We start from the raw sequence: 72,089 nt of genomic DNA, 5'->3' as shown, positions 1-72,089 counted from the left end.
ACAATCTACTCCACATCTGGAGTGGGCCTCCCCTGCAACGATATCCTCAATGAGCCATCCATCATCCGGGAAATATCTGATTATCCAACAATACTTGTGAATCGAGACATACTCCATTATCCACAAGTATACCACTCTTGTGAATTAAAATAAACTCTATCATCCATAGTAACACATCTCTAAAGCTATGAACTGAGACAAACTCAATGATCCATACATACCACTCACAATGTCTACAAATCGATACAAACTCAACTATTTGCAAACTAAAATAATTGCTCTATAGATTGAGACAAACTCAATTATCTACAAACCAAAACAATTGGAATCCCCTCTTTCTGTATGAAGGGATTAAAACAATAAAATTGTTGTTGCTTCTCATACAATGAATCATCCCTAAGCGAGAAGTCAGCTTGAGATGAAAGATGTCCTCCTACCTCCATTTCTTCCAACCTCCAACTAATTTGTGCAGACCTTAACTGCCATAGGTAACACTCAAACCTTCAAAAGTTTTATTAAATATAGTATGAATGGTCCCAAAAATAAAAAGATTTGATAACACAATGTAATCAAAATAAATCTTTTTAACTCCAAAAAATAAATCGTACTAACTTTATTTCCTTTATATCTTGAGAAAAATAAATCCTTGTTACTCTAAAATGTTTGAATAGTAAAATTTCACTATAGATATTAAATGTCATCTCAAAAAAGACTTCTAATTCAAGACTCTTCTCAAACTAGAGAGATAACAAATGAATTATTTCTTCCTACCATTGAGCAAAAAAATAATAACTAGGGGAAGCATACAAGTAGCCGTTATAGCTAACTTTGTGCACCCATAAATTCTAAAAGCTACCATGGATTTTGACAATTTTTTTTTATTGTCTTCGCATGTGACTTAACTGTTTATAGCTATCATTTTGGCATTAGGGTAGTAATGATGCATGTTGTGGGATCCGTTATGTGTGCAAAGGTCAAAAAGTATACATTTCAAAGCGTTGCCCAATATTTGCTTAAAGATGCCCTAATAACTGTGCACTTAAAATCACCAATACTTATGCACCAATGCTCGAGTAGTCATGTGCTATGGGTACCAATAAAGGTGCACAAATGGGTCAATTATGATCCAAAAAAAGCTAAAAAATAAACGGTTATTACTACATATGAAATTTATTAATGAACTTTTAATTATTTATATTTTAATTTTTTTAAATTAATAATTGAAAGATTGAATGTGAAAAAAAAGTGAACATAACTGATACTCTTCCCCTAATTCATTCTCCTTTCTTCAAATTTCAGTCACATGGCTTCTTCCCTTCTCACACGACAGTTTCTCTATAAAAATCTATCCACATGTTTCTATTAAACCTTGTGCTGAAAAAAGAATGATCAGAAGAACATGGATTTCATAGCCTTTCTATTGCAGATCCCACTACCTCCATGCACGAGTGACAGTCTTCAAATCTGAAAAAAATGTATTGTGGCAATCTCCAAACAACATAATAAGGGAGGTTACTAAAAATCTTGCCCAACGAAATGATTTAAAATGCCTGAATCCACGCCTGGAAACACCTCTGCAACAGATTGTTGACGCTTCAATGCCCTCAATTCCTCACAGGTATTGCCATTTTGTTTTAATTTCAAATAAAATTTCATGGATCTGTCAAGTTGAATCACGTCTCTTTCTTCCCATACATGCCTTCCATCTTAAGGCCTTTGACAGGAGTGGGAAATTGTTTAATCCATCACGAATAGGAATTTCAATTTTCAATGATGATTCTTCTGACTTATTTCTGCAATCTTCTTTAAACTCTATAGGAACATGATAGAAGAGTGCCCTAATACCGATACTAGAATGGTAGAGCCAACAAAAAATAAAATGAAATCAATTCATTGTTGTAGATAAATATGCAATTAAAACATAAAATTGTATTGATTCAATGAGATGATTTACTTTGATTTGAATCTTAGGAAGGCTTCTAAAGGATTTCTAAAGAATAATAGGGGAATACACATAAGCCTAGGTTCATAATAATGTGTTTTCAATTATATTAGAAGAAGCAAATGAATCAATGCTATATTTTAATATACGATTTTGCATACGAAAATCCAAGATTTGAAGATCTTGTGGAATGATAGAAGTCTGTAGCATCGTAAATTGTTTACCCTAACAAATCTATGTTCTATTTGGCACTTGCTTTACTATGCTTTCCCCTAGTTTATTTTAAAACCTTTTTGTGCTCTACAATACCCTAAAACTTTATTGATGATCCTATGCTTAAATCTTCATCAAACACAAAATTTGCGACTTCCTATGTTAAGGGCCTTGATACTTGCTTCTCCCTTTTGGAGACCCCTTTTTGGGTGGACCTAGGTACCCAACACCCTAGTCCCACCAAAAGGGGTTGAAATTTGGGGTGTTGTTAGTGTCAGCCTTTGTCTTTGGTGCTCTAGTCTCGATCATTGCATTTGATCATTACTTGTCAGACTACACCTAAGTTAATCCTACTATAATGAATTCCTATATCAAGAGAATCTTTTATCCTTCATAATAACTAATAGAATATAGAGAAATCATACAAGGAACAAACTATCAAACTATAGAGCTATAGACTACAAGCACTTTACATCTACAATCTCATTACGACAAAGCTACACACAAGTATTGGTTCATGTTTCTCATTTATTGTTATCATTATGTTATTGCACTAACACTTGCAGGACTTCCATAAGAGCATTACATCAACACCATTATGTGGTACTCCTTGAGATGGTTTAATACCCGAGGTTATCTTTTTATTTCAACATTTCTGATTTACTTAGCCTCTGCCTCTATAAAGATAAGCTCTATTTTCATCATCGTTGTTGTGGACGTGGGAACACCAACACAAGGTTTGACTTAGGAATGCCTATTTGCAACACAACCATTTCCCTCCTATTTTTTGTGTGATGGTTATAGATGTGATAGGGTGGAAGTTACAAATGAGCATAGTAGACATCAATAGACATTTCCAAACTTTGGATCACACAAAACCCTAATACCATGGTGCCGAATGCCCCTGTCTTGCAAGTTTGATCTAGATTTTTAGGAGACAGGTGTCCAGAGCTTCCTAATTCCATTTTCAATCATCTTTCGAGAATTCATCACCTTCATAAGCAGGTTCCCAACACTTTTGTCCAGTATAGTTAGCTCTATATTTCAATGTCAAGTTCTCTATGTCCTTATTCAAGATCTACCTTACTATTTCTACATTTCATGTTGCACTTACTTTATTTTGTCAGATTTTAGTCTTTTTTCTAGTGTTAACCTAGCGCGCTCTCTCTCTCTCTCTCTCTCTCTCTCTCTCTCTCTCTCTCACACACACACACACACACACACACACACACACACACACACACACACACACACACACACACACACACACTTCCAATCACATGCAATCAACAAAAGTATGCATCCAAGCTATCGTGGCTCTTCCTTCTGGATAGAAATCCAAGCCCACTCACATCTCTAATATTGTATGGGAGAAGGAATGATTCTAGGTTAATGCACATGTTAGTCCAGGCTAACTTTTCCCATATTTCATTTTGGTAAACATGACGTGTCTTATGCTTGTATAACTTTTGGTTTAGTTGCACATAGCTCATTTACATGCATTTAGTTAGTTGGTTCACCTATTTCATTTTGGTGAACTCAATGCATATTACGCTTGCACATGTTATGATTTACTTACATTCTTGCATCTAATTAGTTTGATCAATTAGTTGCATATTTCAGATTAGTTTGTTAATTATTGTATATATCACTTACATTATTCTTATAGCATATTTTATTTCATTGAGAAAGAGACAAACATAATCACATATCAATTCATGAGAAAACTAGATATACATGGAAACCTAGAAGGGAAAAACCACAATGAGAATACTTGTTTGGATCTAGTGCCCAAATCTAGCCTCACAAAGATAATAAAGAAATTACAATATTTTGTAGCCACTAACCCACATGAATTACAACCCAAGATGGAGGCACCAATCCCCAATTAGATTTGCAGGCACAAACCTACAAGAGACACGAATCCAAAGAATTGAGTACCAATTCTAATTATGAGGCACCAAACTCAAATACATAAAAGAGATACAAAAAATATATTATGCAGACCTTCACGACTCAACCTTTAGCATCTATCAACATTCTTTTAGTGTGCATAGAATTTGCAACTTGTTTCATCCACTTTAATTCGTCTTTGCTACCTACTAAATATATAGCTTGCACAAGTTTTGCCACTTCCGACAACTCACTATCCTTGGAATGAACCTAGATCAATTATTTATATGCATTATAACATTAATTACATTCTTAAGTCAACCACAAGAAAATTCCTTAATCAAATATGTAATCAACTTAGTCCTAAACTCCACACATTACACCAAGAGTAGTGAAACAATATGCACTACCCAAAATGAACTCAACTAGTCCTAAACAACCTTCACATTCTTCTTCCAGCTAGAGCATGTTTCAATACTTTGGTGCATTCATCAAGAACATCAACACAGTCGGCCAACTAGCACAACAAACATTTTGTCACTTCTAACTAGCTCAACCTCTAAAACTCTGGAACCTAATGCAACATATGTTTAACTTTACTTTAATTCCAAATTGTAAGCCATAATTATCAACTACGATAGAATTTGGTACCAAACACTAAGACAATAACTAGGTACACATACTGTTTTTGAGCTATAGACCTCAAAAACCTATCATAAACAGTTCCATACAACTAAAAATATGTTAGTTAGTTAGGAACAACTAATATAGGAGCATAATGATAAAATTAAGAGAGATATCAACTACTTGACTTTGTCCTTCGTAAATCCAGATGTTCTACCATCACAATGTGACGAGAGTAACACAAATCTCCTTGATACCTTGACATTAAGGGGAACATAATGATACTATTGGCAACATCTTTGACATACTAATATTGTATTGAGAACACCTTTGACATTAACAATAACACAATGTTCAACAAAAACTTTCCTTAAAGGAGTAATTCCTTCTCCTTTTTATTTATCTAGGGAAGAAAAAACCTTATTGAGGCTCTTCATATCCCATTTAATTACTCTTTTTCCTTCAATCATGAAGGTCAAAAATATGATCACACAAATCTTTTTATGTGTCTATCATTGCATGCTTGGTCATACCACTAGTGAGTGTAAGGTCTTGAAGATAGAATTTCAAAATTCCTTAGTGATGGTATCATTCACATTAGAAATGACATTGAGTTTCTTCTTCATCCTATCCCTAACATAATTGATTAACCCCTTATCTATTATGTTGCTCTTGACTATGTGAAATTAGTAGTTCTTTTTGAATAGCAACATAATAGTCTATGACGTAGTTATTCTTGCCTATGCACTGGGGGGAAGGATAACTGGTGTTTGAGAGGTGTGTATCCTTCTTTGGGGATATCCTCTCCTTAATTTGGGATTTATCTATCCTTAATCAATGATCACCTCTCTTCTTTTAGGGATAATTGCATCCCTAATAAGGCTCCCCTCTCTTTTTTTGGAAGTGTGTATCCTTGGTGAGGGTCCCCTCCCCCTTGTTGGAAGATGTATCCTTGATGAGAAACCCCCTCCCCCTTATTGGAAGATGTATCCTTGATGATGATCTCTTCCTTCTATGGAGGTGTGTATCCTTGATGAGGATCCCCTCCACCTTGTTGGAAGATGTATCCTTATGAGAATCTCCTTTTGTGTGGAGGAGTGTGTCCCTAATGATAATCCCCTCCCCCTTGTTGGAAGATGTATCCTTAATGATGATCTCTTCTTCATGTGAAGGTGTGTGAACTATCCACTATTGTAGCTTCATTTGATATATATCATCTTTGTCACTCAAGTAGAATGTCACAAATTTTGAGCAATATGATGTCACAAGTGATCATGTCTTGCATAGATTTAACTAAAAGCCTAAGTGAATTGATGGTTTACTGAATGTTCTTACCTTGTTGCAACCACTTCAGAGAGTATGGAGTTGGGTGTGGTTTCGTGGAATGATCTAGGTTCTTGACCACATCTTGCACATTGGTGTTGTTTTGGTTCTCTTTGTTAATGATGACATGCATTGGTAATCCATTGACCCAATACATTGTATGGAAAATATGCATGTGTTCTTTCAAGTGTCAATTGTAATGGTGTTAGTATCAAGACACGCTCTTCATCAATGTCGTCAACTTGCACAAGGTCTTATGTAGCTTGCACAACTAAAGATTTTTGTACACAACATTCAATGTCTCTTTGGAAATATGCGTGATGGAGATAACACAATTTATCACTTGATTGTTTCTTCTTTCCCTTGTCCTCTCTTAGCATGCACAATATGAATGCTTTAGCATTTGGTGCAAAAAACTTGGATTACTATTATTGGTTTCATGTAGGGAAATTCTACTTCTAACAAAGCACTCTAGAGTTGAATCTTATAATGGCTCGTTCTTGCATGAGGAATTTTTTTGTTTGAGTTAGGAATTGACTTCAATATTGGATGCAATGAAAATGCTTACCTCAATGTCTTTGAAGTCAAGAACTCCATCTTTTCGTGCATGTAAGGTGATAACCCATTTATCTATTTGAACATTTTCTCTCTTTGGAGTGTTCTCACGTAGACATATGGAGTGATCATAAAACTTATTGGTGTAGTATTTAATTGATTATTCCTTACATTGATGTAATTGTTGGAACTTTGTGTACTCATCCTTATAATGTTTGAGGGAAGGGTATTCCCCTTACGAAGTGTTAACAAAGGAATTCCATGATTAGATTGGACTATGATCTCTTTTTTGTTGTGCGCCAAGTGCTTGCCCCTAGTGGGTCATTGAAATTGACATCTTTTATGTTAGAAAATATTTTTCTTAGTGTTATTGTGTAATGTAAGAAAATTGATTATGCAAAGGAATTACAAATGATTTAAGAAAAAAATGGAAAGTACAGGTTTTAAAGATCATTTTGTGACTTTTTAGAAGCCTTGGTCACAAACACTAGTACGTAGTGTAGATGTTCTCACGTTGCACTATCATTTGTGAAGTACAAAATGTTCTAAAATTAGTTTTTCAACATGCAAAAAAATATCACAAGTTCATTTGTGCAAAGCATATTCTAAACAACATAAATGGAAAAGAGATTCATTACAAAATCTAAACTATAAAAATCAAATAGAATATTGAGAAGGGAAAATATATCACTTAGAATCACAATTTTCTTCTATTCCAAGACTTGCACACAAGGAGAAAGGATAAAATGTTTTGGTTTGGCTATTAAGGAGCTTACCTCAATCAAACCCTCTTTGGGTATTTCTTATCTCCACGAATAGCTAGGATTTTGACAATATATAAAAGAGCTCAAAAGATGATTGCTTGAAAATGAAGATGAAATTACAGGTATATAAAACTATTTCAATGTACTATGTTAACACCAAATATATCAAAATGGTAGCATAGAGATTACACAAAGTAGGAAGGAGACAAAAAAATGAAATGAGATCACTTGGAAGTTATGAAAACCTTCCAAAGGAGATGCCACATATAAAAGTCTATTGATTGTGTAATGCATTCTTGGTGACGTGTGAAGATATGTTTAAACATGCACTAAGGCACATGATAACGCAATGACTTGTGCAAGGTCATGCATAGTGGCATATGATGACACAATGACTTAAAATTATAATGTACATGTGGTTTTGAGGCTTATACACTAGTGCTAGGTACCATCCATGTAAACACATAAGGTTGTCAAAGCATGTGTAAGCTATCCTAGGGCTTGTGTCGTTACACATTGATTTCACGTAGCTATACATTAAAATTTTTGCATGATCACTTCCAATGTACACCATTTTTATCCCTCTTGTTTTGAATACTCAATTTTCAAGAGCTTCAAAAGAAATGTCTATCATTTTAGTAGAATCCACCATTTGATGTTAATTTTTTACTAAATTATCAAGTTTCCATTTATTTAGGGGAGAGGGTCATGTAGTTGAGAACCCTAACTTTGCACCTCTCAAAATCCTATGTGAAAATTTCATATCACTCCCAATTTTTTACAACTTACTTGCCAAGTCTCATACATATAACTAAGGTTTCAAGGCCACATCAATGAGATTTTTGTTGAGGTGTTAAAAAATGCTCCAAAAAAGATAGACCTATAGTTGTGCATTAAGTCATGTTTTATTGGTGTATTAATGTGGCATCACATGATTTGTTGCTTTTTAGATCTAAGCAATACATTTCATTCAATTATGAGTATTCACGATTGACACTAACAACTTTAGGGTCACAACTATTAGAGATATTATTAAAAATATTAGATATTAAATCAACAAATGCTATCACAACTATTGGAACATGCTCATCTACTTAGTCCTCTCTCTAGCTTGTTTTCAATAAATCTTAAGATATGAAACCTTTTTCAAGATCTATTTTTGTTGAAATCGCATAATTATGTGAGAACTTTCTCTAGTCCCTATCAATTTTAATTATACTACATTTTTTTTTGTCATAATTGCCTCTAAAACCTTATTTTCCATATTCTTCATGAGCATATATATCAAAAATGGCTTGACCCTCTTATGTTTATTGTAATGAATATCATACTCAATTGATAGGATGAAGATCATGGACATAATTATAACTCCCAATTTTAATAGTGTATATGGTGAAAATGGGAACAACAATATTGAAAGACTAAATGAATTCAACCACAAAACCCTAGCCTAACAACAACAAAGATCCACCATAACATATGAAGATTACCTAAGACAATGCAAATCAAATGAAATCACAAAGATTATACCATCACATGTCCAATAGGGTTTGGATCTCCATTCTTCCTATCTCCATTGATCTTGCTTGATACATTTGCTCTCAGATTTTATGTGTGCACAAGAGCTCAACAAAGAACGGAAATTTGGTTGCAAGTAGGCTTGATCGCATATGCAAGTTCGAAAGCATAGTCAGGTAGTCAATTGATCAGGGTTGATAATGAAGGAAGCATCTCCTTATATAGAAGACACTATATGAAATGGAGGGATAAGATTGAGAGGTGTAAAAGATAAATGGTTGGCTAAGATTAGAGAGTAGTAGAGGAAATAAGAAAATAATGAGAGGGGTAGGTAGTGTAGGAATTAAGAGATGAATGACATGTGTCATGGGTAGAAAAGGCTAATAAATTAATTAAATAAATAAATATTCATTTAATTAATAGAGGAAGTGGGATCAATTAAATAAATAAAAGTATTTATTTAATTTAGGGAAAAAGGATAATTTAAATAAATAAATGTATTTATTTAAATGAGAAATAAGGCTAGAAGAGGATAAATGAATTAATTAAATAAATAAAGATTTATTTAATTAATAGAAGAATTAGGCTAAATTAATTAAATAAATAAAGATATTTATTTAATTAGACTGGACAATTTTAGGTGTCTACAAATAGTACTCCTTATTAGAAAACATAACTCATAATTGAATAAGTAAAGATTATGTACATGTCAAAAAAGATCTTTTAGATCTTCAGTTATTTGTTTAGTTCAGTTTACTGTCAATCATCACTAAGTGTGTTGTCAATTGTTTAAGTGTGTTGTCAAGTCAGATAGCTATATTATAAAGAGTGTTGAGTTTGCAACATATATATATTTGTAATATGTTAATGAATAAAGTGCAGCAAGTATTTCAGCTTTACCAAATTTTCCAATTTGGTATTAGAGCAACCATAGGAGGTCTTGTTTGTTTGTTTGTTTGTTTGTTGTATACTCTTTTCTGGCTGCTGTAATGTATTTGTTTTGGTGAATGTCAGTGCCATTTTGCAGCATAGACCCCAACCAAGAATCCCCGTGGGATTATCAAAGACTGTTGTTGAGGGGGGTGAGGTGGTCACCATGGCCTAAATAGAATCTATTGCAAATTTGTTCCTGTGAACGAGGAAAGTAAACGCATTAGAATTTATATCCGTTTTACTAGTTTGAGTGGAGCTCGATTTCATGTTGGAGTTGTTGTTGTATGTCCGAAAATGTGGTCTTCCACTTGTAAGAAGGAAAACACTTCAAACACACTAATGAAGCATTGCGTTAGATTGTTAGAAATCAAAATACAAGAAATGAAATGAGTTAAAACTTTCTAAAATCGTCTCATTGTCCTCTATCCTTAAGTATCTTTGGATTCAAGTTGGCCCTCACTTGGGAGAGTAGATTGATCCTCTAGATGTCAACCTAAGGAACGAGTTATGAAGATGCAACTAGAATCTAAATGGATGCAACTAAGATTCTACAAAAATGCTAATATGAAGAGATGAAGATGAAGGATGAAAGCTAGATGATTATGATGCAAAGATGAGTTCCAAATTGAAAGCTAAGGATGTTGTGTGATTTAATTAAGCTAATATGAGGATGCAAGACTTGTAAAAGAAATGAATTAAGCTAAAAGATGAACTAAAATGAGTCTAAATGTTATGAGATGGATGCTTGATGCTAATGCCTGGATGCTTGAAGAAGACTTTGATGCTTGGTGATGACAAAGAGAGCTCCTTAACCTGCAATGTGACTATAATTTTGATGCACAAAAGACTTGATCAATTGGGAGAGAAATGGGCTCTATTTATGGGGAAATTGGAGAAATGGATGGTTGAGATTGAAGAATCTCAACAAGGGCTAGGATTGAAAGTTATCAATCCATGGGAGGAATTCAATCCAATCCCAAGTTGACAAATGTCACCTTGAGATGGCTTGAGGGGATGCTAAGCAAGCATTAGATGCTAATTAAATATTTAGGGGTAAACTCAAGGAGTGACATCATTAGATGCCATTAACCAAGGAGGCATGCTATTACCCAAGAGGTAAACTCTTGTGCAACATGGAAAATGATCAAAGGGACAACCATGATGGCTAAGGGGTGTGGGCTTGCAAGAGGCATTAAATGCATTGGGAAGGCTTTTGTAAGGTCACTTGACCAAAGAGGGAAACCTCTAGTGGTTTTGTCATAGCCTTACAAACTTGGAATACTCAACAAGTTAACTTGTTGAAAAAGGTAGAGTCTTCCACACACTTGGAAGACTTTCCCCATTTTTAGGGAAATGACTTCCCTAAATTTAGGGATGTGACAAGATTAAGGGATAAAACATGATTAGGAAGGGATTATAAGACTTCTAGAAGGGGATTTAGAAGAATAATGGAAAATGTAGGATTTTGCAAGTGGGTGAGGGAAAATAGGAATTTTTGGTAAATTAAATGATCTATTTTAGCCAAAAGGGATGCAACTTGCATTTGTAGGATTTTACAAGTGGCGATACTATTCACAAATATATTTGGATTTATTTATTTGTAAAGGGGATTTTTAATTAAATATGAATTTAATCAAAAAGGGGGAAAGGGATTTTAATTAAATAAATAGAATTTATTCAATTAAATGGCTAAGGGTACTTAATTGAACCTCTAGGCTAGAAGAATAGGGTTGAATTAAATGTTTAATTTGATTAATGGGATAATTAGAGGAATAGGGATATTAATTAAACCTTAATTTAATTAATTGGAGGAATTAGAAATGAATAAAATTTACTTAATTGATTGTGCAACTTTTAGGTGTTTACATTTTGCCCCTCTTTGAGTCAACGTGTGACCACATGTTGATTCAAAGAAAAATGCTCAATTTGTTGTCAAAATTTTGATATGATGTTGCTTGTCCAAAATCATTGATCTAAGTCTCTGTATATGAGAAATTGTTGTTGATGTGAAACTGATGCGATACTTGATTCGATATGATGATGATGATATGCCCCCTCGGGCGATAAATTGAAAAAAATTGTATTTGTTGAGGGGGGAGGTGAAATTGTTCAACATTTTTTATCTTTAGATTTTTTTGTGATTTTGTGATGATGTGTGAATTTTTGAGAATTTATTGCCCGAAAGATTTAATAAGTTTGAAAAATGGAGGTGAGATTACGTGAGGATAGCGCATACATGCCTCACTCGTCCAAAGAGGCAACATAATCGCCTGTGTAAGCTTGCGCTATATGGGTCCTTGGTTGATATGGGTCTAATTTGATATGGATCTAGTTTGATATGGGTCAAATTCAATATGGATCAAAGATTGGGTCTTGATTCGATATGGAGAAAATATTGGGTCCTGATTCGATATGGGTCAAATTCGATATGGATCTGGTTCGATATGGGTCAAATATTGGGTCCTGATTCGATATGGGCCTTGATATGGGTCCTAATTTGATATGGGACTGTTTTGATGTTGATATGGTTCACTTGCTTCAATATGATGTTTGATCTGATGCGAAATTTGATGTTGAGACTGGATGTTGATAGAAGGATCTTTGTTGCTAGATACCCCTTGTGTGATTGATTGTTGATTGTGTGATTGCTTGATTGATGTCGCTTTGATGGACTTATTGATATGATATCAAGGAACTTTGGACATTTATTGCTTTTATTTTTGACTTGCTTTGACTTGTATCATTGTTTCTTTTTGGATCATCATGTGGTCACACATATGCATGATGAAATGATATTAACATGGTTGCATTTTATTTTGATGAGATATATGGTGTGCATGATTGTCATGATTTTTGCAAATAATTTGATGTGTGTGTTTATGATGATTGCTTGTGATCTACATGCTTTTGAAGATGATTTTGATGCACGCCTAATGGATACTATATGTTTTGATGCATGCTTTTTTTGTGCTTTTGATGATGTTATTGGATATACAGAAATGGTTTTGATATGATATGCTTATGTATGGGAATGCAAGATGCGTTCCTAATGAGATGCAAAACCTGATATGATTTAATGATGCGACTATATGTCATGATGTGATAATGATGTGAGTTGTATCTTGAGAATGAGATGTATTGGAATGATATGATAATGATATGAACATGATAATGATAATGCCAACTAATGCAACGAATTTAGCTATATGCAAGATTTTAACACGGTCTAAATGATAATGATAATGCAAACTTAATATGATAATAAGAATGCACCTAATGATCATATGCAACCCGATCCAAGGCTAAAATGATAATGATATGCAATCTAATGCAAGATTAAAATGATATGCACCTTAATGCAGAGTTAACATGAAATGCGATCTAATATGCAACCCTAATGATAATACATTCTCGCTCTCCAAATGTTTCCATCTGTTTGGATCATAGTGCCAGTGCTTCCTCTGTTTCATCATTGGGCCTTGATATGTTGAAAGTTAATACAAGCATCATGGTATAATTGAACCATAATGACCTAAGTATAACTTACATGGGTTTTGATATTGCAAGATGACACGAGCATCGAGATATAATTGAACCAAGACTACCTGAGTGTTGCTTGCATAAACAAACAAGATCAAACAAGAGTTAACCTTGGTCCAATGCAAATCTGAAATGTCCTCAGCGATATGCCACATGATTGCTTCGTAGGACAAATTTGCATGGTAAAAGGCTTCACTCACATATATCAGACAAATAAAACATCACATTCCTTCCTTGCTTCTCTAGTCGTGAGACATCCTAGAGGTGCTCAAGAGATAATATGATAAGCAAAAGATCAAAAACCATAAGTAAACATGCATGCTATTTGGAATGTATTTTTGTCACATAAAACATCTTGCAATTATGATCGTTGTTTAGTTGTAATCAGTTCAAAGAGCCTTGATGTTTTCCTTTCATGTTTGCGCTCACACATTGATATGTTCCTTGTTGATTAGTCATGATCCTATTTTCTCTTGATGTGTGTTTGATCTAATGTTGAAACCCAAAGCCGAGATGCCCCCAACGAGGTCAGAAACTTACCCCCACTCTAGATACTACTTGATATAGATATGGACAACTGATCACCAAGCCAGGGTAGGATATGATGTGGATAACTAATCAGATAAGCAAGGACAATGACTATGCTAAGTATGTCCGGGATAAATGTTGCAGGATAAAGTGTTCTTGGATGGCCTTTGGTCAAGATTAGATGGTGCCAAGATATCAAGATCAGATGGTGCTGAGATATGTACAAGTACTTATAGATAAAGGAGCTACTTATCACAAGTAGCGCCTGTTGCCAAGTTTTCACCACTTGTTTTTATTGCAATTTTTTATTTGTGATTTTAAATTTAAATTTAAATTTTTTAATTTTTTTTGCTTGATTTGTGCATTGGACAACTCAAGTGTAGAACTTCTTCAGATGGATGTTGTTGGTTGGTTCGTCGAGCACATCCCCTTCTGAAGTTGACAACTGATATGCTCCTGATCCATAGGTTGATATGATGACAAAGGGTCCCAACCAGTTAGGTTCAAATTTCCCCTTCTTTTCTCAATCTTGCTGATTTCTAGGATTTTCTTTGAGGACAAGATCACCAACTTTAAAGGCCCTGCGAATGACCTTATGGTTGTAGCTTCTACACATTCTTTTCTAATATGCCTTGAGATGGTCATAGGCACGCTGTCATTTTTCATCAAGAAGCTCTAGTTCCTGCAACCTATTTACTCGATATTCCTCATCTAGTATGAGGCCCTTCAAAGATACTCGAAGAGAGGGGATTTCTACCTCAAGAGGTAGAATGGCTTCTGAACCACACACCAATGAATATGGTGTAGCTCCTGTAGCTGTGTGGATACTTGTTATGTAGGCCTAAAGTACCAGATTGAGTTGCACATGCCAATCTTTGCCAACATCATTCATTGTTTTCTTGAGGATTTTCAATATGGTTTTATTCGACGCCTCTACTTGGACATTCCCTTGAGGATAGTACGGTGTGGAAAAGCGATGTTGGATATTGAATCACTCACATAGTTCTCGTACATCCCGATTCTTGAAAGGATGTCCATTATCTGTGATGATGGAACTAGGGATGCCATATCTGCAAATGAGATAGTTGAAGATGAATGATGAGATCTGCTTTCCAGTCACAGTGGTCATTGGGACCGCTTCAATCCACTTGGTGAAGTATTCAGTGGCGGTGATAATGAACTTGTGTTCGTTTGAAGAGGAAGGATAAATATTTCCTACTAGGTCAAGTCCCCACTGATTGAAAGGCCAAGATGTGGTGAATGGTTGCAACTCCTGTGTTGGTACATGTATGAGGTTACCGTAAATTTGGCATTTAGGACATTTCCTAGCGAATTGATAGGACTCTCTCTCCATTGTCGGCCAGTAATATCCCATTCTCAGAAGTTTCTTGGCGAGAGTAGGACCAATTGAATGTGTACCACAAATTCCTTCGTGAAGCTCATGTAAGGCAGAGTCGGATTCATTACGATCGAGGCATCAAAGAAGAGTACCATCTAGACCTTGCTGGTAAAGTGTGTCAGCAGTTAAGGTATAACGAGCGGCTTGTCAGATGAAGCTTCATTTTTGGTTGTGAGATAGGTCGGGTGGGAGAGTATTATATTTGAGATAGTCATATATCTTCTTGTAAAGGGGTGAGTCGGAACCGGTTAAGCCTCAAATGACCCGGGATTCAGAGTTGTCATAGGCTAGGGGTAACAATTGCTCCACCAAGAATTCATAGTGACCCTTCTTTGCTGGTATTTGTAAGAGAGAAGTGATAGTGGCCATTGCATCAACCGCTTTGTTGTCCAACCTTAGCATTTGTTCAAAGTTGATATTCACAAAATATTTCTTGAAGTCATCCACCATGCGCTTGTAGGGCATTGAAGTTTGTCATCATTTGTTTGATAGTCATCATTGACCTGATTGATGATCAATTGTGAATCTCCATAGACTTTTAGTTCAGTTATCTTTCATTCAACAACCACCTTGATGCCAGTCACAAGTGCCTCATATTGTACCACATTATTGATGCAGGGGAACATTAATCTGTATGATGTTGGGATGGTATGTCCTTCGGAAGTGACAAAGAGAATGTCATCCCCTAACCCATGTTGAGTAAAAGATCCATCAAAGTAAAGAATCCACTGCTTGGTGTTGATGTTAAGAATATCCCTATCGGGAAAGTGTACTTGGATCAGTTGATGGTCTTGTAGTGGTGCCTCAACCAGTTGGTCTACAATCGGTTTCCCCTTGATAGCTCTTCTTTCAATGTACTGAATGTCCAATTCACTTAGGATCATAACCCATTTTTCCAACCTTCCTATCATAGCAGCTTTGTTGAGTAGGTACTTTAATGGATCAATTTTCGCCACTAGCTCTATGGTATGTGCTAACATGTAGTGTCACAACTTTTGGGATGCAAACACCACAACTAAGCATGCTTTCTCAATGAATGTATTATTAAGTTCATAGCCATTCAATGTCCTGTTGATGTAGTAAATGGTTCATTCTTTTCCTGTTGAATCCTCTTGAGCTAAGAGTGTTCCTAATGATACTTTTGTTGCAGATATGTAGAGAATAAGGGGTTTTCCTGCTATTGGTGGCACCAAAATAGGTGGATTCATTAAGTACTGCTTGAGTTGATGAAATGATTCTGCACACTTGTCTTCCCACCTGAAGGTCACATGTTTATGCAATAGATGTGTGAACGGAACACATTTATCTATCAGCTGAGCTATGAATCTTCGAATGGATTGAAACCACCCTTGCATAGATCTGATTTGGCTAATGTTTCTAGGAGGTGGCATCTCCATGATGGCTTGGAACTTTGCTGGATCAACCTCTATGCCTTTTTCCGATACGATGTAGCCCAATAGCTTGCCTGAAGTAACACCAAAGACACACTTTTTAGGGTTCAATCAGACATTAAACTGTTCTAACCTTGTGAATATCTTTTCCAAAATTTCTAGATGGCCTTCTCTTGTGGAAGATTTAGCTAGTAGGTCATCTACATAATCCTCCATGAATGTGTGCATCATGTCATGGAAAGTAGTGGTCATTGCTCTTTGATAAGTGGCTCCTGCATTCCTAAGGCCAAAAGGCATGACGTTCCAGCAATAGGTACCCCATGGGCATGTGAATGTAGTCTTGTTTTGATCTTTGAGGGCTATCTTGATTTGATTATAACCCGAGAAGTCGTCCATTAATGATAACATTGTGTGTCCTGCTGTGAGATCTACAATGACGTCTATGCTTGGAAGCGGGAAGTCATCTTTAGGAGAAGCTTGGTTAAGATCTCTGAAGTCGGTGCAAATCTTGATGCTTTTGTCTGGCTTGGAGACCGGTACAATGTTTGAGATCCACTCTGCATAGTCTATAGGTCGAATAAATCTGACGTCCAGTAGTTTCTTTAGTTCATCTTTGACTAGCAGTACCACGTGTGGATTCATCTTTCTGAGCTTTTGTTTGACGGGTTTGTCCCATGGAGCTATGGATAAGTGATGCATGATGAGATCTGGATCAATGTCGCGCATGTCTGAGTATGACCAAGCGAAGTTGACTTGCTTCCCTTGAAAAAAATTGGTGAAGTTTGGTCTCTCTTGCTCGGTTAATGATTCTGCAAAGTGGACGACTTTTGTTGTTTCTTGAGTGTCAAGGTTGATAGATTGAGTTTGATCAATCAAAATGGTTGATCTCTCTTGATAATGTTTGGGCAAGGTGTTAAGTCTTTCATCCTCAAGTGCCTCAAAGAGGTTTTCACCTTTGGATACACCTTTTGTTTTTACTCTTTTGTGATCTAATACTGCCATAGAATGGTTTTCACCATTAGATCCTTTTTGCTTTTTTTCTTTATTTTTATGACTGGAAGACTTGGCACCCCACTTTGTGAAGGTGTCGCTTGAATATCCGCTAGTGGAGCATGTTTTTGGGTTTACCAAACAAAGCTATTGGACAATGGCATCATCATTGCGGAAGTTGGGTAGGCTTACGTGATCAGGTTCATTCCAGTCTATGAGGTCAGGGTATACGAGTGGCATTGGGTCATTTGGCGGGTTGAGGTCTACAATTGTGATGGTCATGATGGAGACATCGTCATAGTTGTTTGGGAGATCGGTGAGGTCTATGATATTCTTGAGGTCTTCGATGGTACTTTCCTTGATAGTGCCTTGTTCGTATTGTCGTTGCTTGTTCTCACTAGCCTCGTAGATATGTTGTGGTCTGAATTCAAACGGTCAAGATCTTGAGCCTTGTCCCTTGTGAGAAATGGGTGTGTATGCAGGGATTGTATCCACCTCAATATCTTCAGTAACATCTGAACAACTATCCCACTCATATTCATTGGAATCGGTTTCAGAATCACTGTCTCAGGTTACCTCGTTGAATTTGACAAGTATATTGTATGGTGAGAAAAGATCACTAATAATTGACACAATTTAGTAGCTTATTCTGATTCAGGATCGGTGCTTGCTTGTACTCTTTGAATTTGTTCATATATTGTTTCCTTTCTGTGAGTAGCAATTTCTTTAGGTTGTGTCTCAACCTTGGTTTGATCAGGTTCTTGTATATGATGTACTTTCTTATAAGAACATTCATCCCTTTGAATAGTGAGTTCTTCTTGTCGTTTCTCGTCTTCTTCATGTTTTTGCTCCTTCCTTGTCTTTTCTGCTGCTTGGTGTAGTGCTTCTTGCCATGAGTCTTCGTTATATTTTTTTTCTGCTTTCCATTGAAGTTTTTGATGGTGAGCTTTCTGTGCCAGCAGAATATGTTGGCCATACCCAAGTCCTATTTTGTCTTTTGCAAATTGTGAAGGGGGTTGTATGGGTTCTATGATGCCTTCTTGGTGCTTGCCAATAGGTCATTTTCCTTTGTATCCCATTTGTTGCATGATCCGGAACCCATTACCATATTGTTTTGGTTGGGATGGTGACCTCTATTGTTGTTGCTCATGCTTCTTCTTCATCCTTGTAGAGCCAACTAAGGATGTCTTTATCTTCTGATTCTTCTTCTAATGTTCCTGCTTGGATGAAGGCACCCTCAAACTTCTTGATGGGTTGTTTTGATGGTTGTCTTGATGTAGATGGTAAACCATGTGATCTAGGGGACAGAGTTTCAAAAGAATACTCTTCCATTCCATTGTCCTTGATATGTAGCTTCCTCTCAAAGTCTAAAGATAAAGACTTGAGTTTTTCCTTATTGTTTGATGATGAGCATGGTGAAGCTTCTCTGTTGTGTGGTACTAGGACATCTTGCACTACTTGCAATGTGTTGAAATATTGAGAAGCATTGGTGTCTGCTAAAACGGTGATTTCTTGTCCATCAAAAGGAAATTTGAGGCATCGGTGATAGGTGGAAGGTACGACTTGCATTTCATGGATCCAAGGGCGACCCAAGAGGATGTTGTAGGACAAGTCTATATCCAAGACTTGGCAAACTTTTTTTTTTTAGCACTGGTCCCACTTGAATAGGTAGGACTACCACACCTTTTGATGATCTTTCTTCATCGTCATAGACCTTGATGGTGATTCTTCTTTTTGGATCAATAGCTTGCTCGAAGAAACCCAATGCACGGAGGAGCTTTAGAGTATAAATATTTTAACCTGCTCCTCCATCTATAAGTACTCTTTTAACCTGATGTTTATAGACTAATACTTCAATGTGCAACGGGGTATTATGAGGATGATTCAAAGAGATGTCATCATGCTCTGAGAATGATAAAATATGAGGTATAGCCAAATGTGCCAACATAGCTTGGAATCTACCTAGGTCTAAATCGAGTGGGACCGCAGTATCAAGAGCTTTCTCCAAAATGTCCTTGTGAGCTGGTGAGATTCTTAATAGCTCTAAGATGGAGATTTGAGCTTGTGTCCTTTGTAGTTGGTCCACAAGACTATATTGAGTCTTGGGGGGAGGAGTTGATGTTTTAGATGTACTCCCCTCGAGGACATACTTTTGTGCTCTTGTTGTCACATTCACCAGCGTATGTTATTGTTTATTCTTGATTGTGATGACATTCACCTAATTGTCAACAGCCGAGATGTGGTTGATGACATTGCCATAGATGTGGTTAATACGGGTTCCTTTGTTGTCAGATGTGGATGCTCCTCCCTTGTTGTAATTGGGGAGGGGATCTATGAATGTCGTGTGATCCTTGTTGGTCTTATGGCCATCCACTATTATGTCTCCCTTTTCTAGTAAATCTTCAACCAGGTTTTTCAACCTCATGCAGTCATTTGTGCGATGTCCCTTGTTGTGATGATAGTCACAAAAATGTGAATCATTCCACCATGATGGCTTAACTTGGGGTTCATAGCCACATATGGGTGGTAATGAAATAACTTTGTTCGTCAACAATTCTTGAAATGCTGACTCAAGGGATTGCCCCAATGGTGTAAAAGTCCTTTTAGAAAAGGAGGGTTTGGTGTAACCCCCTTGATTGTTGTTTCCTTGGTTGTTGTTGGTGTTTCCTTGATTGTTGTGCTGGTAGTTGTTGTTGTTGGTTGGATTCCTATTCTATTGATTATTGTTGGGAGGTGTAACACCTGATAGGTTGAGAACCGGTTGCTTGGGTTTGACATTGTCCACTACACCATCATTAACCACATTCTTGTTTTTTGTCCAAAATTTAGATTTGTCTGAGTTATTGTAGTGGTTATTGTAGGTGTTATTACTGGATGAGTTAGGACCTTCGTTGGTGAACTTCAAGGCCCCTTTTTGGATTGAGGCCTCTTCCACTTGGATGCCATTTTCTATGAGCTTTTGGAAACTAGGTAGACATTGCAATTTTAGTTGATAACGCATTTCGGTATTCAAATTGTCTATAAAGATTTCCATTTTCTCCTTTTCAGGCACATCACGGGGATACCTCGAGACCATGTGCCTCCATCTTTGTAGGAATACCATGAATCTCTCATTGGATTTTTGCTTTGTGTTACATAGATCAAGCATGGTAACCTCATGTTGGATATTATATGAGTATTGTGAAATGAATTTATTCACCAACTCATCAAATGATCTTATAGGAGGTGTGAATTTAGAGAGCCATTCCATGGTTTGACCTCCCAAGCTTCTTGGAAATAACCTCATCATATAGGTGTTGTTGTGGGCAAACTCCAAGCTAACGGTGCAGAATTCCCTGACGTGATCACCAGGATCACTCCCTCCATCATACTTATGATATTGTGGGATACTTCAGTTCAATGGAAAAGGCACCATGTTCAACCTTCTATCAAAGGGGTAGGGGCAAATATCCGCTAAGGAATATCTTGTAGTGGTCCCTTGTTGCATGCCTCTCATTTGTTGTTGCAAGGCTTGGAGTTGTTGGGTAATGAGGTTCAAAGGAGCATCATTGTTGTTGCCTCCTTGGTGGTTGGCTCTTCTTCTTTCACCATTGTTACCTTAACCTTGGTTGTTATCTTGATTTTGGTCTTGGTTATTGTCGTTGTTTTGATCATGGTCATCTTTACCTTGGTCATTGTCATGCCTACCTTGATCATTGTCATTTTCCCAATCTTCATCAAAGATATAACGTTTTGACTTTGTGCGTGGAATCCTTTCGTTGGTGTTGCTAGGAATTTCCATATCAAAATCCTCAGGAATTTTTACCCCTTTGCTATTGAGCATAAGAAGGTACTTTTTCTTGTCACTTTCTATGAGTCTTTCCATAAGCTTTTGGAAAGAAGCGTTTTGTTGGCATTGTTATATGAGTTCGTCAGTGATTTCTTCTTCTTCCCTATGGGCATACTCATAAAAGGGGTTAGGTTCTCTGAAACCCATACTTGATTCTCGTTGAGGATCCCCCACTTTGTTCGTCCTAGATATTGTGTTGGCAGTCATTGATTTTTTGCTTAATAAAACTCTTCTATTACAAAGGGGATTTGTTCTTCTTCCTCTTCTCTTATAGGGGTTGGTGGTTCCTATTGAGCTTCGTTGTATGTGATAAAAATTTTAGGAAAGAAAGCGGGATTGATCTTTCCCCCTTTGTTCTTTTGATAATCAAAAGCTCTATACTGAGTGAAAGCTCTATTTCTCAAAGGCTCTTCGTCAAATTCGTTGGATTTGCCTTGAAGGTACAAGTGCATATGATGCAAGAATACTCTATGTGAGAGAAAGAGTTGTCTATTGATATAGAGAAATTTCCTCTTCTTGATAAGGGCCCTTGGACCAGGTTGTCTCTTCTTCAACTTAGTCTTTTGATGAAGACTTCTTCTCAAGATATGGGGAATGGTCAAATAAAATGATCAATGTTGATGTAGATTTGTTGGATGGATACTTTGTTTCAAAACTCAAGCTTACTTGTCAAGTAGAGGTTTAGTTTGATTCGCCCCCACGACAAAGTGTGTCAAATGATATGAGTCAAGCCTCACGATATAGAGACTTAATTTGATGAATTGATATCAAACTAGGTATTGATGTTGCTAAGATTGTTGGATGGTGAAACCTTTGATCACTTTATTTGATACTCCTTAATCTCGTTGGATGAAATCTTATCTCAAGATAGTTGATGTTTTGAAAACCGTTTTCACAAAGGTACTTGTTGGATTTGGAAACTCTCTTTCTAAGGTTGCTCTTTGCTCTTTGTTTTTTGTTTTGAACTGATTTTTGAGTGTGATTGATTGATATTTTTGCAAGATGTTTTAATGTTTGTGACAAAAAGACATAACATGCATGAAAACAATAGTCATCCCTATGCTAAACATTGAGTGCATGTTTTGTAAGGATGTTTTCAAATCCCTGATGTTTGTACTGGTTTGATTTACAACAAAAGACGCATCAGATAGACTATTTATTCAAGGGTTATTAACAATATCATAGCCCACTAGTCTCGATACTCCGTCAGCTCAAACAGCCTTGTCACCCCCTAGAGGGTGCCCGTTTTTTTGCCTTTTGCCAGAAATTAACCCAAAGTGAATTGCTTCACAATTGGGTAGTTATCTTAGAAGATATATGGTGAGTAATCTTAGGGGCGGATTCTTCCCCACCCTTGCACTATGATATTGCCAATGTTTGGCAACTGACTCGGCTCAAAGTCTCTATTTCTATGGTTTGTAGTAAGGATTCTGTTTGGCGCGGCAAATGATAAACTCAATTAAGAGGCTTCCCAACCCTTAAAACAAAGGTTTTTCGCATCACAAGGATACTAGGGGAAGGCTATCAAATACACACTTCTGTTGGAGGGGATTTTCATTAGCCTCCACATTTGATTATAGTGGGTTGATAAACTTGGCAATAAAGTCATTTCCCACTTTGGTCGTTCCCCTCTCATTGGCCTTAATGGCACCCTAAGGGAAACTCGAGAGGGCGAGCCTTCTAAAGGATTTAATTGCTTGAAGTAAAAGAAAGCATAAAAGAGTGGGTTTGGCTTTTTGATCACCCAATCAAGGGGAGAGCATATACCTACCACTTTCGAGACAAGGCAAACAAAGTTCATTTTATCCTTTTCAAAGAAATGATTGGCTAAGACCTATTTGGAGATGTTGCTCCAACAAGCATGGTGTTCTTTTTATCCCACAAAGCAATTTGTTGTCTAATCTAGGTAATGAAATCTTGATCAACTTAAAATAATGCACGTTGCTTTGAGATGGAAATTGCTTTGCAAAATGAAATGTGGATTGTTATTTTTAATCTTGCAAACAAGTATTGATTGTGAATTTTAACCTTTGCAAGAAAATAAAATATTGTAGTTGTTCTTTTTATAACCCCAAAATTTGAAGTATGAACCTAACTTGCAAGAAGGAAAATGTGAAGTTGTTGTTCTTTTTAACCTTGCAAATTTGATTCTTTTTAAGCCCCAAATTGAAAGATGTGGTTGATTTTTAAACCCAAAATGAAGATGAGGTTCTTTTTAAACAAAAGGAAAATAAATTCTTTTTACCCAACTTGAAAAGCTTGAAAGAAATCAAACTCCTAATCTAACCCCTCCAATCCTGCAAGAAATTGTTAGTATCCTGCAAGAAGAAAAGTTAGTGAAATGTCAAATCTTTTGGTGGGCTTACACAAGCCTAATATTTTTCTTGATGTTACAATTTTTGGCTCTTTGTCAAATACATGGTCCTGTCAAAAACGCGACAAGAAGTTGCTGATTTTCTGATTTTGTCAAAAATGTGACAGGAAGTTTTCGATTTATGGTTCTGTCAAAAACGTGACAGGAAGTTTCTGATTTTTTATTATGTCAAAAAAGTGACAGGAAGTTGTTGATTTCTGATTCTGTCAAAAACGCAACAGGAAGTTGCAGATTCTGTCAAAAACATGACAAGAAGTTGTAGATTTTTTGATTCTGTCAAAAACGTGACAGGAAGTTGCAGATTCTATCAAAAACATGACAGGAACCTACAGATTCTGTCAAAGCTATGACAAGAACTTGCTGATTCTGTCAAAAACACGACAGGAAGCTACAAATTCCTGATCCTATCAAAAACGCGACAGGAAGTTGTTGATTTTTTTATTTTGTCAAAAACGCAACACGAAGTTGCAGATTTTCTAATTCTGTCAAAAACGTGACAGGAAGTTTTTGATTTCCTGATTCTATCAAAAACACGACAGGAAGTTGCAGATTTTCTGATTCCATAAAAAACGTGACAGGAAGTTTCTGATTTCTGATTCTGTCAAAAACGTGACAGGAAGCTACAGATTCTGTCAAATCTATGACAGGTACCTGCAAAGATTAGAAATAAAAGGGACAAAGAGCCCCACGATGGGCGCCATTTTATGTATGTTGGAAAATGTGGTCTTCCACCTGCAAGAAGGAAAACACTTCAAACACACCAATGAAGCATTGTGTTAGATTGTTAGAAATCAAAATACAAGAAATGAGTTAAAACTTTCTAAAATTGCCTCATTGTCCTCTATCCCTAAGTATCTTTGGATTCAAGTTGGCCCTCACTTGGGAGAGTAGCTTGATCCTCTAGATGTCAACCTAAGGAACGAGTTATGAAGATGCAACTAGAATCTAAATGGATGCAACTAAGATTCTAGAAAACTGTTGAGATGAAGATGAAGGATGCAAGCTAGATGATTAGGATGTAAAGATGAGTTCCAAATTGAAAGCTAAGTATGCTATGTGATTTAATTAAGCTAATATGAGAATGCAAGACTTGTAAAAGAAATGAATTAGGCTAAAAGATGAACTAAAATGAGTCTAAATGTTATGAGATGGATGCTTGATGCTAATGCCTGGATGCTTGAAGAAGACTTTGATGCTTGGTGATGACAAAGAGAGCTCCTTAACCTACAATGTGACTATAATTTTGATGCACAAAAGACTTGATCAATTGGGAGAGAAATGGGCTCTATTTATGGGGAAATTGGAGAAATGGATGGTTGAGATTGAATAATCTCAACAAGGGCTAGGATTGAAAGTTATCAATCCATGGGAGGAATTCAATCCAATCCCAAGTTGACAAATGTCACCTTGAGATGGCTTGAGGGGATGCTAAGCAAGCATTAGATGCTAATTAAACATTTAGGGGTAAACTCAAGGAGTGATATCATTAGATGCCATTAACCAAGGAGGCATTCTATTACCCAAGAGGTAAACTCTTGTACAACATGGAAAATGATCAAAGGGACAACCATTATGGCTAAGGGGTGTGGGCTTGCAAGAGGCATTAAATGCCTTGGGAAGGCTTTTGTAAGGTTACTTGACCAAAGAGGGAAACCTCTAGTGGTTTTGTCACAGCCTTACAAACTTGGAATACTCAACAAGTTAACTTGTTGAAAAAGGTAGAGTCTTCCACACACTTGGAAGACTTTCCCCATTTTTAGGGAAATGACTTCCCTAAATTTAGGGATGTGACAAGATTAAGGGATAAAACATGATTAGGAAGGAATTAGAAGACTTCTAGAAGGGGATTTAGAAGAATAATGGAAAATGTAGGATTTTGCAAGTGGGTGAGGGAAAATAGGAATTTTTGGTAAATAAAATGATTTATTTTAGCCAAAATGGATGCAACTTGCATTTGTAGGATTTTGCATGTGGGGTTATTATTCAATTAATAGGCTAGGCTAGAAGAATAGGGTTGAATCAAATGTTTAATTTGATTAATGGGATAATTAAAGGAATAGGGATATTAATTAAACTTTAATTTAGTTAATTGGAGGAATTAGAAATGAATAAAATTTACTTAATTGATTGTGCAACTTTTAGGTGTCTAGAGTTGCAATGAGTTTTGATATGGTCATAGTTGTTTTGTGTTGCTAGTCTTTTGGCAATGCTAAGTTAAGGGAGACATTAAAATCTTGTAGCTGTGAAAGAGGCAATATCAATCATGAATCTTTTAGGAGTTGCTATTCTTTGCAGATCACAAAGCTATTATCTGTAGATCAGAAAAATCACAATAGTATTTTTTTCGCAGAATACAAAAAAAAATTGTCACAATTTTCTGAAAAATGGAAACCTCTGGGAAATTTAATCGTCATAATTTTCACACATGGAAAGTTAAAATACAAATGCAATTGATGAACAAAAATTCATGCTAAATGCTAAATGGAAGATTGATGGGGGAGTAGAGATGAGAAAGCCAAGTTCATTATTGGCCTTGCTTTTTCAGATTCAGAATTGCATCATATTGATTTGGAAAAATCATCTTAAAAAAAATTGGCATAAATTAAATAAGTTGTTTGGAGCAAACTCAACGAATGCATAGTTCTCTTTGAAGCTGCAATTATTTAAATTCAAGATGTTGGATGAAATTAATATGTCTAACTACATAAGCAATCTGATATCTCTCATTAAACAGCTAGCAGTTGGTGTTGTGATAGATAACGAGGATGCTAAAGCTATCTTGTTAAATAGTTTGCTTTCAAATATAGCCATGTTATTTTTACTCTCAATCAGATGCTTTCATAGATTTAGAGGATATGATTCCATTGCTCTGAATTCAACAAAAGAGAACAACTACAAGAGATCTAGGAGATACTTATACTCAAAGAAAGGGATGGGAAAGAGAATATCTGGTAAGAATGAGATTGAGTGTTACTTCTGTAGGAAAATAGGTCATACTATGACTAATTGTAAAATTTGTGCAACTGACCTTCTCAAAGGGAAAATTAAAGAAGCAATAAATATAATTGTTGCTTAGGAACCACTGGATGTTGATAGTGACGATGACATCATTGGAGATGAGGAACTTGTTCTATTTTGAAGAGGCCAACACTTCAAAGATGGAAAAGGATGCAGTAGAAAATAATTAGATGCTCAATAGTCCGAGGTGCTAGTGGATCGGAGAAACTATACCTCGTTAAGGTTATGAGACATATATGTGAGGATTAGTGTCCAATAGTTCCAGGTAGATCCGAAATTTGGAAGTTCAACATTATACCTTAATGACAGTGATAAGACACTTCATATGCAAATGATGTCCAATGATGTTGAGAATATGGATGATAGCAAGTTGACTATATCTGCAATTAAGTAGCAGCTTGAAGATGTCTTACTGATCCTAGAACTGTTTTCAAATATCAGCTTTTGCATAATGCATTTCCAATTGTTTTAATTTTTTTTGTTTAGTCAATTTAATACTATGTAGAGATATGATAGGAGTCCATCAAAATTTAATTATTCATTAATGGGGAGTGTTAGAAAACATAGCTCATATCTGAATTAGTCAGGCTTGTGTACATGTCAAAAAGGATATTTAGATCTTCAGTTATCTGTTTAGTTTAGTTTGCTATCAATCATCACCGAGTGTGTTGTCAATTGTTCTAGTATGTTGTCAAGTCAGTTAGCTATATTATAGGGGATTCATTGTGTTTGCAACAGATATATATTTGTAACATGTTAATGAATAAAGTGCAGCATGTGTTTCAGCTTTACCAAATTTCCTAAATCTCCTGCTCTTGAAATTTTTTATATTTTTTTAGCACATAACATCACGTATATATATCCAGTTTAATATATTGCAAAGCTATGGAATGTTTTGGCACTGGCAACTAGTTGATAGACTAACACGCGGTGAGCAAAATCCCATAACATTCTGCTGCAAAATGATGAACAAGCAATGTTTCTTTCATTTAAATCAATATGGGCTAATTGAGCAGCATCCCTCACAGCACTGAAATTGCCTAAGTTGCCAAAATATATCACCATGTTTAGTTGAATATAAGTGTTAATGTCAACTGGTTGTCAAAATTGGCCAATGTGACTGGAAACTGTATAAAAAAAAACTAAGCAGGGGGATTGCAAACAAATCTCCAAAAGTAAGAAACCTTACATATCCATGTAAAAATAGATTTTATCCAATGTTTGCCAAAAGGAACTTGCAAAACTTCTAGATACAGACTTGAACACACAATATGGTCTAACCGCAAATTCTGAAATATAACCAAATGCAGCAATAGAGTTATTAAATAACTGCATTTCTTATTCCAAAATTAAAGCTGTAACGTCATAGAATCTCCTAGTGGTAACCCATGTACAGATAGCTTATCCTGAATGTACCCCAACTTGATCAGAATAATTCTGAATGGGAAACAGCAGATTAACTAGACACAAGAGTACGTTAGATCAAATGTGCCAGAACTTTTTGTAGTGATGAAAGAATCATTGAAGTAAAACATCTCCAAATTAGCTGAAAGAAAAAGAATATAAATACAGGCCTTTGGAGTCCTTCATACTAGAGTACAGAAAAAATCGCATCCTTCTGCAATTATGCCAGATGCAGGTTATCAATAGTTACATATTACATTTTGTAAATATAGAAATTCACAATATGTGCTGATAATCCAAAGCATGCCTGATAATGCTGCCTCTTAGGATCACTCACTCAGATTCACGCTTGAGAAACTCCAACAGAAACTCGCTCCAAGTATCTATAGGCCCTGGTAAACACCAGTGTAAGCAATCATTTTGCACTTTTGCATTCTTATCCTTTGCAAATGGATAGGAATAACGATAAGGACCTGGGTGTCCATCAGGTCTTAACAATGAAAGCCAGGTTGTATCAAGGAGTTTGAATTTCAATCCCCTAGCAGCACCCTCTTTTGCTGCTTTCTTGAACTCTTCCGACTGAATCTTATACATTTCTATATTTATACCATCCATTGTAATCTCATTGTTCTTATAAGGAAGAGTTCTTTCGCAAGATCCTCCATTGTCCCACCTACCATTTTCAAAGTGGTCAGGAGTAAAAGTCCTTAAGAAAGTCAATCCTTTATATTCTGGCGAAGAGGTGAGGACCTTAAAAGCCAAACGGAGGGCTTTCCTATAGGCAAAATAAAACCCTAGCTGTGTGTAATTAGTACCTGGACAATAATGACAACCAACAACCTCATCCTTTTCTAAATAAATGGATGACTTTAAAAACCATTGGCCTCCAGAGATGAGCACAATATCAAATTCATGCAACTCAGATGTCCACCTATCATCAGCAACATCGAGATGGAGTTTGAGTTGATCCCTTGTAGTACCTTCTATCTCTTTTGTTGTTTCCTTAACAAAGAAAGGTGACCATAACACTGCAAGAGTGAAGTTGTATGATGGGAAATACCATCGTCTAAATTTATCAGTTCCATCATTATATATATCCCTGGGATCTTCCACCTGACAGTCAAAAAAAAAAGTTTACAATAAATTCCTGACTCCAGTCCCAATCCTTTCAGTTTTAAAAAGAGCATTTTTTCCTATTAACCATACAAACCACAATATAAGAAGAATCTAACACAGATTCATAACAACTCAGTACTCTGTGAGATCATTTACACCTGCAGGAAATTATTATGTAGATGCTAGATACTGTAGACTCAATTTGTCGTAAATGCAACTGAAAAAGAAAATGAAAACACATTTTTTCATTTTTGTTGCTGCAAGCAGTAATGAAAAAGTAACCAGGCATATCATAATGCAAGCCACAACTGAAACATTGTCAAACAACAATTAAAAATGCATATTGAAAGGCAACCATGTTCAACCAAGCTTTAAAACAAACCAAGAATCTGCATGAAGAAATCAGATACATCCAACAAAAGAATTGCCTTTCGGGAATCTATTTGGTATCATAAACACAATAATGTCTGTCAACCAAACCAATCTGCTCTCTGCAAAAATGCATCTTTGTCAAAACCTTACTCAAACTAGAGCCAATGATGTCAAATATTCATTGAAGTATAGGAAGCATTTCTAACATAGATTTAAGAGCAGAATAGTTTATTTAACTATTTTCAATTTTGTCACTTGATATATTAATCTCAAGAGCTTTAGTATGGTATCTGTACATATAAACATCAAGTTTTCTGCAAAAAAGGACTTCTGTATAAAGAATGTCAAACTCATAAGTGTAATCGTATACTGCTCTTGCGTTTTTTAGGGTAATATTCTTTGGAAACATGTATAACATTTGTAAGATATCGTTCTCTTAAAAATAATCAGTAAAAAGATTTAAGTATACAATCCGATTCTTTTACTTTTACTTTTCATTGTGCACCTTGCAATTTCTTTGGAAAATTTAAGCAGTCCCAAACATGATATGTGATTTTTCTGAGTACAAATTTAAAGTCTTTTTCTAAGCATATCACTTTAGTTTCTCACGTAAACAGCATGCAGCTTATTGAAATGCAACTTCAGTAAGAGTGCCTGGAGAACTGCAGATATTCAGGCAAATGTAACATCTACCTAACTCATTTTATATTCCCACCTATAGTATCTCAGCAAACCTTCTCATCTGACAGTAGATTTTCAATTTACAACTGAAAAGAGATGATGGAAACCTAACTACAAAATAGGAGCACCAAGGATGATTTGAGGGGTCTACACAGCCAGCATGTGTCCTCGAAGAAATGCTAAGAAGTAAACTAAACCCCATTTACAACTAACTGAAAACCAAGTATATTGTGGACTCATATTGTGATCCATGTTGTAGAGCACTATAGTGCCAATTGAGACATCTCGTTTGCCAGTCATAGCTTTGTGATTGAAGCTAAGAATGAATAGACTGTAATGAAAGCGTATGGAAATCTCTCTGGCAGAATTTGAACCACAAGAATTGCTACAGAAACCCAGAAAATTAAAAAATACAGTCCTGAACTGGATTCAGGTGTTACCCACCAAATCGGTTCATCCTATCTGCCAACTCAGTTTTTTCTTTTCCACTTGTAACAGACAGAAGATGAAGTGTCACATGAAGAAGAGCAACAGTTCATTTTTCATACCAATCACTTGCCTTTTATTGTTCTCCTTCTTGCTGCTCATTTCTCCTTCTTTGTTCCGTTGGGTCCTATTGGTCTTTGTGCTGTGTTTAGTTTATGTTTCTTTTTTTGGTCTTTCTGTATGGTTTGTACGTCTTTGATTGTATGTTGGTTGATGGTTCTCTTTCCTGCAATTTAGTTTTGTTTACCTTCTCACTTTTTGGTTGGTCTTGTCACCTCAAGAATTGGGGCTATTTCCTCCTTGCAAGGTTACGAGACTTTTCCAGATTTTCTTCCTGATACTTTTGGGATGTTGAAGCAGTAGTGGTACAAAAGATGATTTGACACTAAGTCTCTCTGTACACCTGGCTGAGAAGAACACTGGAGGGAAAGATAAAACACCGGGGGGTGAAGAAGAAACCAAAACTTTCAAGCAAGCATTGGTCAGTGAAGAGAGTTGAAATTATTGCCGGAGCAGAATTTGAGTTTGCAGAGAAGAGTGGATAGTCTTTCAAGCACAGGATGAAACAAGCCAGCAGGGTGAGATCCCTACAGATTTTTTTCTGGCCCATAATGAAGCTGTGTTGTCTATGATTGAAAATGAAGAAAAATGATTACAAGCTGTTGGATTTTTTATTTAGTTTTGGTTTAATTCTTGAACCCTCGATGCTCTGCCTTCTCATAAGTTTTTTGATGATTAGATATTAGGATATTGATGTGACTTTCTATAGAATACTTTAAAAAGGCTTGTTTTTTTAGTGCTTTAAGAATAGCAAAATGCAAAAATGGGTTATTTCCAAAAGTTTTTGGAATGTGGGACATTTAAAGCTTTTGCATGGGACCCCATCCTCAACCCAATCAATGTTATTCTTTAGTGTACTCCAAGATGGATTGCAATATGTGATATTCCAACTAATAGATGATTTTTCCTACCTCAAGTTTTGGAAACCTAGGGTGAAGTAATAAAAATAGAGGAAAACATATGTTCCTTGCCACTTATGAATGCTCGGATCTTAATGTCTCTGAAACCTGCCTCTTGTTTTCCTGACTTTTCTCATTGCTTAATCATAATTTTGCGGTTACATGTAAGGTTAAGAATTTAGGGGTCATAAATGCTTGTTTTTTGTGTAAAAAAGATGGTAATGTTAGAACAAATTGTCCTCTGTTGAATAGAGATTCTAAGATCCATGAAACTAAATATTTTGTGGACTACCATTCTTCTACAGATGGCATGCAAATTGATTTGTAAAAGTTAAATTTCAATAATACTGTTCTTGAAAATGAAAAAACATTCCTGTAATATATCAGGATGAATATATTGTAATTCGTGCAGATGGCAGCAAGACAACAGTAAATTCGTTGAATTGTAAAACTGAGGATGAATATACTAGGATATCTGTTGACTCCAAAGATTTTGTTAAAAGGTCTTTGTCAAAATGACTGAAAGTTGCTGCTTGGTTTGAAGGGGGCATATCAAATGCACCTAATCAAATAGTTGGTAGTAGAAAAGAGCAGGTTGGTCGGATTGTGTGAAAAAAAATTTACTCTGTTTTTTAATTGAGAATGCGATTAAAGGATGCCAAAACTGCTAATACATGCATACAGAGAGAAATAGTGGCAGGAGCTATAGAGTTTGGTGAGGAAGACAAACAGTCATCCTCCAACAACACTATTAGATCTGCACTATTTCTTGCAATTGAATCAGATTGATTCCTTTTGTCATCTTGCGCTTCTCATTCTTATTCTTCTTGGTGTTTTTTGGTATTGTTTTTGTTGATTTTATGGTAGTGCTCATTAACCACAGGCAAACATCAGATCTGTTGCCTTCCCAACCATAGACGATAAGCTCTTATCATCACCCCCGAGCACACTATATGTCCTTCATGTTATTGAATTCATTGACTATTATTATATGTATTTTGTGGCTATGGATGGTATGAGGTATTACATCTATCTTTAAAGGCAATATCTTAAATACTTCATTCCTTAGTGTTTGAAGGAATTTCACCTTATTTATATGTTTTATTGTGTTTCCCTATTTGCAATGTTTTTGTTATATAGTTTTGTGTTTCTCCTGTGATCTGATGCCATGTTATGTCATTAGATAAGTGATCCAAGATGTTTGACTTTAGGTGATTTAAAAAATAGTTCGACTCTACACCCAACTGATAAGGCATTGATTTACAAACTAAACCAAAGATTCTAAGGTTCTCCTATGCCCCAAGTATACCACAGTCCCTAGATAGAGCCAACTGATGTACCCATACAAATGTTTTGTATTGTTTCAAGATTTCCCTAAACTCTTGTCTTGTTGACAATCACAAGTCATGTATTAGATTTTAACTTGTTCATCTATGTGTTTTTTGTCTTTTCTTGTATATACCTTTGTAGGATTGACATATATAAATATCAAACAGATTAGCAGAGAAAAGGTGAAAGATGCTAATGCATAAAAACAGCAAGATCAAGTAAGGTTGTGCATTAAACAGAGAAGAGATTAGAGTTTTTGTTGAAGATTGCATGATATGTTAGAAGCATGCTAGTATACATAGGAGACCTGATTCAAATTCAAGTTCATAATTCACCTTTACAAGTACACAATTGAGTGAGAAGAGTTAGTACCAAAATCAAAGGTTTGCAATTATTCTTATTAGGCACACACTTCAATGAGTAGAAGTCAAGTTCACAAAACACCTTATTGAACGTATGATTGTATAAGGGCACCCTTGCCTTTCAAAGATGAACTTTACAAAATACTATTAGGCATGTGCCTAGGAGTGTAAACGTAAAATCAAAAAGATAAAGACATGCAAACTACGTGGTGCCTGCTTTGTACTGTAGTTGATCAATTTCTTCATGGCATCAACAAATTTACTAGAGTCTTTTGGAGGGGTTGTTCAATAAATAGTTTTAGTTCTCTATTTTTGGCTGAGTATGCCTTTTGAGTTATCTATTTTTAAAGTCTTGTTTTTAGATCTCCTTTTTTAGGCAGTGAGAGGTTTGAGATCTTTATCCTTGGATCTATTATTAGTTTATAACTATCCTTATCTGGAATTTAACTAAAGATTGCATAAGTTAGGATTTAGTATGTGGAGATAATTATGTAATAAAGTTTCTTTGCATGCAAGAAGAATATTCTTAGCTTAGTAGTTGTTAGAATTTTTTTATTTCTTATGCAAAGATATGTAAATAAATATCGTTTGGACATAGTTTTTCAAGTTCAAGCCTAGTTGTTGCCGATATTTTGCACTTTTACATTCAATTATCTTGTGCTAAGTAGTAAGTACAATCTAATAGTTTATGCAAGCTTTGTATTGTAGATTTTTATCAAAAATGTCTTGTAGCTTTGTATGCAACTTTTATGTGCTCGACTCTTAGTAATCTACTTCTATTCCCATTCAATCTTGTTTTACATGCACATTTCAGTCTCTTGTGTTTAACTGAAATTGCAAGTATTCATAGTTGTTTGAGGTTTATTTGTGTAGTAAGATATAAAAGATAAGACCTCTTATTTACAGGAGGAGTGTTGTATTGCCTTATCCCGTAGCCTAAAAACGAAAGTATGGTGTTGCACAATAAAATACCTGCTAGTTCTAGGTATTTTTTATAAATTGCCGTGTTATGAAATACATCATTTCCTCCACTCTTCTAAAAAGGGATTTCCCCCTCATAATTCAAAGAATAGTTCTACTATACACATTGTTATTTGTCACATTAAAGGTGTGTGTTAAAACACTAAAACTTCTTTTAAGATATTGTTGTGACGTATTCACATATCGCCCCATTGCAAATGGGGACCCCTACCTTTTACTTTCTAGGGTTAGTTATCTTGGTCTTCTAGGTTCTTGTCTAGTGACCTTTTGCATTTGAAGGGTCGCCAGGGGGCTCATTAGGGTAGCAAGCTTTGCTTGAGTCAGGTGGATCTACTCAAGAGGTCAGGTCAATTGAGTGATTAGGGGTAATTTAGATCATTCCTAGGGTGTTTTTTGTGTACTATTTGGTTGCACTTCAAGTTGCTAAATCAAACCTTGGTTGAATACATAATGTCATCTTGATCCTCAAATGTCCTGAAATTTGGCTAAGTCTGGAATGTCATCCTGATCCTGAAATTTGACTGTCTAGAAAATTGAAGAATCCTCCAAAAACTAGATTTTGCATTATAACTCCTAGAGGTCCGAAACCACTCTCAAACATCCTGACAGTATATATGGAATATAACTTAAAGTATTTCTTATACTTAAATGTTATATTCCATATATGAATCCTGACGGAGAGGCTAAAATGTCAAATTTCGCTCTTGAACCTTCCAAAGGGAGAGCGAAATTTCACAAAGGACCTAAATTCTTCACCTAAATCATTGAATGGTTGAGCAAATTTGCAAGGATAGGGAAGGAAATGGATCTAGGATCAAGTCAAAGGCAAAGTCAAGTCAAATCCAAGGTGAATTGAGCCTAGAATAGGAATTTCGCTCTTGACCCTTCCAAATAGTCCAGAGCGAATTCCTCTATAAGACACTCTACATTGCCCAAAGCCATGAGCTAATCCATGTCCCAGGTATTATTGAAGGCAATTCACTTGTTTAAATGAAGAAATGTGGGAAATGGAGTCAGAAATCAGCCAAAAATGCAAATTTCGCTCTTGACCCTTCCAAAGGGTCCAGATCGAAATTCTTGTAAGACCCTATTTCTTCACAAAATCTTGAACTAGATGCCAACTTGAGGAGTAAATTCACTTGATCATGATGGAAGGAGGCCTAAGAAGTTATATCCAAGCCAAAGAAGGGAGGAAAAAGATGAGAAATGAGCCCAAGTAAGAATTTTGCTCTTGACCCTTCCAAAGGGTCCAAAGCGAAATTCCCATAACCTCTATGTTGCTCTTTGTTATGACCAAGTTTTTTGACTTCTAAGGCATGGTTGGGAAGATTTTGATGTGTACTTGCCTTTGAAAGGTAGCTTGAGGCAATGGAGTGGTGAAAATCAACCTAAAACTTGAATTTCGCTCCTGACCCTTCCAAAGGGTCTAGAGCGAAATTCTTGAAAACACCTATTTCCCCCTTAGATGAGGTCAAGACCTTGGTTCTTATGGCGTGGATGGAAGTGAAGTGATGTGTCCTTGCCTTTGGAGGTGGATTGGAGTTGAAAAAATGAAGAAATGAGCTCAAGACATGAATTTCGCTCCTGACCCTTCCAAAGGGTCCAGAGCGAAATTCCCAAAATCTCCCTTTTCTCTCAATTTTGTGTCAAGCCAAGTGTGGATCAGGGTGAATTAAGATTGAAGATGTCCTTAAGCATACCTTTGAATAGCTTGTGACCATCAAATATGAAGGAATTGAGCTAAAACTTGAATTTCGCTCCTGACCCTTCCAAAGGGTCTAGAGCGAAATTCTCTAAAGGTCCTGTCCTTGGCCATGATTTGGAGCGAATTTCTCCTTTCAAGCCTTCTTAGGGGTCAAACAAATGTTGCTTTCATGAGAGAGGGATCCAAAGTTGAAAGCCAAAGGAAAGCAAGGTATGAAGAATGAATCTAGGTGAAGGAAAACAAGCAAATCTTGAATTTCGCTCCTGACCCTTCCAAAGGGTCCAGAGCGAAATTCCCAAAATCACCTAATTTGCTCATGATGGAGGCTAAGATATGGATTCTTGGGCCTTGGTGGAGAGAAGACTAGTGTATGCTCCTGACCCTTCCAGAGGGTCCAAGGTGAAATCCTTTGAAACTCCTATTTTTCACCTTGTTTGAGCTAGGCAAAGGGCTAGTTGTGAGATTATGATGAGAAGAGGTTTGAAGGCTAGGCCTAAGATTATGAAATGATGAAATGAGGTCTAAATTGAGAAAAATAGCAAATTTCGCTCCTGACCAAAGGGTCCAGAGCGAAATTCTTATAGGGCCTGTCCCTGGGGAGGATCCTAAAGCAAATTCCATTTTGATCCCTTTTTGTTAATGATTTAAGGTAAAAGTGTTATGACCAGGATAAATATATCATGTGTGCTTAATCATCTTTTGGTTTGTTTTGCAAATGGAAGAAAATCAGGCCAGGACAAGGACGACCTATTCTAAGCCCATCATCATCAAGGACGTTCCAAAGGCATGGAGGAGGACTCAAGATGCTTCTAAAGCGTTGGAAGGCTACAAGTGTTCGAGGAGTTCCAAGCTATCCTCAAAAGACTCCATTTTACCACACAAAAGACCCACATGATGACAGAGAAGAATGACCATACCAACACTTCAAGGCGAGACATGCTACCAGAGAAAGAACACTTGACAGTGAGGAAGCCTCATCAAGCACATGGAAGTCAAGGAGTGCATCTTTCTTCGCATCAAGGACAGAGGAGGATCAACCAAGATACAAACGTTAGACAAGGTGGCATCCCAGTCACTTTCCCTCCAATCGGATTGGTCCACCTCAGCATGTCTAGATTCAATGTACCTAATTTATCAGGGATGACAGAAACCTCGGTGTACCTACCCCTGCTTCCTATTGGTCCACACTCATTGAATGTAATTTTCTCATTGGCTAAGGAAGTTTGTTGTAACAAACCCTAATTAGGGTTTCCATCTTGTAATCCTAGCCATTCATTCTAAATCAATCAGAGCCATCAAATTGTAAAGAGCTCTCTATATAAAGCCCTTGCTCTTCATTTGTAAAGGTTAATAGTCAGTGAATAGTTAGAGATAGTCAAAAGTCAGTAGTGGTAGTTCAAGAGCAATTAGTTTTTAGGGTAGAGTAGAAAGAGAAGGCAAAGATTGTTGTCAAGACATTGTTGCAAAAGACATGTAAACTTCATTGAAGAAATGGTGAATTCTATGTGTTAATTCAACAATTTGCATGGTCTCTATACTTCTCAAATTTAATTTCATGTTATTAGATGAATGGAAGGAATTTGTATGATCAATGGTGAAATTTGTATATACATACTACTAGTGGTTTGTTGATTGCAAACTTGCCTTGCGTAGTCAACTGGAATCATTCAGCTTAAGCTTAACTTCAATTATCGCTTCTTCATTGATATGCATCAACCTGACGGTGTCTATGCTTGTAGTGGTGATCTGAACATCATAAAGCTTTCCTTAGAAGATCGCACTAACCTTGTGGAGATGATCATAGCATGTCAAAGCAAGACTTAGTTAGAGTTTCATCAAAGGTCATCCATTGCTCCTACATTCTTAGCATTAGAATTAGATTCCTCTCCAACCTTTATCCTTTTTTCTCTTTTTTAAAAATCAAGGATTAGTAAAGACCCACATTCCAGTGATATCCAAAGTAAATCAGATGCTCAGGTCATCAAATGTAAGTCCCCTTGTGATTCCAACAAAATCACATCATACCGCAAGAGCTTATCCACACGTAGAGACCCTACATATCAAAACCTTGGAGTTGCCTCGATTAATCCTTTGGCGAGATCTTCAGCAGTCGGGGAAACTTTGTTCAAGAGAGGATAAGATACCTTGGTATTTTATTCTGTGTTTGGTTGTGTTCAAAAGACACATCAACAGTTACCTAAGGTGCAAAAGAAGACTTATTCATTGATTCAAAATTCTAGTAATACAATTTTCAAAGATAAAATTCAGTGGGCATGAGATGAAAGGCGGAAACATATTTAATAGGTAGGTGGGTGTAATCTTTTGGATGCATCCTCTAGATACATTTATGCCTTGCTATCTTTCTCCAATACTTGGTTTTCCAATGTTTAACTCTTTGTGGGGGTGGTACTCACTCAGTGGAGTGTTGATCAAGTAGGTTTAAATGGATTTGATCTTAGTTTCCTTGGACCTAAAAATCCTTTTCCCATTGAATTTGAATTCATCAAAAACCTACTGTCGGTGTCAGTTGTTTTCCTGCAAAGTCAAATCCATGTTTGGTTTGTGGTCAAGATGAATCTAATCTCTTTAAGATCTTTTCTTTGATTGTCCATTGTCTAGGTTGATTTCGTATTGATTTCTTTCCATATGGAGGGTCTGTTACGATAAATTGGTGGGATATTTTATTTGGTTTTTATTACTTGTGATGGTCATTCATCTGAATTCTTGTCCAAGCTTCGGTTACTATTTGCTTCTAAAATTCTATGGCGCATTTGGGTTGAAAGAAATTATGATGTGCTTCAAGCACGATGAAGGGATCTCAATGACTTCTCTACAAAAGTCATTATTTCCTAGTTTTCTTTGCAGGTGAGCCTTCAAGCTTGTAAATCTTATGAAGAAACTAAAAAAATTATTGTTGAGGGAAGATCCTTTTCCGCTGATATTAAAGTAAAAGATAATAATGCACCTGAATGGTTTCATGGTTCACTTGCTGTCCATTATCCCCCTGATAACTGGTTTGCAAAGAACGTGCTTCTAAAGATGGTCCTTCATCTTCTGACTTGTTTGGTGATGAAACAGTGATGTGGATGCCACATCTGCTCCTCAAATTGTTCTTGTAAGTGCTACCTGTTATCACAAAAGCTTGCACCCTTGCTAAGCAATCAACTCAGCAACCTTGTGAAACATGGAAACAACCCCGAAGTGTGGGACCTTGCGCAAGGGGTTGAATCTCCGGAGAAGGCCAACTTCCTTCTTCAAATAGGTGCAGGTGTTGAACCAACTCAACACTCTAAAACTAATTCCTAAGCCTACCTAAACAACTTGCAGAGGTAAAGGGAAGAGAGAATGCTGGAAATAGAAGGAGGTGATGCACCAAGAAGAGATTGTTCCTCTCCCCACCCGAGATGGCACAAGGAATCAATTGAAATGCTCAAGAGACACACAAACTTCAATTGCATGAGTGACCCAAACACATGTGGGGGTTAGGATTTTCTAAGTGTCAAGAGAGGAGAAGGATTCCCACAATTCACACTTAGAAAACAAGTTAACACATCATACATGTGAAAGAAAACCACAAACATACACTTATAATGGAGGTAAGAGCACATACACAACATGCATAAGTTAAAGTAAGGCAAGAATGGTAGTTTCAATTCATTCAAAGGCCAAAGGCCAAACTTACAGTTGCAGAAATGCAAAAATATTACAAGTATTTAAGAGAAGAGAAAAGTATAAGAAAGCTCAAGCCAGGAGGGAGAGAACCCTTTACAATGAGGCTTAATAGCCTTTATATAAAAAAAATGGGTTACAATGGTGATCATGACCCCTGCATGTCAGTCTGGAAGTGCATGCACATGGCTTGTACATGCAAGCAACCTAGCCATACCTCTAAAGGCAATTCTGAGGAAGGTGGATTGACTAACCTTCCAAAGTCAGTCATGACATAAGTCACCGAGCATGGCCCCGTACCTCCCTTGATGCAAATTCTGCAAAAAAACATTTAATGCACCCTTGTGGCTCCACAAAATAAAGTGCACAAGTCACCAAAACTGTCGAAGCATTAAAAGCCTTGAGTGTTGATCACGCCATCCGGAAGTGTCGCCAGTCGGAAGGAAGTTCGGAAACTTCGGAAGTTCGGACTCCCAAAGTGGGAAAACAAGGGAAGAACTTCGCAACCTCGGGGTTCCGGAGTTCCGGGATAGGAGAAAGGAGGGCAGCAAGGAACCAAGGAACCTCGGAACCTCGGGGTTCCGGAGGAACTAGAGAGAAGGCAAAGGGGGAAGGAACTTTGGAACCTCGGGGTTCCGAGGTTTCGGAGAGAAGAAGGAACAAGGGCTAGGAGGGAACTTCGAAACCTCGAGGTTCTGGAGTCTCGAAGAAAGGCAAGGGAAGGGAACTTCGGAACCTCGGGGTTGGTTCCGAAGTTCCGGGGAAATGCTCAAAGGAGGGTTCCGAAGTTCCGAGAAAGGGGAGGAAAAGAAGGAACTTCGAAACCTCGAAGTTCTGGAGAAAGGGGAGGAAAAGAAGGAACTTCGGAACCTCGGAGTTCCGGAGGAAGGGCTAAGCTAGAGAAGGGAACTTCGGAACCTCGAGGTTCTGGAGTTACGAAGAAGGGAAGGGAAAGGGAGAAGAACTTCGGAACCTCGGGGTTCCGGAGTTCCGGAGCAGGAAAGAAAGCGGCTAAGGCAAAGAACTTCGGAAACTCGAGGTTCCGGAGTTCTGGAAAAGGAAGAAGGAAAGAGACAAGGGCAAAGAACTTCGGAACCTGAGGGTTCCGGAGTTCCGAAGAAGGGAAAAGAGAGGGCAAAAAGAAAAGAACTTTGGAACCTCAGGGTTCCAAAGTTCCGGGGAAGAAGAAAAGGCCAAGGGAGGAACTTCCTTCAGACAAGGCAACACTTCACACTTCATGATTCTTCTCTCCTTGATCAACTGGGGCCGCGATGGTCCATGGAACGTATCTCTGATCGGTTCTCACTGATGGACCAAGGGTGTCATAAAATGACAACACTACCCTCAATGGCAAACAAGGGAGTGCATTGGCTTCAGGATAAAGACTGCTGAAAATAATTAATCAGTTTCTGGAAAGCATTGACAAAAAGGAAAAAGTAAAAACCCAAAGGCAAAAGGATAGTTAATTTTGCTGCTGGTTTGATATACTACTGAACTGTTTTTTTGCTGATGTGGACTGATGAACTTTTTTGTATTGGGTTTTGTTGACAAATTATGTTATAAATGATCTGCTATATGCTCATTATGAGCTCTTCCGTGTAATTTTGAAACATATTAGGTTGTTTGAGGAGCTGGCTTTGTTAGTTTGAGTGCTATATCACTCTTGAAGCTATGTTTGGTTAATATTGGTATGAACTGGATGCTCTTTTGAGCCATATTTGTACTCTATAACCAGTATTAAAAAATATTTATGGATGAATGAATATGTATCTCTCTAGTTTTATTTATAATTTGTTTCTACATACGATACATCTCAATGCTAGCAATTAGAGCGGTGTCCACTGTATATCTCCTGGGATTCAGATCAATAAATATAAGACTCTTCTATGCATCCAAGACTTTGTCTCCTGCCCTTTGTTCCTCCATTTTCTGTTCAATTAACTAAATGCTTAATAATCTGTTTCTTAAAATAAGATGTGTTCACTGTTCTCTACTTTGAAGTACTGTCTGAGGCTCTTCATTCACTGATCCCTTTGTGTTCTTCTTATGGATGTTTGTGAAACTCCAATCATTTTGTTGCACAGTATGATATATGTTGTAGAATGTAATGTCCCCACTCGGGATTCACCTTGATTTAGTCCTAAAACAAAAATTCTAACTTAAACTGAGAATTGTAATACATTCATAAATATAATTTCATTAATTCTGAAGAGATTATACTATAATATTCAATTCATAATGCTAAGAATAGTTTTGGAAGATAGACTTATCTTGATAGCTTCCTCTGATTTGACCATGGGAGATATACTATGACTGAAACAATGATGTCTGCAGATCTCAAAGTGTTGCTCTTGAATTTGGTTATGGTTCCTCACACAAGATGATAGACTTTGATGACTTCGTTCTTTAATTAATATCTCACAAAATTTCATTTATTTGCTTCATTGATTCATATTTATTCTCCTTGAATGGTCTTCCTTTCTATATTTATATCTGCTCCAATGTGCTTTATAAATATGCTAAACTATGCTTCATAAATCTGCTATAATCCCCATCTTATATTTCCTTCACAAATTCTTCTTTTGACAAATCTTCTATTATATTTTCTTCATATTATCTGCTGATGTATATCCCATCTATTTCTTTTCTTACCCCACCCCTCTCTCTTTTATATCCTCATATCAGTCGAATAGGCATAGCCTTTGAAATTAGATATTTCCTTTTATAAGAAATATGTCTTTTTAGGAGCTAATCACTGTCTAAATTCATATTTGTTTTATTAAACGATCTTAATGAATCGCTGCATTATGTTATGATTAATAACTGTCTTTGATATATTAATGCTTGTATATCAGCGCTGCCTCTGATATGTTAACGCTGCTATATAGGCACTGCTCTCACTAATCTTCTTTAGAGAATTAGTCATTGCCTCTTTATCATGCTGCCTTAAATACTATTCTCCTTAATAGAATTGTTGCATTCAACTTGTGTAATCGCTGGTAGTTTATCATTCAATTTCTATTACTTTTGAATGTCATGTTTGGCTAGGGCAAATTAAAATTCATCCGATAATATCATGGTTCCATGTCCTGTCTTCCTCCTCCAATTAGAAAGATACTGATCTTGTTCTTATATCTCCAAAACCGAAGGGTTGGCATCCTTTGAGGTTTGACTAGTCACATCTCTTCTTGATCGGTTTCTTCATAACTATGCCTCCCTTAGGCAAATCGTATTACTTCATAACAACCGGTTTAATATATTCAACTCACCCCTTTACTTGTCTTAATCGCTGTCCTGCTAATTGGTATCTGATCCTTTAATCACACCTTATAATCAGTTAGTTACTGATTCTTACTAATAATCGATAGCTGTCTTCGTGTGTACTATCGCCACTGTTAGACTCTTCATAATGATATCTACTAGATGTTGGTTCGTCTCCTTGTCTTAATTGATATTGCAATCGATGTTATTAAACATTGTCGTCAATGAGATAGTCGCTAATTATAGTTGTACTTTGCACATCGCTCCATTAATAATCGATATTTCAATTTGTTCGATATTATCAAAGTGCTGCAAGCCAAATTGATATTCGACTAGTTGTCTTTACTTCAAGTCGACATTACTTAATATTATAAGTCGCTGCTTAGTATTCTATTGACGATCGTCTCACAATGTGATTCCACACATATTAATTCTGCTGACTTATCATTCCAATATTTGACGTTGTTTATTGCTAGTTGATAGTCTCTGTTCTATCGGATAAGGTAATTTCTCATATATTAGTCGATTATCTTAAGTTGATACTCTCAGTATCATATCAATGCTTGGATGATGCTGTATCGATTATATTTTATTATTGTTTATTTATTTATTTTATTTGAATATTTCAATTAATAAATATTAATTAAATAATAGTATAAATAAATAAATTTCAAATAATCATTCATTGGTAATTATTATATTAATTAATAATAATTGTTTCTTTTAGGATATATATATATATATATAAAACGATCAAGGAGGGGACATGACATAGAAACTTTCAAAGAACACACCTTTATCTTTAGCACTGTTGCACAGAGTCCCAGCTGTAAAAGTCCTCCCAGTTTAGATTGTCCTCTGACATCAAATATAGTATTTATTGCTCTTACAAGAATAATCTAAAGAAGGAACTCTGAATTTGCTGAACTAAGGACTGGCTTGCATTTCCCATACTTCCTCTGCACTTTGAAACTTTCCTTTTTTATTCTAATTCACTAACATTCACATCATGGGGAATTCTTTCAATCCTGTTTCTGTTACAAAAAAATTACCTTCAACATTGCTTTTCATTGACAATTTAGTTCTAATTTATGCACATTCACATCAGGGGGAGTTATTTCAATCCTGCTTCTGTTACAAACAATTTATACCTTCAACATTGCTTTTAATGAACGATTTAATTCTAATTCATGTACATTCACATCACAGGGAATTCTTTCAATCCTGTTACTGTTACAAACAATTTACATTTAACGTTGCTTTCCATGAACAATTTGATAAACTAAGTGTAAATAATGCACTTTCACATTCCCTTACAAACAATTTACCATCAACATTGTTTTATATAAGCCAATCGATGATTGGGATATCTATCTCCAGGATTTTCCACCAACAAGAAAGCAATTTTATTGATCCAAAAAGCACAATATTTGCAAGAGAGTGAGTTTCTTTTGTACTTTATAATATTGTCAAACAACCTGTGATACCCTGCAAGAATATTTATGGCATAATTTGCATTGACTAGACAGTGACTAGCCATCAAAAATACCACTGCTGAAAGACAACACGAGTGACTGTGAAAAGGAGATCCTCTCTTGGAGGATGCTATTAAAAAATGATCTATCAAATTTTAACAAAGCATTCAAAGTCAATGCCAGGAGGGAGGGGAAAAGAAAGGTAGTTAAGGATAAGATTCAAAAGTAGCTGTCAAAGTAGCAAAGTGTGAAAAGAAAACAAAAGAATGGGATGAAAAAAGGAAAAAATGAAAAAACTATTATGAATGGTTCAAATTTATCCCATAACTTTACATGTCCAGTGCATTGAGATATGTGATAGTGAACAGGGTATATTATCATTTTAAATAAACGGGAAGCTTTTCCTTCCCAACTCCTCTTCTAGTAAGTAGGATGTTTGTTGGTCCTTGTCATTGGATGGCAATTCAAAAAGTTTGAAGTTAGTCTTGAGAATATTTAACTTTTAATTGTCTCATGAGAATCACAAAACTATGGGTCATCTTATTCGTAAAAAATTCAGGAATTTTACTGTGTTGTAAAATCCCAGCATTAAGGAAACTAAACACTGGGTCCCATTCACACACACTTTCTCTATTGAACATATAATTAAGAAAACAAGTGTTTTAGCAATGTACATCCAGAGAGGTATTTGTAATCTCCCATTGATTGTGGCTTTGTTTTCACTATTTAGGGCTTCACGTGGGAATTTCTGCTACCTTTAATTCAAGGTTCTACATGCCAAGTTTACATGTCCACCACAGTGAACTCAGCAATTTCAGTTGGAATTAATTGTGATGAAATCACAACCCCGAAGTAATCGGTAGATCAAAACTGTTTGATTCTCAGTAGCCTGTGACTATTGAGACTGCTTATTATACACAAGTAGATTAAATCCTTATCACAGAAATTCACATGATAAAATACATGGGAAATATTGTCAACAAGTACACTGGTTATTTATGTCAAACTACAATTTAAAACCAGTGTTCCACGGCCGTTGGGGATGGGGACACAGGGATGGGTTTCGGGGACAGGGGAACAAAGGGCCTAAGTTTGGGGACAGTGGGGGGATGACGGCGGGGGAGGGGCAAGGGGGGACGGTGCTGATATACATATAGTACTTGAAAAACTAGTTATGAAAAGATGAATAAGAATTATATTTCAAATGGAACTATGACAAATTAGTAAAATAGCAAAATTGCAAATACTAAATACTAAGATTTCTTGAATACTAAATAAAATTTGACAAATGAAATTGTCAAATTGGAGATTTCTATTCTATTGAAAATATGATTTATGATCATGATTCATCATTGGCTTATTAGTTGTTACTTGCTTAAAATTATGGTTTGATGGGGGTTTGGGGGCAACACCAAAACAAGGTTGAGGGTAGCACCCTTGGCAAGGGTCTAGGCAAGAGAAAGAGATGTAGAGATAGGTCTAGATCTTGGGGGTAAGAGAAGAGAGTGAGATAAAGAGAGGTGGAGAGAAGGATTAGAGGGGAAGAGTGACAGGTAGAGAGATAGGCCTAGAGTTGAAGGGAGACAAAGTGAGTGAGATAGAGAGAGCGAAAGAATACTGATAGGAGATTGCTGATTACTGAGATTTGAAACCACTCTCAAACATCCTGCCAATATATACACGAAATATAATTTGAAGTATAAGCCTTTCTTATACTTAAATGTTATATTTCATGTATAAATCTGATGAAGAGAATGAGACTAGCTTGATGACAAGGATGCCATTTTCGCAAATTTTCCACCATTTTTGCTTAGGGTTCAAATTTCTAAGTTGGGGCTATGGGAGACTCCTAGGCGTCCCTGAGACGGCCAGGAGACTCCTAGGACTTCCCAAGACGTCTTGGAGGCATCTGGATGTCCCCGGTGTCACCGGACATCAAGGTGGCGGTGGTGGGACGGCGAGGGACGCCCCATCCCCGTCCCCCGTCTCGGAGACGTCCCTGTCTTAGAGACGCGGGGGTTTGGAGGGGGAAACGCATCCTCATGGTTCACTGTTTAAAACTAAGTGTCAATGTTACACAGCATTTCAAAATTTACAGTTTTCCCCCAACTAATTTAATAAAGCAAATAGATACATGAAAAAGGGCAAATAATGCAGAAACCTGCAGCAGAACCAACAATAAAGACCTGTCATGAAAAATTAGCCTATCCATGGAGGCAATGACAAAAGAAATAATCATTTAAAACAGACACCCAAAAAATGGCTTTTGCAATTTAACTTCTTTTGCTACTATGAACTTGTCATAATAGTTTGATTTGGCCTTAAGCATCCCTCAAACAGCATGGATGAACTCATAATATTCAAGCCTTGAAACATAGCCCTCAAAATGCATGCTTGCTAGGCAATAACTTTGTGACTACTTGCCAAACTCAAGAATAGCTCGCATTGACTTGTAAGTAACTCACTCAATTACTTGAGATTGAGTAGTACCTAAAACTTGTGGCAGATATTTCCCACAAATTTGCAAATTCACTACAATTGTAGGAAAAACTCATTTTTTTGTGAAAAACTTACCCGCAGTTTTTTCCAATGCCCTTTCAAACCCCCATGATTGGTATTTCATGTGCCCTCACTCAAAGTGAAAATCAATTGTAACTTCACATGCCCTTCATCTATTTGAAGCAAACATGATTGGTATTGTTCAATTAGTTGCAACTAGAAAATGTGCCCTTGTTTTGGTGATAGATATAATTGTTGAATTCTTTGTACCATTTGTTGTATTTGTTCATAGTTGTATTCATAGTGTTTGTAAGTGCATTAAGATGGATTGTATCAAAAACTAGAGCTGAACAAGATTGTTTGCACCATTGAATGGTACTAATTTTATTACTATAACATTTCCTTCCTATATGTTCTTTTACTATTTTTTCAAAACAAAATTAATAAGATTAAAACCATACTTCATGACCCAAAATTTTGACTCAAACTTACGACTTAGCAAAAACTTGGGAAAACCCACCAAAAAAAAAAACATAATTACACACAAAATTAGAAACTAATGCATTTAGAAAACATGTAACTCTATTTTGATCATCAATTTGTCATCATTCAAATATTGCATACATCATACGATCCTCAAATCAATAAATGGCATAGTTCCACGAAGTTTCAAAATATGGGGAGCACATTCGGGGACAACATAGGGATAGTGATGACTCAGGGTCTACGAGGCAGAGATCCCATTGGGGTCAAGGGGCATCGTCCCTAGCATGTTCCTTGTCACAGTTCAGGACAAGTTTGTAATGTCCCCATTTTCGGGCAAAAAATAATTAATTAATTATTTCTTGCCCAAAAATGGGGACATTACAAAGTTTGAGGGGTAGAGCACCTACCACTATGACCATATTTAAGGCATTCAAAACCATGTGGGCGTTCATGGTGAGCACCATATTTCATAATTGATCACTATAATTTATATAGGCTTGTGAAGTATACATATTCTATTGCAAATGAAAATAACATCAATTTTAGAGAATGGTTAGTGATCTAGGTTGCTATAATATATTGAAAAATAAATTCATATGTGCAATTGATTATGTAGGCTAACCAAAACTGTAAGAGCTGTTGCTAGCAATCTTAGAGGCTGATTTTACAGGTTGGTTGTGCACCGAAATGGCCCAAGATTGTAATTGCTTTTAATTTAAAGAGTTTAAGTGAGTAATTTTGGGTAATGAATTGCTAGAGTTTCACAACACATGGGTTTCTCCGAGTTAAATCATTTGTCTTCATTTTGTGGTGATTGTCTTGTTCTTAATTACATTTGCAAGTTTCCAGTTCTCAAATCTGTAATTTAGAGACTAGTGTATGGTATAAACATCTCAATTAGCAGGTCAAGTGGGTATGAGAATAGTTCTTTCCTTGTGGAGTTGTGAGTGAATTCGCAGGTACACCATAACAAGAAGTGGAGAAGCCGGTTGCCTTATCAAAGAGCAGTGAGTCCTGAAATTGGAAAAGAGAATGAAAAGGCATGCTGAGAGAAGCAGAACACCTTGATCAAGAAAACAAGGTTCCTGAAGGTAGAAACTGGAGTTGCAAGCATATATCAACCAGTGGAGACTACAGAGAACCTAATAGACGCTCTTGTGGAGAAGTTATACTCATTGGAGGATGCCAAGGGCAAGGGAACTGCCCACTCTGAAGCAGAGGAAAATTTCTATAGTGAATTAGACCTGCCAAGATTATCTCAATGTAAAGCAAATGGCAAGGGCAAGGGAACTGTCCACTCTGAAGTAGAGGAAAATTTATATGGTGAAAAAAGCCTGCCAAAATTACCTAAATTTATAGCCAATGCAAGTGATGTAGAAAGGCTGAAGCATTGGTTTGCAAAAATTGGAGGTACATAAGAATCCTCTTGGTTTGGAAGAAAAAATGTATGCTTTGAGTTGGTTTGAAGGTCTCTTGTATTCTATGTCTTTACGAGAGCAAGTTCCTGTTAAATCTTGGGGTCAAATTAAAAAAATTATTTAGGAAACAATTTAACCCAAAATTTCATGAGGGGAATAAATGTATGGATGTTGAAAAAGCATATTCACATGTTCATAGTGCTCCATCATCCTCAAAGATAAGAGGATGAATTGCCAAGACAAAGAAATCAAGTGCGAGAAGCACAAAGGCAAATCCTACTAGTTATTGTGAATTTGTGACTATTGTGATGTCAAAGGTCATACATATTCAACTTCTTGGAAGCTACATTTAGAAAAGTGCCCATTCTGGAATGGTAGAAAGGGTAAAAGACCATTATGCCTGCAGTTGCTAGTATGGGTGATTGTAGTTTATAAGTTGTTTCTAAAATTGCTTGCTCTACCAAGAAGTTTGATCATTTTACACATGAATTGTTTAACATCAAAATTCATGTTATGGATGTTAAAGTGGATATTATTGTTCACAAGCTAACATTATATCTGAAGAATTGGTTGGAAAACATGGTCTAGAAACTTATGAACACCCCAAGCCTTATGCTTTGGCTTGGATCAGAAATGGTGCTGATTTGTCAATTAGTTGGCAACATGGAGTAAAGTCTGTTGTTTAATCAAATCTTTGTTGATGAAGTGCTGTTGGGTGTTGTGCCTATGGATGTGTGTGGTGTTATGTTTGGCAACAGCTACTTGTGCTTACTAGAAAGTCGCATACTACTCAAGGGTCAACAAGTACTACTTGTGCAAAGGTGTAAAAAGCTTCAAATTGTTTTCTTAGAAGGGCAAGGCCAGGCATAAAGAGGCCCTAAATCTTCATGGAGAGAAGAAATTGAGTGGAAGCAGTAGATAAACACAAGTAAATTTAAATCCATGTTGAAGAATTGCACATTAGAATATTCAAGTCAATTACAGATCATGATTCCTTTTTGAAGCACACTAAGGGAAATATGTTGCAGTGATGCTAATCTGCCACTAACATTTTTTTGAGAGCTACCATTTACGCATTCTTGAGATAGCTATCACTAAATCATTGAGGAAGACTGGAGGACAAATGGAATCTAATGAACTTCTACAAAACCCATAAAGGCCGCATAAACATAATCTTAAGGTATCTACAAAGCTCACAAAGGCTGCATGTATGTATCTTCACTGTTTACACATTTCCAATGAATGAAGTCAAGTATAAGACAACAAAACATCTTAGGACTTATAGAATTGAAGATCAGAAAACAGAATGATTATTGCAGGATAGATAAAAGTTAGAAGTTTAGCCAATAAATGCATTTTAAGATGATAGACAACCTTCTATGAATCCTGTGTGCATGTATATAAGAAATTTTCCTGAGTACATCCCCAGCCTAGAATAACTCATGACGGAATCCTGAATAATTAATAATGTTCAAAGCAGACCCCGATAAAATCATCCAGCATCAGGATTCCAAAATACATGCACAAAATACTTGTCCAGCCAAAAACCAAGTCACCAATAGCATTTTTATATGGGCCAACAAAAGGATAGTTTCAACAGTTATTTAGGAAGTAAAATCAGTGGTTCTTCATGATGCAAAAATAACTTCCAGTTATTCAGCCATAAAAAACAGAAACCAAAAGGTAAAATAAAGTTTATCCTCGACATAGATGCACCTATAAAACACTTAATAAAATGTTGCAGTTATTTAATCTAGCAACAATCATAGCACCAATGAGGATGACTTCAAAAACCGTATTGAAGCAGATTCAAAAGTTGCTTCACAACCAAAAGGAGCTAGATGAGCAGGCCTAGAAAATGGTTGTATTTTTATATAATTTGTATTTCCAGGGTCAATGTTTTAGGCCCTAAATGAAGACACTTTTTCAGATGCTTAGTATGCGATAACATGCCAAAAATGGAACACAGTAGTTTTCTTTGTAGCCACTTTTGTATCAGACAAATGAAACATAGTTTGATATATGTGAAAATAACGGTTTGTAATCTGGACTACAATACTAATATCTGTCTAATGGGCTGAAGCTTTTTGCTATAAAAATCAGCGTAAAACTTTGTAGATCTAAGAAACATTGTTCAGATATTAAAGATTTTGTATCTTAAAATTTAAAGAGACTTAAGCATAACATGCTAAATATATCATGTCTTGGGGTCATGCAATAAAGTCGGCAGACCTAGTGCCCTCTGGTACATTAGACAAATTAATAGTAGTTAATTTTGTAACTATCTTATGAATTATAATGTAAAACTTTCCTTCTGATTAGAATAACAATGGGACGCAAATTATAAATTCACAACAGGTACATAATTTTTCCCCATAAACTGAGGAATATGTGGCAGTTATTAGTTTAAAGTGTTTGTCCAACCTGAGATAAAAGGCAGACAAGGGATTGCATATGGTTGCGCCCAATGGAATCTCCAATGAAAGCCAAGATTTTACCACGCACAAGATTAAGGAAGCCAGCTGCATTGAATTGTGGAAGCTCACAACTATCAGGTCTCCATCTCCAATGTAGATAATCAGTATCTGGGCGTCCATGTTTCATACAGTTTTGATGTTCTTGAATAGCCCGGCAAGTTTCATTTGTATAGAAGGGGCCTGAAGGATCTGGGATCCACTTCCCATTTGATAGATCACATTCACCATCTGCTACAAGAAGGAGATCCAAAAGAAATAAGACCGATAATTGTGAATCTTTTTTTGCATTGACAATTCACTCATTCAATCAGGTAGCTACAGAACCACAGTAGTTCATATATACACTGGAAGTGGAAACAAGCAGATATAAATGCTAAAGTGTCCAATTCCATAGAGGCTATAATTCTAGACTTGCTACCTGAATTTGTTAATAGAGTTGCATTCCCATAATGATGTGTCATAGTATATGGAAAAATTAAATTAGTGACTAATTTTCTTATTATGAATAAATGATTCTAATCGTACACCAAAAAACATTGGAATTGCATCAGTTTAGCATTAGAATTATATGGAGAGCCTCATCTTATTAAAGCTAGGAAACTTACCACTTGAAATTATACTTTCAAGGGACAAACTTCCTACATTAAAAAAAAATTCACCTACATACTATCCTGTAACAGAAAGAGAAAACCCGATTGGCCAGCCATACTTAACACATAGGCCTATTGAGTTGTGGTTGCTTGTGATGTCCCCTATTAGGTTTTGGCTGGTTTTAACCATAATTAATCTATTTCTATACTCTTTAACTTAGAACTAACTTGAGTAAGAGACAAATCTATCTTAACATGAATCAAATCAGTGTCATTCCACAGCTCAATTAATTAATTTATCAATTTAATAAGTAAATTGTTCATCTACCCTACTAGATAATTAATGCTATCATACTAGGTAATTAATTTCATCATCTATAATTCTTAATGCAAAGTGTCACCCTTTGTTACTACTTCAGTTCTAAGGAAGAAGAGGTTGTCTATGTTACCAAAGTGCTTAGATACCAATCTCAATAGGTTTCCCTCAAAGTTTACAGATCCAAGCCCTTACCCTATCTTGGGAAACAACCTATTGACTGGATTTAGTCTGCCCCTCTTGGAAACAAGTCCATCACCTCTCCTTAATTACTGAAAGGAATAGCAAGAATGTATATGTATTAAAGTTCTATCTGATTTTTTTAATCTTGGATTGTTATTCCATTATAATACTGGTTTATAAAGTGAATTCTATTACTGTTACATAATTTACTGTTATCATTATTAGTAAACTTCCAGTTTTATTTACATATAAATATTTGATGGCAGGGATTATTGTTAAGGAAATAAAGCAAGCAAAATAATGAAGCGATTACTATCAAGAAAGACTTAATGCCAAGGAATTTGTGAACAAACTAAATGGTGCGATTGGTCTGGAGTATTATTATATTCAAGTATACATGGCAGTGATTAAGTCTATGACAAAAGGACGCTTCTCTTGGTAAAGATACATACTTTGTAAGGAGCTCCATTTCGTAGGGAAGGTGCCTTTTCAACGGAAGAAGGAAGATATTAAGAATGGTTGCAGCATTGGGAGAAAGAAAAAGGAGGATATAGAGGAGTAATTCTGAAATTATTTTGGAGATGGATTGAGCAAATTGAAAGGGGGGAATGAAGAGCAGATTGAAAGGGGGAAGCACGATAGTGTTCTTATGCAGAATTTTAATAATTATATAAATATTAACAATAATATAATTATTATAATAATTTTCTGGAAACTACTCTGAAGTAATATATAATAAATCATATAATAAGTAATTAATAAATAGGTAACTAATAAATATATAAATGATTTATAATATAATATAATTTATTTATTTGTTTATTTACATGTTCAAATCAGAATAAGGATAGTATATTTATATATATATTTATGATGTAATATAAATAAGATTATATACATACACATATACATATACATATATAGAAATAGAAATTCGCATGAACAAGTAAGGCTGAGATTATAAATCAGATTAGATTATCAATTCAATATTAGAAAGAAGATTATGTTATCACTGATTGGATTCATGTCAAGATAGTTTTGTCTCCTAATCAACTTAAAGTTTAAGTCATAAATATGTTGAGATGGATTAATTATGGTTAAAACAGGCCAAAACTTAGTAAGGGACATTCCATTGCTGTGCCCAATTTTGAAGAAAAAATTTAAACAAGACTTTAAAAAAGCATAGCATTTCCTTCTTGTGTAAATTTGAATACTTGTCTAAATGATATCCACTGATCGTGGGAGAAAATCTGTCGGCTTTCATATCATAAAGAAATTTAATAGCACAACTACAGAATACGTGACTGCTGTGGGCTTTCCCCAGAACCATCTAAAGTTCTCTCCATGCCCTATTTCCCTCTCCCATTTTACAATACCATATTTGTAGCAGTTTCTAAAGTGTCTGCATAGGATTTTTTTAAGAACTTAATCCCAACTAATAATTATATTTTTAAGTATTTCAACTCCTTTATTCATGTTTTGGTGAAGCCTTTTTGGCCAAACTGGGAAATACTGCCTGTCAAGTTGGTCTTAACGATTTTGAAAAACTGTCAATGTATGCTTCTGGATTTGATTGTGTGAATATTTTTGCATCAATGTTTCGGATCACACTCCGTGATCCATTTTTCTCCTTACACTCTCTTTCATCCTGATGATGGATCACGGAGTGCGATCCGAAACATTGATGCAAAAATATTCACACAATCAAATCCAGAAGCATACATTGACAGTTTGAATGGATTGTGGAAATTACTAACATCAATTTTGAAAAACTTAAACTGGCTACAGGAAAGATCAACATCAAGCAACATTTTTAAAACTTATGCTGACATTAAGCATAACTTCTTAATTATTATAGTCAATTAATGTCTAAAATTTTACAATTATGTTAAACAAATGTTAGCATGTGGACAATCAACGTCATGGAGATCCACTTCAGTTGAGAAAGTAGCCAAAGTGACTTGGAAATAGGAATTTCCCATAGATCAATGTGGCGTGGAGCAGAAAGAACTGTGTTCTTGTCAAAAAAGAATCCAAGGTGATCCAGAGCATCTTAAAGAATAATTGAAAAAAGGGTGTATGTAGGCTTCAAAATGAAATAGAAAATCAAGTTTGGTGAAAATGCCAGCTTGTGTAGGTGGCACTTTTGCCACAACTGCTGAGAAAACATTTTCAATGCTGTCAGAAGCAGAATTTTTGTCATTGTGCAGATAGATTGTGGAATATGAAGGATTTTGTCATTTGAATCAACTCTTTTGATCCTTGTCTTCTATTTTGGTGCCATGTTTGAAGAAAATGTTTGAAGGGTTGACTCTCATTGTTTCCTTTATTCTCAAATTCATTTTGTGATTGGAAGTGTAAGAACAAAGGTTTTTAGTTGCAGAGGCACATTGCAAATGTGAGGAGCAACTTTGTGACATTGTCAAGACTCCTAATAGCTCTAAAGGCATTGTAAAAAATACGTACTTGGAATGTTAAGGAGCAAGATGCTCTCTTGCTGGAGTTTTCACCTCTTTAGGGTTTCTCTAAGTGCATTATCTCAGTCTTTGTGTGTGTGTGTTTTGCTTGATAGCATAACTGTTTTATTCTTTTTCCATTAAGTTTTCATAAAGAATGAGTGTGTTGACTGTAACCACATCCATTTTGGGGTGACTTATAGTGTTTCAAGGTTTTATAAGGGTTGAGAACTAAGGCATTCCCTAGGTAATGATTTTTAAGAGAGCATTTCTAGAGTTTTACGAATTAGATGGCATCAGCACTTTGTTGTGAGCATCCTTGAAGTATTTGAAAGGTTATGCCTTCCTCAAGACCGAGTAGAGGTGATAACTGTTGGTGTTGGAAATAAGCCACACCCGGACCGACGATGGACTGGTCCAAGAGGGGCCAGTAGCTCAGTGGTAGAGCACTCCAGCAGCATATGGAAGGTCCTAGGTTCGACTCCTAGCTGGCCCATGTCTCAACATGGTATCAGAGCCAGGTCCAGGGTAGGAGCCCCAAGCACACGAGAGGTGTGGCTTAAGGGGGGGTGTTGGTGTTGGAAATAAGCCACACCCAGACCGACGATGGACTGGTCCAAGAGGGGCCAGTAGCTCAGTGGTAGAGCACTTCAGCAGCGTATGGAAGGTCCTAGGTTCGAGTCCTAGCTGGTCCATGTCTCAACAATAACTTAGTCCCTTTTGAGCCTGAAATTGTAACTAGAGAGTGGGCAAGGACAACTTGGTTGATAACAAGGAAAGGAGATGATGAAGAGGCTCAGATTAAGAAGTTGGATTATGACGTTACCAGAATATCCAGCATAGAAGGTAAGGCTGATAGGTTGCAAAGCATCCACCTAGCAATGACTAAGAAGCTGGGTACCTCCCAAACTCATGAAGAAGAAAGAGAACCTAAGAAAACTTAGTATGATCAAGGAGGAACATCTCACGGAAGCCTCCTCAAAGGGAAGCCTAAGCATTCAGCTTTAAGATGGAGAGGTAAGTGTTAAGAGAAGTTATCAATGGATTTCTCAAATAGAAGCCTACCTTAGCCTCAATGAATTGACTCCACATCAGCAAATTGCATTTGCAGGACTCAAGCTTTTTGGGCACAGGATGATGTGGTATAAAAGCTATGCCCATTCCTTCAAATTTTGTTAAGTGCCACTTATTTTGAAGTGAGAAGACTTCAACTGTTGTTGAAGACGCAATTCTACCCTGTTTGTCAAGAGGAAGAAAGGGTGATGCAATGACACTATTTCCAGGAAAAACAAGGACAAAGTGCTCAGGAGTATACTAGCAAATTCCGAAAAAAGAGTGGAGCAAGTAGTGAATAATGCTTTGGACAGAGAAGTCTTGATGAACTATATAGTTGGGTTGTTTGGACACCAGGTGCAACCTGTTCTGATGGCAAAGCCCCAGGACATTGATCAAGCACGTGCCCAAGCATACTATCTTGAGCTAGACAAGAAGAAGAACTCTTCCTTTAAGAAAAAACAGTAAGATAAGGGGTAACGGCATGGTGCTGACAAAAACAAGAAAAACGTAAATACCACAGCCAAACAAAGGATAAGGACAGGGGTAATGGACAATTCCATTGTTCTCATTGCAAGAAGGACAAACATATGGATGATAGATGTTGGAAACTACATCCCAACTAAGCACCATCATGGAAGAAGAAGAGACACAAACAAACCACCTATTTGAGCAATGGCAATGAAAAAGATTGTGCTTTGCAATAATGAGAAGTTGTCTAGTGCCACAGTTCCTAAGGGGGCATGTATGATGAAAAAGTTCCAAAAAGGCAGAACTCACAAATATGTGTTCCAAATCAAAATCCAAGAACAAGAATGTAGATGCACTTTTTGCCACATGTTTGCAGGCAAATCTTACTTCCCAAAATCTTGTTGAGGAACTTGGATTTCCAACCATGGATCATCTTCAACCATATTCACTTGGTTGGCTAAATCAAGTCAAGAAGTAATGCAACCTGCACTTTCACATAAATTCTGAGCTTAAGGATGATGTACTCGTAGATGTGATCCCACGAGATGTGTGTGTAGTCATTTTTGAGAGTCCCTACCTATATGTGCATGATGCCATCTATTTTAAGACAAGAAATCAGTATAGACTCATTTGAATAGTGAAGATTACACCTTAAGCTCATACATGGGAAATTAAAAAATCTCTATGATTTGTGCATCTCAAGCCAACAGGCTTATCAATGCAAGTGAGAAATTTGCTCTCTTGTTGCTAAGAGGAAAGGGAGAGAAAGATGGGACTGAGATTAAGAAACTACATGGGCTGCACACTCTTCAAGAACAGTGAGAAATAGGTGAGATTGTCGGGCAATTTTCAGAGTTGTTCTTGGAGCCTAAAGGTCTGCCCCCTCGGCATGCCATAGAGCCTGAAATCCAATTGTTGCCTGATTGCATTTTGTCAAACATAGAGCTGTACCATCAAAGTGTAATTGAGGCTAATTAAGTCAAGTTGCAACCGAAGGCATTCATAGAAAGAGGTGTGATAATGCCAAGCACATCACCTTCTGGTTCTCCAATTGTGATAGCACCGAAGAAAGATGGAAAATCACATATGTGTGTTGATTACTAGGCTCTGAACAATATTAGCATCAAAACTAGGTATCTGCTGCCCTGTATAGATGATTTGCTCGATCAACTTCAATACACAACATACTTTACCGGATTTAAAATCAGGGTATCATCAAGTCCATATCAACAAAGATGTATGGAAAACAGTGTGCAAGACCCAAGGTGTCTAAGAGTGCCTCATTCCATCCTTTGGATTGTGCAATGCTCCAACAACTTTAATACAGTTGATGAATGAGGTATTAAGACCCCTAAAAGATTCTTGTTTTTGTTTACTTAGATGATATCTTGGATTTTAGAAAGAAATATGAAGAGCATGTTTCCCATCTCAAGAAAGTGTTACAATTCTTGAATCTAACAAATTTGTGTTGAATTAATAGAAGTGTGTTTTACTTTACAAAGACCTCAATTTTGTACGTTGGACACATGACAAGCAATGGTGAGATAAGAATTCATCCCTTGAAGACTGAGGCCATAATGAATTGGCCAAAGTCCATGTCCATAATGAAGACTAGAAACTTTGTTGGGGCAATTCAATACCCTAAGAAATTTGTCAAGTCTTTCTCAATACAGCACTGCTCCATTGCATGCCATCACAGGGGCTGCAAAAAGCTTTCATTGGGGTACAAGACATAGTGTATATTTGATCTCAAGAACAAAATCAGTCATGCACCCATGCTTGCTTTGCCTAATCTCCAGCTACCATTTGAGGTTGAGACTGATGCTAGTGACAACACCATGGGAGAAGACTGGTATGCTTATCATTCTGAATCGTTCAAAACTACTCCCCTAAACTAAAGTACAAAAGACAAAGTTGTAAGCTTTAGTCTCAATAGTAAAAAAGTGAAAATCTTACCTCATGGGCAAGGAAATAATGGTTCGGATCATCAACCATTGCAATATTTGCAAGCACAAACAAAGCTCTAACAATCTCATCACAAGTTGATGGGATTTTTGCAACAATTTCATCTTGTGATAAGGAATAAGCACAATGTGACAAATAAGGTGGCTGATATGCTCTTCACCACCTCTTCTCTCAGCACCAAGTACACTTTCATTGTTGGAACCATATTTGCAAATGAAGTTTATGTTGAAAATTATGCACATGATATGAAGATTTCAGCAAGAAGTACCAACAAATCAAAAGGGGTAAGACGGCTGATTTTGAGCCAAACCTAGACTTTCAAAAGGAGTAAGATGGCCAATTTTGAGCCAAACTTAGACTACTACCACAAGGATGGTTTCTGTTTCAAAACAAGAAAGTTGTGTGTACCTAATGAGAGAAGGTTGCTGTTTGTGAGTAAAACTCATAGTTCACAAGTTGCAGGGCATTTTGGAGTGACAAAGATGTTGGCCAACCTTCAGCAGTATGTATGGTGGCCATGCATTAGAGCAGATGTGTCAAAGTTTATAAGGGGCTGCAAGTTATATAGTATAGGCAAGCCAAGTAATAGGAAACTTGGGCTGTACCAACCCTTGCCCACACTTAAAAGACCGTGGATGAGCATCTCCATGGATTTTGCAGGCAGTCTTCCAGTGTCAAAACATGATCATGACTATCTTTTTTCTGTGGTGGACTGGATTATTAAGATGTGTTTGCTGATTGTTTGGAAGAAGACTCAAATGGACGTGATGCAGCAGATCTTTTCTTCAAGCATGCAGGGATGCACTTTGGAATTGTAAAGAGCATCATCTCAAATAAGGATGTTCATTTCTTAGGCAAGTTTTGGTGAATATTTATTAAGGGGGTAGCTCGATCCAAGGTTGAAATGGTCAACCGTCTTCCATCCTCAAATGGAAGTGGTGAATGGGACTTTAATCCAGCTGCTATGTGGGTACAATCAGAGGTTTCCAAAAGGCCAGGATGAGAACTCGCATACATTCAACACTCCTATAACAGGGCAGTTCACTCATTTACAAAACTGTCTCCATTTGAGGTATGTTTCAGGTATCTACCCAGTAGAGTATTTCATATTTGTTTTGGACAATCCAATGAAGGGTTTGAAAAAAGTGATTCAAAGGTGCAAGAGGCTGAGAAATTCATAGATATGGTGAGGTAAAATACACAGAAAAGTGATTCAAAGGTGCAATAGGCTGAAAAATTAACAAATAGGGTGGAGTAAATACACCTCCATCTACAAGAACGGCTCAAGGAATCTCATGCCAAGTACAAGTGATGGCATGATCAACTTGCAACACAAGTACCAAGTTGGTGACAAGGTTTGGGTGTACTTGGAGAACTAGATATTTCAAGGACCAATAATGAAGCTAAAACCAACTAGTTGTGTTCTTATTCAAATTGTTGAGCAAGTGGGAGAGAAAATTGTTCAGTTAGACCTTCCTCCTAACATGAAGATGTACTCAATAATCACCATAAGCAAGCTTCAATTGCTTGCACCTTCTATGTTTGATGAAGAAGAAGATCTTGTGTTGCCTTCAATGGATGATTTGGCTCCAAGTGGACAAGAGGAGCTAGAAGGTGACATGGTTCTAGAAAATAAGGTGAGAAGAACAAGAAGAGGTGAGCTGGAGAAATGGTAGGTAGAGTTGAAAAGTCAAGTTCTAAGAAAAGCGAAATGATATCCGAAAGATGATGTGAAGAAGAAGTTCCCACATTTGCTAAGTCCCTAAGATTTTGAGAACTATAAGTCTCCTAAAAGGGAGGCATGATTTGAAATTCAGACCTAATGTGTTGATACATTAGTTTCTTAGAGATCTAGTGTTGGCATTGTGTTGTCATTGATGTCAACCGGTATTGCAGGTTATCGGTAGAGTGTGTCAGCCGGTATGAAGAAGATTGAACTGGCATAAAGAAGACAGGAACGGTGGAAGAGAAGTATGTTATGAGTTGACGGATGATATCACCGGTATGAGGTGAGATGCAGGAGTGTGTTGGCACGCTTGAGTGATAACCGGTAAGGCATAAACCGGTATGAAGGCTGGCTGTTTGTCTATGATGAAGAGACGGAATGTTATATGAATCATAACAACACCTGGTGAGTAGAACAAAAAGAATGGCATGAAGACATATCGGAAGGCAAGATGAATTGTCAGGAGGATATGTTGCCGGTAAGAGTGATTGTTTAGTATGTTGGACATACCGGTAAGGGTTTGTACCGGTAGAAGGACTTGCCGGATGTTCAAGTTTGAACCGACCCTATGTCGGTGTGTTGAATGTATGTTGATGTGTGCCCCGAGGAGCTAAAGTGGAAAACATGCAAAGGTCGGTGAAATGTTCATCGACATGGTTGTCTGTGTAGTAGGTGGTCATTAAATGATAAAACCGCAAATCACGGGTTGATAACAGACTGATGCGGCTCGAGGAAGAATGAACGACAGAGAATGATCAGACAACTGAGGGATTGTGTTTGAAGCATGAAATACAATTGTAGATTGACCTCGAGAAAGAAACAGTTGGATCATAAATGCGTCGACAGATTTCAAGGCCAGAAAACAAGGTTAGGTTTGCTACTTTTGGCAAACATGCTTTGGACAAATGAAAAACGTGTGATGATTTATCCCTTCAAAGCAGGTGAGCGATCCAAGGTAGATCGCATCAAATTGGATACAGATTTGATAGAAGGGAAACCCTAACCGTCCTAAGTTTGAATTAGTTTTTCGCGGGAAGCCTCAAGTTTAAAAATGTCGACCTAAGACTGATATGAGATGATGCTGGAGAATGGAAGTGTGTGGGCAAAGTCTGTTTGAGTGAAAATTAAGAAAAATCTGAAGTGTTTGTGTACCAGTGAGAAGGAAAGAGAAAAACAATGTAAAGGACAAACCGACAGAGTAAGTGAAGAACACAGAGGTGTCAAAACCGACAGAGGCAAAACCTGGCAAAGTGTGGTCAAGTGTGAATTGAATCCAACAGTCAGAGGGAGAGAAGTTTTAGCAGAGTAAGAATCTGCAGAAAGGCATTGTTGCAAGGTGTGTGGAGTTTTCATAGACCAGTAAGATTGAAACGGATAGTGCAGAGTATTGAAGGGTTGCAAAACTTCATTTGCAACAGGGAATTTATTTGTGTATGTGAATCTTCATATTTTCTTCACTAAGTAGGTGCTTAGTGCAGGGGTTGTAGCTCCTTTAGGTTGTAGCCTATAAACTGATTAGGGGTCGGTGCTCCTTTGAGTCGGTGCTCATAAATCAGGGGTTGGTGCTCCTTGGGTTGGTGCCCTAAAATTGTAATCAAATCATTTTCATTGTGAGGCTGGATTGGAGCAGAAGATCTCTAGCAGCTATTCTCACCGATGTTTTTCCCACATTGGGTTTTCCTCGTATATTTGGTGTTATGTGATGCATTCTTGTGTATGTGTTATATTGATTTTATAGCAAATCCTTTAACACACTCAGTTTGCATTGTTTGGTTTACCGGTCAACACTCTGTTTGTTTTATATTGTACTGGTATATCCCTGATTAGGAAAGAAATGTTTAAATCATTGATTCACCCCCCTCACAGTGATCCATTGTGTCCAACATCTAGTCCAGTTAAGAAAGTTGTTGAAGTGACTCTTAGAGCCATGGGATTTGCTAAAGACTAGTGTGGTTTATAATAGAAAGTGTTATGTCCTTGTCAAAGGAGCATCCAAGGTGATCCAAAGCATCTTGGAGAATACTTGAAACAAGGGTGCAAGATCCAAAATGAAGTAAAAAATCAAGTTTGGTGGAATTGCCAATATGTGGTGACAGCAATTTTGTCATCAATTGCAGCACCACTTTGTACGAAGTAGAATTTGCAACATTGTGCAAACAAAATGTGGAATATGAATGTAATGTCCCTGTAGAAACTCAAAATATTTTGAAACCACACTGTTGATTCAGGAAATAGAGAAAAGGTCACGCAAGATAATAGCATCCGAATCATGCTTTAGAAAAATAACAAAAGTTCAAGCCACCAAAGTTATATGTAACCTCATTTTATTTCATAGAAATTGAGGTGAGAGATCAGACTGCTTAGCACCCTAGTTTTGAGGGTCTGACTTTACCCAACTGCTTTCCTCTAAAGGTAAGACACATCCCAATCACTCTTGTAAAAAAAATGCATGTAAATCTTCAAAATTCAAGAAACAAGATTTTTCCAAACCACATAACAACAAAAACCTTTATAATATTTTATCGTTTGATCTACAGTTCTTGATTTGGAAGTGAATTGCAGTGCTGACAACAAGGTGCTAACCACGAAAGCAAACAAATTATGTAATTTCCAAACAGAGGACATCTAAATGGTTGCATTTTCATACTTGAAAAATATGGGATAACTTTAACATCAAAACGAATCAGATAGTTGTCTCATTTACTGAAAAGGCATTGTGAAGTGAATATAGTAAAGCCTTGGAGTTGTTGGTATGTGACAGAAACAAAGCCCTGGCTTGTTTCTGGGAGTCCATATATTCACCTAGAAGCTTTGATCTATCAAATTGGGATTATCCCAGTGGTTAGGCTTTGTAAACACTAGCCTTAATCTTTAAACTCAAGAAAATGGAATGAAAACACAAATGCTCTACAATACTGAACACTGGCTTTGTAAACACTAACCTTAATCTTTAAACTCAAGAAAATGGAATGAAAAGACAAATGCTCTACAATACTGACCACCATTGGCAAACCTTTCTGCTGCACCATGCAGAGAGCCCTTGAATCCTTAAATCAATGCATATATAACACAGGGCCAATTTACACTGTACAAGATACGCACTGCTGTCATTAGAAAGAAAATTCACTTTTCCTTCGATTGTCTGCCAGTAAATTCAAATTGTAATGTCCAGCCCTTAATAATCAGATCTATTATGCAAAATCCATCTTTGGTATATCCTATCATGTTCACAAAGAAGAGTCAAGTCCTAGGCATACTTGCATTACATCCTAACATGATAACAAAATGACCATAATGCCCTTATTATGCATACTGCTAACAGATGGCATTCTCGTTGTATAGGCAAAGTTGTATATAAATAGTGGCAATGACATACTATAAAAATCCCCATGCTTCATTGTCTATCTGAAAATCAAGACAAGAAATGTCAAGACAACTTTTGCCAAATATAACGGTAATAGCAGAATGATGTATTGCAGTATCTGGAAAGAGAATAAGTTTTGGAATACATTTGAAATGCAAAGCTCAAATGTGTAAATGCCATTGCAATGAGAAGTACACAAATCAAAGTGGAATACATATTGAGCTTTCCTCAACTCAAAATCTCTCCTAGGAGTAATGAGTGAACACCTTTCAGCCTAACTTACCTGAAAGAAGAATGAGAGGCATATAGGCAGAAAGGCTGAGAAGCTAATAAGCAGAAAGGCTTATAATTATAAATTCTGGAATCCCTGCTGCATTGACAAAGTGAATATAGTCTAGAAGTTGCCTGGCTCGAATTCAGTAACTCTAATTTCCTGAGACCCCAGGGTGTTTATTGAGAAACATGTTTTCCATCAAATCAAAGAAATTCTTAAGACTTTGTAAAGAAATTGTTACAGCATTGTCCAATGCTTATCTCAAAACGGAGACTAAGGCTCCTAAAATGTGGAATGATAAATTTCCTTGCCTTAACCTGGAAATATCTCCTCAGTGTAACAACTCTGCAAAGGAAGTTGCAGCTAATAATGCAGATGGATGGCAGAGCAGACAGGAACTGGCTGACATTTCAAAAGAACCTCAGAATGTATGTCGGGCAATAATGACCCATTATTAGGTGTAGTTACAGCTGCATGTGCACAAAATCACCTGTCACTACCAAGCTATATAGATTTTGTGCTTCTTGGACTTCGGTATTTGGTAATACTAATTGTTAATGTTGATTCTTGATCTATTGTGGCACTTTTGTAATTTTCAGAAAGGCTGATTCGTAAACTTAAGGGATAATTAATATGTCTCCTCTGGTTCCACACCCTTTGATTAAGGTCAATGCATTCATACTGGTTCTGGTTCTAGTGTAAATAGGATCAATCATTAATGTACTCTATTTTTTGTAATTAATAGTGTATATGATACTTATTTCAGGAAAATAGACTTCAAATGTGTCATAACTTGCCATGTGACAGTTGATGTTTTCTAGTATGGTTCTAATTAATTTTCTTGGCTAAACCAAAGTGCAAGTTTTGTTAAGGTTAAAGGTAAGAGTAAAGACAACATGATATTTATATAGATCAGGATTTTGACTGTGGTTTGAATTAAAAAATTAGATATGAATTTTCTGAAGTCTGTCAGAAGAAAAATTCCTACCAATACTTGCATATTCATGATGGATGTTCATCTATTAGTTGTTTCCTGAATTTTCAGGAAGAACATCCCATAAAATGAGCCACACAACATAATCTGTTCCAATGCAAACTTGCAAGTCTTACCTCCAAATTAATTTTTGGATATATGTAGGAAATGTTTTGCAAACAGCAAAAGCTTCCTGATACAATTCAAAATGTATTCCACTTACCACTCAGAGTTGACAGATGTTACATCCTTCACCAATTTGATCGAGTTTCAACTAATAATGGGAAGGATGGGGCTTTCATTAGTCAACAAACTCAGAGTTATTAGTACAACAGTTCTATTGGAGGCAAAGAAAGTATGCAGCAATTTGTTCATATGATGTTTTTCTATAATCTTTAAATGAAAATAAGACAAATTACAGTGAATAATTTCCACCCACCATCACATAATGTAAATGCAATTTTCTAGCCCTCATCTGAACAGAACTCAAACTGCAAACAGCATCAGAAATCATACCACATCTACAAACACTAAATGGGCCCTAGCACCAGAAATGGATGTGCATGTGTTTCAGCCTTCCCTTTCCTCCATAGCCTTGGGGAACTGGTGCACTTTCAACTTTCCATTTACAACTCCTTTTAGTACAGTTCCTAAATAATAGAATCATTGAACTCAATTCTAGACAATAAATAACGATTCATTGACAAACCTAAATCTCAAGCACAAGGGGACCGAGAACTATTCTTAGTCTTAACCAAGCCAATTTTACCAATATCAGTCAGTCTTAACTAGATCTTGGTATCATACTTTTGATATTCCCAAATGGGTATTTTGAAATCTTAACACGAGAAGTACATAGATTTTCATTATCTAGCATAAATGGCTGCGGGCTCACCCAAATCCATATTTTGGCATAATTGGATGCGCGTATCAATTTCAGGCTATCTTTATAGACTATATTTTTGTAAATTGCCTTCTAATTTCATAAATTCCGTCAGTAAGTTTTCAGACCGAAAAAAACAAAAAAAACAAAAAAACAAGAAAAACGAGAATTAAATTTACTTTAAATCTTCTCTTAAAAATTTATTCACTAGTGAACACATGCCAAGTTTTCCATATAAGAGATGCTAAAACTTATTAAATTAAAATCGTGTAGTTTTCCTCATTCCCGACCTTCAATTCATTCTTATTTGAGCTTGAAAAATGCAACTACAGTTCAATACTTGTCAAAAAAAATATCAACACCATAAAGTTTTCCATGATCCATATCTCAACACAAACAGAATGTGAGTATCCATATCTTAAATTAACGGGGTGCCAGCTCTGCAAATTTCACTCCCTAACGCACAAACATAAACGCAACCCGCATTTAAACCCAGGCTACAACAAAAAAATGAAGCAAATGAGATCCACAATGTGCAAAAATAGTGCCATTGAACCAATTTGCTTACCTCCACTGCTGAAAGTGCTGTTATGATCACCATTAGTGCCTTCAATGCTGTTATGTTTATTCAAAGTTCCTCCAATGCTGTTGACACTGTTGTTTGGTTTTGTATATTGCTCCAAGGATATGGGAGCAGGATTGGATCTGTTGTTTGCAGTTTGATGTGACGAATCATCAACTGGAGTGTCGGGTTCGTAGACAGCTTGGTCATGCCAGAAGTATGCACGAACAACTGCAAAAGGAATGAGGGCAATCACAAACCATATGAAGAGATATCTCCTTTGGAGAAGAAATGCACTCCAATCCCCATGTGGCTGTGCGCCAATCCCCTTCGTTCCTCCATTGCTGCAGTTGTGTTGATGGGCTTTCATGATCTCAAGCTAAAACTACACAAATGTGAGCACAGAAATGAAATGGGTTGCAGCACCTTCAGTTATGTCTGAATGCGAGGGGATAAGAGTGCTTGAGCAGGAAATTTAATTGGTGAACTAATAGCAATTAATGTGAGGTCAAGATGTTCAGCTGTCCTCTTAAAATGATTGGAGACATTAAATTCAGTAAGCAGTATATACCATGAGTAAGTTTAAGTCTCGATCATCTCTCTAATGGTTACTTAATTGCGATTGTTTGTTCAGAAAAATGTGGCCAGATGAAAATGAGGTTTTCCCCGAATCTTTGTATTTGATGTGAAGTTTCTAGCTTCTGCTATGATTGAATACTCATTGATGGGAAGATATTGAAGCAAGGAAACAACACTCTTTCATTATGGGTTAGAAAGGGTTTGGATTTATCATGCAGATCCATTTTAAAACACTCTCGTCCTATAGGGAATGTGAGTACGGTTAACATTTCCCTATAATTGTTGTTAAGTCGAAACAATGCAATTATAAGAATAAGAATAACGGTTGTTAAGTTGCTTTATAGATCAATATTAGGGTAATTTGTTGAGGAGATTCAATTTAACAGGTAGAAATTTTTAATTTCATAATTACAAGATTTTTTAACAATTCTTTTTCGTAAAGTACAAAATTTAAATATATATTTAAGAATTATATTTTAATTTTATGAAAGTTTGTTGATGAGATTTATTTATTACTTATTATTTTGTACGTGCTATGTTTAGATCATATATATTTTAAATTAATATTTTTATTGGATTTTTAAATCTTAAAAAATGGAGTCTTTTGTCATGATCAATTTTGCTTATAAATATTTTTTTGTGAGGATCTTTTAAATGTGCACATACTTAAAGATATTTAAAAATTGGGGTCTTATAATTTGGATCAATGACTATTACAATGAAGTACAAGATGAGAACAAATTACTTTATTATTTAAGTATATCATTATTTTAAAAAATTACTACGTATTCTTCTTAATTATTTTCTATCAATGAATTTTTTTAAATATTTTGAAAAAAAAAATTGGAGGAGGATGAAGTTACATCTGATGCTACATTATATTTTAGTGATAAAAACAAAGTTCATATCTATGTGCACTTAATGTTTAACTTTCTTAATTTTCACCATTTAAAAAAGTGAGGTAATTTATAAATATAGTTCAAACAAATTTTAGAGTCAAAGTGATATTGTTGATGTTTAGCTTCTTTAGAGCATTAGCATTTAGATTGCAACTTTTATAAATTATCATTAGAAGTTAGAAATGAATCATGTGCATGAAAAAAATGGTCTCTATTGAAATTATCACTAGAAGTTTGTTTGTAAATTTGTTTATTTTGATTTCAATGTCCTGTGTGAGCATGGGATGCTCTACTTTAATTAAATTATTGTTGTCAATTTAATGGTTCAATGAAAAATGTCAAAGATAACAAGCAAATATGTAGCAAATGCCTACGATGTTGATGTAATTCAACAGTGTTACATTAGTGACCAAATTAGAGAAAAATAAATCAAATATTTGAAATGAAGGAGAAATGTGTGTCAATTGGCCCTTGGTTTGTTGATGAGGTTGAAAGGTTATGAATGAGTCCACCAAGGATCAAGAAAGATATGTCATTTTCACCATAAATCATTTTCCCCAAAACTCTCAAAAATATGTTAACATTTTAAATTTTATTATATAATAAATCATATAAATGAAATTGCCCGACACTTACTTTAGATCAGAGTCATTACCTAACTCCTCCAATGTCTTAATAAAACTAGGTAGAGGAAACTATAATTAGAACACACAAACAAGTCCCTTTTAAGAATCATTATTATTTCTATTTTTTGTTGTTGTAAAATAAGAATTCAAATTTAACATTTTTTTTTTTACTTACAACAAGAATGCACAAATTATAATGTTACACCAAACATTTTTTACTATACTTTCTATAAATATCAAACTTCACAATAACACATATTCCTATAAAATTCTACTAACATACCTCGATTCTTGTTTATCATTCAACACTCAAATCAAAACTTTGTCATATTTCTATAATAAAAATTAGTTATTCCAAAAAAAACACAAATATAATCAAGTAAAAATACATAACTTCACAATAACACAAATTCCTATAAAATTTTATTTAAAAAAATTCCATTCTTGTTTATCCTTTTAACACTCAAATCAATCTTTTCCATGTATATACAATAAAAATAATGACCCCAAAAAGACAAAACAATTAATTAAATAAAAATACATTTAAAAAATTAAATTATTAAGCAACATCAACTATTATGTTAACAAATTTTACTTACATCTCAACTTAAAAGTAAATGAAAAGAAATAATTAAAAATAGTCCCAAAAAAACACAAATATAATCAAATAAAAATACATCAACTTATATGCAACATCAACTATAATGTTAACAAATTTTACTTACATCTCAACTTAAAAGTAAATGAAAAGAAATAATTAAAAATAGTCCCAAAAAAACACAAATATAATCAAATAAAAATACATCAACTTATAAGCAACATCAACTATAATGTTAACAAATTTTACTTACATCTCAACTTAAAAGTAAATGAAAAGAAATAATTAAAAATAGTCCCAAAAAAACACAAATATAATCAAATAAAAATACATCAACTTATAAGCAACATCAACTATAATGTTAACAAATTTTACTTACATCTCAACTTAAAAGTAAATGAAAAGAAATAATTAAAAATAGTCCCAAAAAAACACAAATATAATCAAATAAAAATACATCAACTTATAAGCAACATCAACTATAATGTTAACAAATTTTACTTACATCTCAACTTAAAAGTAAATGAAAAGAAATAATTAAAAATAGTCCCAAAAAAACACAAATATAATCAAATAAAAATACATAACTTGTCAATGGGCCATCCGTCTATGGTGAAGTCGAATGGCTCCAAATGATCATAAGGGATGAGGTCGTGATTGACGGGTGGCAAACTGCGCTCGCTGAGCTGGCAGGGTTGTCGTGCTCGCAACCTCTATGAAAAAAAAATACATAACTTCACAATAACACAAATTCCTATAAAATTCTTTTAAAAAGTTTCACATTCTTGTTTATCCTTTTAACACTCAAACCAATCTTTCCCATGTGTATACAATAAAAATAATGATCATAAAAGACAAAATAATCAATTAAATAAAAACACATAAAAAAAATTAAATAATTAAGCAACATGAACTATAATGTTAACAAATTTTACTTGTACCTTGACTTAAAAGTAAATGAAAAGAAACCATTTTTTTCAAATAAGAAGCCAAAAAAAATTCATAGCCGACACTATTTTTGAAGTAAAGTAAGATGCCATTGAAATTAGCATTTAATTATTTCTTGGTATTGGAGAATATTAGCTGGTTGTGTGGAAGCAAGCATTACTTTATGTTTGTTCATTTGTCTTTACTCAAGTTTTTCTTTTCCACCTAAAAACCCCACAACGTGACGTGGGCATGAAAAATAATTTGATCCCTTCACAAAATTCAATGTGTCTTTATATATTTTATGATATGGCTTTTTGGGTCTTTCTTGTTATTTTAAAGTAGTTATTAAATATATTAAGATGTCATGTTTTACATCTGATATATTAAAGCCTTACACCAAACATTCCCGGGACAATGGAGAAATATTTTCCTATTATTTAATGATGATGGGCTGGCATCACGTATGGGATGTCCCCATCTAGAAAAGTTGCATGGATGATAAGGGTTGGAGATTTGGCAAAATGTCACTGTACTCAACCTTCCCCTCACCTAATAATGAGTTGGAACATCACACATGCCCACACATGAAGCTACATAAAAGTTACAAGATTGTGATCTCATCCTAATGGAATAATTTTGGATCCTTTTTATTGAGGTAGTGATGCATGATAAGATATCAGTGATATGTTGAGAGCATAAAAATGTGGATTTTGATATTTTTATAGTATATGTTTCTAGATTTTTTTATCTTTATATTTAATGAATATATCTTATTTAACTTTGTAAAATAGTAAAAATCATAAATAAATTTCATTTTTGATTTTATATTAAAAAGATAATAATCTAAATTATTATTTATTAAAAATATAATAGTAAGATAATTTGAATATATACCCGTTCATGGGTTTTCAAGGGTTCATCATTTTGTTGATGATCTGAGAAAGGAGGAATTGTGGAGTAAGTTGGAGAAAGGGTGGGTTAAAATAAATTTTGATGGGGCCTCTAAGGGAAATTCGTGCATCTCGGGGGCAAGGTGTGTTGCTCATGATGATTGTGGGATGCTCTTTTTCAAGGGTGCGAAGAGACTTCAAGATGGAACCAAAATGAGGCTAAAGCGCAAGCCACTTTATTAGTAGTGGAGTTGATAGTTAACATGAAGATCCTGAAGGTTCATCTTGAAGGAGATTCTCAAGTTATAATGAATGCAATGATGAAAGGGGTAACCGAGCTGGAGATTAAATAAATTCATAACCTTGATTGTGGAGAAATTACAAAAATTTCAAGATTTCCGCATTACTCATATCAAAAGAGGTGGCAATGTGTTAGCAGATGCTCTATCCAATGTGGCATGTGAGCTGGACAAAGGCATGACGAAGTGGTGGGACAAGGACGATGGCATTTTCCATTGGCATGATTTAAAAGACATTTCTTGGTTAGTACAACCGCTTGGTCGATGCGTGCAAGATTAATTTCCTATCCCCTGCGCGCGAGCCTAGGTGTATTTTTCTGACGAAGGCAATTAATGTCGATGAATTTTGCAGTGGATGTGGGAGTTGCATTTATGGAAAGTATGAGCATGAATCTTCAGTTAGTGTGGATGTTTTATGACTGTTGGAGGCTGAGAGAGTGGTTTGTGACAGAGGAAGGCGGTTTTATTGGTGGTGACTATCATGGAGGCTAATTTTATGCTCAAATCCAACAAATTGATGTCGGCTTTTGGAGGGTCGATCCTGGAGAGAAGATTGCAAACTATGTTTAAGTCTAAGGATCTCTTGTTTCTGAAAGTTGTACAATTGGTACTAGGAGAGGAGGTGGCAGTTATCAACCTTAGATATCGCTCAAGGGTGGATGTGTATTCACTCATTATGGCGTGGGGGTTAGAATTGGGCACCCTGTGTGAGGAAGTTGGAAAGTTATGCGGGCAATTGTATCAGAGGATTATCTGTTGAATATGGACTCGTTGCTTGAGTGGGCGGTGTCGAGGCAAGGATTCGATGTGTTTGAAGGTTTTCTGGGTGAGTAGGTTGAACTCATAAATAGGGGTAGGAACATCCCCTTCCTTTGGAGGAGAGAATAAGTGAAGGCTCGGTTCTGGGAGAATGCGACGCACGGATGGAAGGCAATGAA

General features: G+C 36.0%; 1 protein-coding gene across 2 annotated transcripts; it reads right to left on the bottom strand.

The window, feature by feature from the left end:
• Positions 1-28,355: 28,355 nt before the first annotated feature.
• LOC131043097 (protein trichome birefringence-like 25) lies at positions 28,356-67,146 on the bottom strand. Of its 2 annotated transcripts, none has more exons than XM_057976442.2 (3): positions 66,337-67,146; positions 51,462-51,745; positions 28,356-29,351 (listed from the first exon to the last, which is right to left on the bottom strand). In XM_057976442.2, the coding sequence occupies exons 1-3, from the start codon at positions 66,698-66,700 to the stop codon at positions 28,572-28,574; spliced, it is 1,428 nt and encodes a 475-aa protein (XP_057832425.1). In that variant the 5' UTR covers positions 66,701-67,146; the 3' UTR covers positions 28,356-28,571. The 2 variants fall into 2 exon arrangements, with proteins under 2 accessions (XP_057832425.1, XP_057832426.1); XM_057976443.2 differs by having other exon boundaries at positions 51,462-51,742; positions 66,337-67,139.
• Between the last annotated feature and the right edge of the window lie 4,943 nt (positions 67,147-72,089).

Source organism: Cryptomeria japonica, chromosome 5 (assembly GCF_030272615.1).
Source record: "Cryptomeria japonica chromosome 5, Sugi_1.0, whole genome shotgun sequence".
Lineage (NCBI taxonomy): Eukaryota > Viridiplantae > Streptophyta > Pinopsida > Cupressales > Cupressaceae > Cryptomeria > Cryptomeria japonica.
Note: the sequence above shows the minus strand (reverse complement) of the source record. Positions and strands in the feature narration are given on the sequence as shown.

Bases quoted from the DNA above. Each gene is read 5' to 3' on its own strand.
- LOC131043097 (XM_057976442.2), bottom strand. From the start codon at position 66,700: ATGAAAGCCCATCAACACAACTGCAGCAATGGAGGAACGAAGGGGATT. The intron at 51,746-66,336 runs GTAAGCAAATTG...TCCTTCTTGTAG, and splicing joins CAGCACTTTCAGCAGTGGAG to CAGATGGTGAATGTGATCTA. The intron at 29,352-51,461 runs GTTGGACAAACA...TTTGACTGTCAG, and splicing joins TTGTCTGCCTTTTATCTCAG to GTGGAAGATCCCAGGGATAT.